General features: G+C 37.7%; 1 long non-coding RNA gene across 1 annotated transcript; it reads right to left on the reverse strand.

Moving 5' to 3' along the window:
- Window positions 1-29,721: 29,721 nt before the first annotated feature.
- On the reverse strand, window positions 29,722-33,843 carry LOC131480924 (uncharacterized). The gene is made up of 3 exons (XR_009245889.1): window positions 33,749-33,843; window positions 29,969-30,056; window positions 29,722-29,825 (listed from the first exon to the last, which is right to left on the reverse strand). It is a non-coding gene; the product is annotated as an uncharacterized LOC131480924 (long non-coding RNA).
- Window positions 33,844-72,089: the final 38,246 nt, after the last annotated feature.

The following is a 72,089-nucleotide window of genomic DNA, read 5'->3' on the forward strand; positions in this document are numbered from 1 at the left end:
TACAAGGTTTCCCATTTATCCACATCTTTTCCAATTCTTGTCATCATTTACGTTTTTATAATAGCCATTCTAACAGGTGTGAGATGAGCTCTCATTATGTCTTTCATATCAGTTTTCTTGATGATTACTGCTATTGAACCCTTTTCAAATACCTGTTGACCATTTGAATATCTTCTTTGGAAAAAGTCTGCTTAGGCCCTTTGCCCATTTTGTAATCAGATTATTTGTTATTTTGGTATTGAGTTGCGTGAATTCCTTGCTCATTTTTGACATTAACCCTTTTTGAATATATGACTTGCAAATATTTTCTCCCTTTCCATTTTATGGTTGTTTTTGTTTTTGATTTTTGCTATGCAAAATATTTTAGTTTGATACAGTCTCATTACTAAGATCAATGCCATGAGAGTTTTGCCCTGTACTTTCATCCATATATCTTATACTGTTAAAACATATGCTGAAGTGCCTAGTGCATTTTGAATTGACTTTTGTGAGTGGTATAAGATTGGAATTCAATTTCATGTCATTACATTTGTATATGCAGTTTTCTCAACACTTATCAAAGAGATTACCTATTCCCTATGAATGTAATATGTTCATGGTAATTTTGTTAAACATTATCTGAATGTATGTGCATACATTTATTTCTATGTTTTATATTCAATCCCATCATTCTGTGCATCTCTCTCTTTTTTTTAAATTATTATTGGAAAGCCGGATATACAGAGAGGAGGAGAGACAGAGAGGAAGATCTTCCATCCGATGTTTCACTCCCCAAGTGAGCCGCAACGGGCCGGTGCGCGCCGATCCGATGCCGGGAACCTGGAACCTCTTCCAGGTCTCCCACGCGGGTGCAGTGTCCCAAAGCCTTGGGTCGTCCTCGACTGCTTTCCCAGGCCACAAGCAGGGAGCTGGATGGGAAGTGGAGCTGCCGGGATTAGAACTGGCGCCCATATGGGATCCCGGGGCATTCAAGGCGAGGACTTTAGCCGCTAGGCCACGCCGCTGGGCCCCTGTGCATCTCTTTTTATACTGGTATCATATTTATTGATTACTGTCTACCTACAACTTGCAGTTAAGACATGTGTTACCTATTGCTTCATCCTTCTTCCTCCAGATTTATCTAGCTCCTCAGAACCTTTTATGATGCCAAAAAAATTTACAAACTTTTTTTCTATTCTGTGTACAAAAAAACCATTGGAATTTTTGTAGGGATCACATGAATCCATAAATTGCTTTGGATAGTAGAAGAAATTTTAGTACTACTATTCTTTTTATCCATGAAGACAAAATATATTTTCACTTTTAAAAATATTTATTTATTTGTATGAAAGGCAGGTTGTTACAGAGAGAAGGAAAGACAGAGAGTGAGTGATCTTCTGTCTGCTGGCTCACTTTCCCAATGGCGGCACCAGCCAGAGTTGAGCTGATCTGAAGCTGGGAGCCAGGAGATTCTTCTGGGTTTCCTTTGTGAGTGCAGGGACCCAAGGCCTTGGGCCATCCTCTGCTGTTTTCCCAGGTCATAAAATGAGAGCTAAATTGGAAGTAGCACAGCCAGAACTTGAACCAGCACCTAAGTGGGATGTTGGCACTGCAGGCAGAGATTAGCATTCATGCCAGTCCCCCAAAAATGTATTCCTTTAATTTCTTTTGTCAGCGTTTTGTGTTTTCCCTGTGCAAATAATTACCTCTTACTTTAAACTTATTTTGGTACTATTAAACAATTTCATTTTGGATGTAATTTTTACCTACAATATTACTGATTTTATTTGTTAATTGTCACAGTTTTTTTTTTTTTCTGGTGGAATCCTTAAGGTGTTCTTAGAATTTGTTGATTTGAAAGACAGAGTTACAGACAGAAGGAGAAAAAGAAGTAGAGCATTCTTAAGCTGTTTGTCCATCCACCAAATGGCCACAACAGCCAGGGTGGCGTCAGGCTAATTCTAGGCTTCATCCCACTTTCACAAATGGGTACGACAACTTCCACTGCTTCCCCAGGCCCATAAGAATTGAGATGGAGTAAAGTTGAGCAGCCAAGATTCAAGCCAGCACTGATATGAGATGCTAATTTCCCAGGCAGTGACTTAAGCAGCTATGCCACAAGGCTACCCTTTCACGATTTTCTATATGAAATACCATGTCATCTACAAATAGCAACTTTATTCTGACTCTGCAATTTAGATGTTTGTCTTTCTTGTCTATTCCCTCTGACTGGAGCAAAAGTACTATGTTAAATAGAAATGATAAAGCAGAGGCAACATTGTCTAGTTTTTGGTCTTAGAGAAGAAGCTCTTGGCTTTTTATCATTGAGGGTTTAGCTGTGCATTTATAATGTATAGGCATTATGGCCTGGAAATGTGTTGCCCCTATGCCTAATTCATTGAGAATTAGTTTCATTTCTTAATTCATCTTTTATGAAAAAATGTTGTATTTTTCTGTAAAATATTGTTTACTGAGATGATAATATGATTTGTTCTTCAGTCTACTAATGTAGCATGTCAATTTATTACTTTATATATGCCAAACACACCTGTATTCCAGGGATAAATTGGGTCATGATATAGTCCTTTTCAAAGCTCTTTTAAATTTTGTTCATATATGTGATGCTGAAAATATTTTGCACTGATAGTCACAAAGGATATCAGTCTTAAGTTTTTCGGGGGGGGGGGGTGTTGTTTTGTGTCAAGGAATTTGGCCTTGTACACTGAGAGAAAGCATCACATACTTGTCAGTGGGGGTTGGGGGTGGAAGGTAAGTTTGAAAAACATTGGTATTAACTCTTGAGAAATTTGAGAGAATTCACAAGTGAAGTCATTTTGTCCCAAGCTTTTATTTGTTGGAAGATTTTTAATCAGCTTTTCCATCTCTGACTCAGGCTACAGTCTAGGTAGATTGGGTCTTTCCAGCAACTTATCTATTTCTTCTAGGTCATTCAATATTTTTAATAGTTCATAGTAATATCTTAGTATTCCCATGGCATCCATAGCAATATCTCACCTTTTAATGTCTGACTTCATCTTTTGCATTCTTTTTTCTTACATTTCTAACTAAAGGTTTATCATTTTTATGTTTTCAAAAAAATCAATGTATCCTTGTTGGTCTTTTCAATCAATTTTACCAATTCCTGTTTCACTTATTTCTGTTTCATTTTGTTATTTCCTTCTAATTTTCGCTCAGTTTGTTCTTTCTGTTTCCTTATATTGTGAAATTCAGTTGTTTGAGACATTTCTTTTATTCTTTATGTAGGTATGCTTCACTGGAAACTCTTGTCTTACAATTGCTTTTTTGCAACTCATAAATTTTGGTATGCTGTGTTTTAATTTTCATTTACCTGAAGGTATTTTTTGTTTTACCTTTTGATTTCTTCTGTGACTTCTTGGCTATTCAGGTGGTCATTTCACTCATGTATTTTGTGAATTTTCTAGTTTTCTTCCTATTATTGGGTACTAGTTTCATATTGAGATGTAATTCCATGTCACTGTTTTTTGTAAAAGGTACTTGGCGTGACTTGATCCTATTAAAAACTTATGTCTTATTTCGTGGCCTATTATGTAATATATCTTGGAGAATGTATGTTCATGCTTAGCAAAAATATCTCTTGTGCAATTTTTTGGATTGAATGCTCTTTATATATCTTTTAGGTCTATTTAGGCTAAAGCACAATTTACGCACAATATTTCATTATTGGTTTTCTGCCCTGATGAACTCACCATTGTTGAAGAGGGGTTACTGAAGGCATCTGGTACTATTGTATCGGCATATGTTTCTCACTTAAGATCTTAAAGTACATCTTAAACCAGCACATAGCTGGTTCTTTATAATTTTTAATCATTCAGATTGAAGAGTTTAGTATATTAGCATTTAAAGTAATTATTAATAGGTAAAGACTTACTATTTCCATTTTGTCAGTTTTCTAGATTCTTTTTTTTTCTTCCTCTGTTGTTGTCTTCCTTTGTGAGATCATGATTTCTTACAATGGCATCTTTATCTGTCATATGCATTCTTTTTGTTGTTTGTTGGTTTATTATTATCATTATCATCATCATTATTTTCCATGATGCTGTTTTGCAGGTATGGGATTCCTCTTTGGTAATTTTTAGCTTATTCTATGTATGCATTTCTCCTTCCAGATTGAGGAAGGTCTTGGCTATTTCTTTTTTCTTTTTCTTTTTTTTAAAGATATATTTATTTATTTATTTTGAGAGGCAGATTTACAGAGAAAAGGAGAGACATAGAGAAAGATCCTCTATCCACTGGTGTACTCCCCAAGTGGCCCCAAATGGCCAGAGCTGAGCCAATCCGAAGCCAGGAGCCAGGAACCTCCTCCAGTTCTCCCACATGGGTACAGGGTCCCAAAGTTTTGGCCTGTTCTTGACTGCTTTCCCAGGCCACAGGCAGGGAGCTGGATGGGAAGTGGAGCAGCCAGGATACAAATTGGCACGCATGTGGGATGCCGATGCATTCAAGGCAAGGGCTTAATTACTGGGATGCTGCATCAGTTTGGCTATTTTTTCTTTAACTCTGGTTGCTTCTCCACCTTCCATCCAAAGAGCCAAACCCCCCTCCCCAAGTGACTACAGTGGCTGGTGCTACGCTGATCCAAAGCCAGGAGCCAGGAACCTCCTCCAGGTCTCCCATATTGGTGCAGGGTCCCAAGGCTTTGGGCTGTCCTTGATTGCTTTCCCAGGTCACAAGCAGGGAGCTGGATGTGAAGCAGGGCCATCGGGATTAGAACTGGCGCCCATATGGGATTCCACTGTGTTCAAGGTAAGAACTTTAGCTGCTAGGCCACCATGCTGAGCCCCAGAATTTCTTTTAATGACTTTTACCCCCCTTTCTGAACTTCCCATTTTGTTCATTTCTTGTTCAGATTTTATCTATGTTGTCTTATAGCTTGCCAAATTTCCTTAAAACAGTTATTTTGAATTATTTCTCCAGAGATTGGTATATACATATTTCTGCCCAGTTACTAAATGCGATCACCTCCACATATCTTATGAATAGCTTTGGGAAGGCAATGTCTTCATCAGTCAGCCCAACTAGGAATTTTGAGACCATCTGTATTTCTGTGTGTTCCTATTCCAAATCTCTTGCTTGTTCCTTGGCAAAAGGGAAGAGAACCAGGTGAATTCCTAAGATTGACTTTCCTCAGTCCTGAAATCTGAAGCATAGTGCTAAGAACTTCCCATTCATTTTCTGTGTTGTGATGATCTGCAGTGTTCCAATTTGTGCATGTTCTATTGTGTGCTCAACTGTGATCTCTCTTTGGGGTCCACACTTGGAAACTACTCTGGAAGTTGAAAAGTAAGGCATGTGGATTCTTTGGGATATCTTTGGGCCGATTGGGGCAGGCTACAGATGAAACTCCTTAACACCTTATGCACTGGCTTTCTGTTCAAAGCTGGAGTATTTAGAGTAGGATGTCTGGTTTTTCTACTCTGCTCTAGGCCTCGTCTACTTTTCATCCATGTGGACTACCTCACTCATCTGAGTGAAATAAAAAAAGAAATGTGTCTTTCATGCAGTACCTCCCATGGCTAAGGGAACCATGTATTCATAATGATGGTCTTACTTCTCCCATTCGTGAAATCACAGGCTGTGTGGGAGGCACTTGGCATTGAGCTGTGTTGCTTTGAAGGAAGGGTGACACAGATGAAACATTTTTCTTGCCCTCCTCAAGGTGTTAATTTTCAGATATTTTACTCCCAGTTGTCTGTAACTTTATTGGACTCCCACAAATGTATTCTCACTCATCCTTATTTTGTCAAAATGAATGCTTCTTTGAGGTGGGGAAGTAGGTGATATCTGAGAACTCATAATCCACCACTTTACTGACATGATTCCCATTATGTTTATGAATATTCCCCATCACTATTACCTCATCAAATACTTCATACATTTCATTCCAAAACTATGTCAAACACTAAATCTACCAAAAAGTTTACATTGAAGCCAGATCCAAGGACCAGAATAAATGTTATTTGTTTAAACATCTATTCATTTATTTGTAAGGCAGAGTTAGAGCAAAGATAGATTTTTTCCATCCACCGATTTATCCCCCAAATAGTCACAACAGCCAGAGCTGTGCCAGACCAACACCAGGAGCCAAGATCTTCTTCCAGGTTTTTCACATGGATGCAGAAACCAAAAACACTTGAACCATACGCGTTGCTTTCCCTGGCGCATTAGCAGGGAACTGAATGGTAGTACCCACATGGTGGTAGTGTTAGCTACTATGCCACGGTGCCAGTGTCCAACATATATCTTAAACTACCTCATTTACTACCCACTCACAACTAATTCTGCCAGATTATTTATTCTACTGTTGATTTTTTTTCCATATAGTTTCTCTTGAACCATATAAGCTCATTTTTCTGGCTTTTTCTCCTAGTAAACATCACTAAGTTTACACATTACGTAATCAAACACATTCATATGTTTAGTTTTTCCGGAAAAGAAACCTACCAAGACACACAACCAACAAGCAAGAAAAGTCTGAATAATTCAGCTTTCACTCCTTGCTTTCTGGAATGTCCTACTTCTTGAATGATTGCTCTTTTATGATCTACCTCCTTTCTGAAACACTCCCTAACACCTTCATTTAAGCAAGTTATGGACTCCTTTATTTCTATGCCTGTTGTATCTTTTAATTTCTATTGTAACTGATGATATGTTTCTGTATTGTTTGTTATAGTCCTTTCTTCCTCATGGTTTTATTCCCCAGACAGGTCATGAAATGTTGGTTGAATGAATGAATGATTGATTGAATGAACATTAGGCTCTCAAGAAGTTTACAAAAATGAATTTTTTAGTAACTCAGCTATTTCTTCAACTGCATAGACTCAAGTTGCATTGAAACTCTAATACTAACTCATTACTCTGTGTTTCAGATGCCAAATCCCACTTTCCTAGGCTAGGCATTTTCACGATCTGATCGCAGTTCAAAACTGTGTGATATGATTCATGACAGCAAAGTTTGTGATTTTGTTTAAAAAGATTTATTTATTTATTTTGAAAATCAGTTACAAAGTGAAGGAGACAAAGAGAGAGAGAGTTTGAGAGAGAACGAGTTTGAGAGAAAGAGAATTTGCCATTCTTTGGTTCACTCCCCAGATGTTCACAATGACCAGGGATGGGCCAGGCAGAAACCAGGAAGCTAGAGCTCCATCTGGATCTCCCACATGGAGTATCAAAGACTAGAAACTTGGCCCATCCTTCAGTGCTTTCTCCAGGCCACCAATCGGGAGATGGCCCAGAAGTTGAACAGCCAGACACATTACGGCTCTTGTGAGGGATGCTGGTCTCATAGATGGTGGTTTACAACACTGAAGCACAACACTGCAAGGTTTCTGATTTCTACTGCTTGCTTTCAGCTAAGCTATCATTCTGAGATAATACCCAAATATCCTAGGTGGGCATACAATATTGAACTTTATTGCAGTACAGGCAAGTATGAACTTCAGTTCAAATTGAGAGAAGTAACATAGACAAACTCAGAAGCAATAGCAGTAAACAATGCTATGAGGTCTCTTAATTAGAAACAGAAAATCTCAAGTGTAACTTCATTGCTTTGGAGACCCATATTGCACGTTTGTTTTTTTAGTTCAAGTTTTGATCTTTAGGTTTATATAGATGTGTCATCTTGCTTCCATCAACTTGATACATTTTGGTTCGTATGGGCATGTGATAATTTCCTAATATTAAAATTAAGACTCTCATAGACATATTTTCTACTCATTTAGAGACAATCTAAAGGAAGAACAGGAGCTGGAATTGTGGCACAATGAACAACCTGATTTCCTCTCCCTTGGGAGAATGCTTGCTGGCTGGTTTAATTTCGCTGTCTAGCAATAATGAATTACAGATAGAGTAATCGGAGACATAGTACTGCAACAACACACGTAGTTCACACCCAGAGGACAGACGAGAGAGAGAGAGACATAAAGTTACAGTTGAGGCAGGCTCTGGGAGAGAAGGCAAAAATGCAGAAAAGACAAGCAGACGAGGGAAGATTTGAGGTTCCAACAGAGCACACACATGCTTGGCACAAGTTTGCTTAGTTAATTTGAATCATAATTAATATTTTCAGAAACAACCTTGTACTACTTTACTCAAGTCTCCATTTTACACATTTTATTCTCTAGTATTCATTTTCTATGAATGATTTCCGAATTTCAGCATTCTCGTTGTATTTCCCAAAGCAGGTGTAATTTTTTTATGCAAAACATGTATTGATCTCCCTCAAAATCAATTCTTGTTTTGTCAAGACCTTCACTTCCATTTTCTCTCTTATGTCAACCCCCTCTGCATGTATGTATAATGACACAAAAGAAAAGTAAATTTGGGGCTCTCATATGTTCCAAATTAAAAAATCAGGGCACATGGTCCTGCTAAGGACACTTGCTTTTCTCTGTATTTTTTTTTAAATCATAAAGGTCATACAATGTTATAAAAGTCAGATAACATTTGTGCTTAAAATTTTGCCTTCATTGTAAAATTACGTGAAAATGAATGCCTGGTTCAGGGAAAAGCATGTGTATCAGTGATAACCGTGTTGTATTTTATTTTTTGTTTCATTCCCTATGAAAGATGATGGCATATGTTTCTGTTCACACTTGCTGAAATTAGAGAAGTTGGTCACACTTAACCCGTCTTGAACATCTCTTGGTAAAGGTCAGCATAGTTAATTCGAATTATTAAAAAATAGCTCATTTATTATTAGATATCGATAACTTTTTTTCTGTGCAGATTCATTAGTGAAAAAGCCCAAATAGAAATACTACAATACCGTTATATATCTTTTTTTAAAAATGTATTTACTTTTATTGGAAAGGCAGATATACAGAGAGAAGGAAAGACAGAGAGAAAGATCTTCCATCCACTGGTTCATTCCCCAAGTGGCCACAATGGCCCAATCTGAGCTGATCTGAAGGTAGGAGCCAGAAGCTTCTTCTGGGTCTCCCACGCAACGCAGTGGACTTTGGGCCATCCTCTACTGCTTTCCCAGGCCACAAGCAGGGAGCTGGATGTGAAATGGACCAGCTGAGATACTAACTGGTGCCCATATGGAGTCCTGGCATGTGCAAGGTGAGGACTTTAGCCACCAGGCTACAGCACTGGGCCCTCTTTGCATGTCATATTTACACGAAAAGATTCTCCAGATAAAGGGTACCAGTAGCACAAATACAGACAGGTACACATGTAAACAAAGATATTGATACAGATTTGTGGTGAGGAATGGGTAATGTGATTGTGGAGGTTGAAAATCTTATCATTTGTTTCTGCAAGGTGGGGACCCAGAAATGTCCATGGAGTTACTCCATTCTGAGGCTGAGAGCCAGGGAATCAGGGATGCTGGTAATGTAAATTCTAGTCCAAATCAAGAGAAAGCTCTTGTCTCCGGCTTACACCTGCAGGTAGAAGTGAATGAATCTGAGTCCTACTTTCCTTCTCTCCTTGTTTGTGTTCTGGCCCTGGATGGGATGCATGGTGTCCTCAAAGATGTGTTCATGAACTCAAATATCAAACTCATCCTGAAACTACGGCACGCAATCTGAGATAACATTTGAACTGGGGACTCCCTCATCCAGCAAAGTTGACACAAAAAATGAAATAGCACAGAACCTGTTTAGATGATCAATGCCCAAGCTGAAATACACTGTCATACAAAAATGGAGAAAAACAACAACCGAAACTTCTTCAGTCTTCTTCCTTTTCTTTCCTTCTAATAGTATTTCATGTGCATTTTGGCACCTGCTAGTTATTTTGAAATCATTGTGAAGTAGCTCTGCCAGTTCCTCAGACTGAAAGAACAAGAATAGATCCAGTTTTGGCCCTTGAAAGTACCACATGAAGCATTGAAAAAGAAGGGAGCTAACTAAACTTCTTCACGCAGAGATTAAATCTGTATTCCAAACCTTATCTGTGTCTTGCTTTAAGAAACTCAACAAAAATTTACCAGGAAGAAAGTCATTGATAAAATTTAACGCAATTTATTGCTACAGAACTTAGGAATTCAGTGATGCCACATGGATCCAAGCATCCCCTGGGAACAAGCACTATTTTTATTTCCTGTAATAATGACTCCTATAGTAGAAATTCGGGTCTAATAGAAAACATCTTCATTTAGATAGCTAGAAAGATTTCAAGCTCACTGCTTTGTAAGAAGTCTGGCACAAAAATGCCACAAAGCTTTGATGAACCCAGTTAGTCTCAAGAAGTGTTTCTACTAAACTAAGAAACCAGATAATTTTATTAAGTGGAGTTGTCAGTAAACTCAAATCAAGTTTTTCTCAATTTTCAAGGCTGAAAAAGCATATTAAGAGTAACCTATAAGACCTGTGAGGGTTTTAACGGTATGTGCTTTATAAAGAATAAAAATACTTGGAAAGGATGGTTAGATCGGATACATACTGTTTTTTCACTTGACCTACTATGAGCACTTGAAACAGAATTAATAAGAAAACCTTTGTTTTGGAAACATGTGTATCATATTAATAAAGGAAAGAAGAGGCTGAACCTGCCCTTCTTTTCTATATGTAACAAAGGTATTTCTCAAATCACCTGTCACATTTGTCTATATCGATTAGATGCTGGTTGACTGACATTGTCTGACCTGTTTAAATCTGTCAATAGTTAGATGGCTGATCCCTGATTCCCAGGGTACTCTAGTCCCTAGTCCTAAATATGAGTGTTATTCATAAGGTTTTTTAAAAAGATCAATAATTATGTGCATATTAAATTTGCATTATTGCTGTTAACAGTGCCCTTTAGCTAGCCACCAATTACACTTTCTGGCTAGGCTGCCATAGATGATAAACATTTCATTAGCAGTCTATCTGGGATGCCATATCCCTGAGTATACATGTGCATGGTTTAGTGTTAGGATAAATACATATTCCCTGTCATTTTTATTGTATTTCTTTTTCTTTCATTGCATTTCAATTCTGGGTGCCACAAACCCTACCATTGAATAGGTTTTTCCACTTAAAAACTGCTTTGTGGACATGGCGTGTCTTAATTGTTCCCAAAACAATGCAAAATGCACTGCTGTGATGGGTTTTCAGTTAAACTAATAGGCAGACAAGTTGCAGTCTGATTTTAGCAGATTTTAAAACACTAATGAAGGAAACTGTGCTAAATAACATACACATACACAAAACCTTGTTATCAGGGGAGAAAATATGATTTCAGAAGAGCCTTCTTGTGCTTTAGTTGTCAAAAGTAAAAAGACAGAAAATGCATTTTTCTGCCTAACGCGTCAACTGTCTTCTATACATAATATATTTAGGTTCAAGAACAGAGAAATATTGGTGCCAAATTTTGCAAAGCAACTAATTTGTGCATAAAAATTATGCAGACCAGAGACAAAATCAGCTAGCTGCCCTTACAAATCAGGCAGTTGTGCATGTAAAGCAGGTAATGGCATACTCTGCACCAGCAATTACCTTTCTTGCACCTGTGAACGCCTGTTTTGCATATGTAAGTAGGACCTTGTTTGTTGCATTTAATGCTGCCACCTCAGCTTCTTTACGTAAACTTAATGTTTTTACTAACTGTCATTCTAAAACAAGAAGGGGGGGGGCCCTTCTTTGGTGGGTTAATGTGTATGTGTGCACATGTGTGCCTGTGTGTATGCTTTTTAAATAACTGTAAAATTGGTGCTAACTTCATTTGATTTTAACTACGGTACCTTGCAGGGCCATGTGCAAAGATATAAAACATTTCATTTTAGTTTTATGACATAAATGTCTAAATGTTCTGTGTTGAGATGTATCAATCAAATCAAAGGTTCAAATTTAATATTATCCAGGTGCCTGGATGAGAGGGAAAATGACACTTCAGTTCACAGTCAACCGATACAGAATGTCTTCACAGTCAATAACAGGCTCCTGCATATACCTCTTGTAGATCCATTACTTCAGGGTTCATAAAGTGGGATGGAGCACTCTGACAATGCTGTAGGCTTTTCTTCTTCAACTGTATTTTTTTTTCTAAAAATCATTACTCACATGGAAAAGAGAAAATATCAAATCTACCTTTTGTAAGATTATTTTAAATGGACATTATAAGCAATTAAAATCCACAGTGTTTCAAGGACACTTCATAGCTTTTGATACTCTGAAGTAAACTGCCAAATCCATATTTATAAATGCTGTGTATAGTAGTGAGTCATTCTGAAACTATCAAAGTGAATGCTTGAAATTCTTCTTAATGGCCTATTATTTATCATTAAATATCCAAGAGGGTGTATCACACACACACGATCAGTCTAGTAAACCACACCACTAAGCACATGTGTAAGAACAAAAATTTCAAATGAAATATCCAATTTGATTTCCTGACTTGCCAAATATGGCAAATGGTGCACTCTGTTGTCCATCTTCATTCTCGGCACTCACATGAGGAAAGTTTATGGTTAATGAATAGCTGTCAGTTGTAAGATTGAAGCTGTAAGAATGAGAGGGTGAGAAACCTTGCTTTTTTCTGGAGGCTCCAGAAAGAGGTCTCACAAGTTAGAACATAATTCTGTATCAATAACAGAAGTTCTGGCCCTTCCCTAAGAACAAATCCCATCACAGAAGGACTGCCATTTAACACATAGGGTGGTGGAAGAAGGGTACACTTTATGATTTAGAGTTGGGTTGTTTAAAGACTGACAGACTATATAGCATGAAACCCCCAGACAACAACAGAAAAGGAGGCAAAAAAAAAAAAAAAAAAAAAAAAACTGGGCTTCTTTTCTATAGCCCAGAGGCTAAGGAAATTAAATAAGTATATGTATATTTTTCAGTACATTCAGGTGATTCCTTTAGTTCAGTGGTCAGTAGAGTCTGTAAGGACCAAATGGCAGATATTTTAGACTTTATTCCCCATAGTGTGCCTGCTGCAACAACTCGCCTCTGACCATGTAGCCAAGAGGCAGGAAATCCAGGAGTGTGCCTGTGTTTAATAATATTTCACTTACAAAACCAAACAATAAACCATATTTGGCTCATATTTGCTCTCAATAAAAATAGTGACAAAAACTGTATGAATTTGAACAAAATCAGTGTCCATAGGGGCAAACTGGAAATGTTTGCACTGACAGTAGTGCCATCGTCCTTCACCATGGCGTTCAACTTTTGAAGATGCTTGCATCTATAATGTGTCATCGTGAATAGGAGAGTCACTAACCCCAGCTTTCTCTTTTTGCCTTGTTAACATGCATCCTTTACTTCCATTGTTACCACCAGACAAATAATGGCTAACATTTTGCAATTGAGTATTTAGGGAGTAAGAGTAGGATTATTTAGTAGAATATTTCAGCTATGTGTTTATATATATATAAATATAATTTTTAGAAAAACACATCAAAGTTCCTAAATTATTTGGCATGGAAAGGTACTTGAAAAAAAGAATAAAAACAAATTATTGGTAGATAGGTAAAACAGAAAAAAATCCACACTAATCCTCTTTTCAAGAAGATGATAAATATAGAAGAGATACAGAAAGAAGAATTGACTATCCCTTGATGTCAGAGACAGTAGGCTAAGTATTTTTTATGCATTTATTCTAGAAAATGTTTTCCTAGCATATTGTTGCAATTTAGAGTTTGTTATTAATGCTAGTTTACACACAGGAAAACGAAGTCCCTGCAAGAGTTTTATAACTTTCATAAGTTCATGCAAGCAAATGAGAACTAGAATAGCCTAGAAATGACTGATGACTCATTACATGGGAAAATATTTCATAACATCATAATATGAATTCACCAATTCATGTATCCAGTTAGAAAATGATAAATATCAAGCAGAGCAAATTAAAGAGCATAATTTCTAACTTAACAAATGTTACACTGAATAGACTGGAATGTATCTTTAATGTTCTTTATAACCTAAGTTATAAACATACCCAGAATCTAAGTATGCATGTGCTTTCTCAAAGTTTCTGCTTCAATATTTCCCACGGGTGGTCCACTGCTGAAAGACCCTCTTGATTCTGACCTCATGTGAACTATCACGATGTCTATCAGTACCAGGACTGGCACAAAAGAGTCGCTTTTCTGGGAGAAAAAAACTGTGTGTGCAGTTATGTATGCATGTCTGTATACGTGTGCCTGTGAACACATTACCCTAGGCCAACATGATTCTTCCATTCTGCCAATCAGTTCAGTTCCCCTTGCCTGTAAGGTGTGCTGGAAAAGCTGAGCATATTTCAGTTCTTGTCATGTTAGTCACCCTACTTGAAATACCTTTCTCTTCTCCTAATCCTCATTCAAATCACTGAATGAGGAAAAAATGGCTTTTGCTCGAAACCAACACCATCATTTCTACTTTTTCAACATTTTTCAAAACCAGCCCAGGCACAGTAATACATGCTCCTGAGAAAGGAAGGACTGTTAGCCCCTTGGCAATGGGCAGGCATGTCTAACTTTCTTATATGGAAATAGAACAAATATTTGAGAACAATGTATAGACCTTGCAGAGCAAAGAACAGTCAGCTAGGAAATACAGTCTCATATGGTGAATCTGACACCTTTTGAAGTCACTGCTAGAATCCCTACTCCTTGTGACCTAATATACATTTTCTTCCCCTTTCTATACTTAGAATATACTCAAGGCCACCACAAGGGAGATATTTCATGAAATCATTCAATCCATTTAAAAATGCAGGAGTTCTGGATTTTGTGTGGATACCCACATACAAAAAAAATAAAATAAAAACCTTTATTGTATAAGCCCCTTTCTACACAATATCACATACCAGGAGAATATGAAAAAAAGTTTGAAAAAATGGCATATTAGCTTGCTAGGGCTAACATAACAAATAACCCTGGACTGTGTGACTTAACTGACAGAAAAGTATTTGCTCAAAATTTTGCAGAATAGAAGTCCAAGACCAAAGCATTGGCTGATTTAGTTCCTTGGAGGATCCTCTTTCTATGTTGTGAATACCTGCAGTCCATGGCGTTCACAGTCTTCTCTCCCTTGTGCCCTCCCCTGGAGTTTCTCTTCATGTCCAAATCTTCCTCTTCTCAGAAGGGTACTGGTCATATTGGATTAGAGCCTAACTGAACTCATTCTAACTGAATTGCTTGTTTCCAAATACTGTCGCATTTTGAGGTACTAGGCTTAGGATTCAACACAAACATTTTATTTTTTTTTTAAAGATTTCATTATTATTGGAAAGCCAGATATACAGAGAGGAGAGACAGAGAGGAAGATCTTCCATCCGATGTTTCACTCCCCAAGTGAGCCGCAACGGGCTGGTACGCGCCAATCCGATGCCAGGAACCAGGAACCTCTGCCAGGTCTCCCACGCGGGTGCAGTGTCCCAAAGCTTTGGGCCGTCCTCAACTGCTTTCCCAGGCCACAAGCAGGGAGCTGGATGGGAAGTGGAGCTGCCGGGATTAGAACTGGCGCCCATATGGGATCCCGGGGCTTTCAAGGCGAGGACTTTAGCCGCTAGGCTATGCCGCCGGGCCCTCAACACAAACATTTTAAAGAGGATGCAGTTCAGCCCACAACCAAAGAGAAACACACAGCACCATCTTTTCTTAATGTCTCTTTTGGGGGCCTCCATTGTGGTTCAGCAGACTAAATTCTTGCTTGCCATGCTTGCATCCCACATCTGACTTCTGGTTCAGGGCCTGGCTCTTCTACTTCCAATCTAGCTTCCTGCTAATGCACCTGGGGAGACCATAGAGAATGGCACAAGTGCTTGAGACTCTGTCAACTTTTTTGGGAGGTCCGAATGGATCTCCTGGCTCCTGGCTTCAGCCTAACAAAGACCTGGCTGCTGGGGCCATGTGGGGAGTAAACTAGCCAATGGAAGATCTCTTTCTCTGTCTCTATCTCACTTTCGCATTGCGATTCTGCTTTCCAAATAAATAAATCTGTAAGAAATAGGGCCTGGCAGGAGAGCATGGCAGAATCCCACATGGGTGCCAATTCTAATCCTGGTGGCCCCACTTCCCATCCATCTCCCTGCTAGTGGCCTGGGAAGATGATCGAGAATGGCTCAAAGCTTCCACTTAAGAGACCCAGAAGTAGCTCCTGGCTCCTAGCTTTGGATTTGTTTTGCTCCAGCCATTGTGGCCTCTTAGGGAGTGAACAGAAGATCTTCCTGCCTCTCTTCCTCTCTGTTTATCTGACTTTCCAATAATGAATAAATGAATCTTAAAAAAAAAAAAGAAATATACGTTATCTACCTCTATGGTGAAGAGTTATTTGATCAGACCCCAATTCTACTTGGAAAAGATTTTTGCCCATTTTTTTTAATCCATGACCCTTAAGCCAACCAGCTGAAGGTTCTTTATTTTTATTGTATCAGGTGTGACAGTCCTTTCTTGGTCACTGAAATTTGTGAGTCCAACTCTTATTTCTAAAAGACATGGGCTCAAAGACTACTTTAAATTTCAAGTAGTCAATAGGTTTTAAATGTGAAGTCTTATTGCTTGGCAATACTTTTCTCTGAGAAATTTGTTGGATTTGTAATACTATATGAGGACATTTCAAAGCGCTCTTGAAAAATCAAAATGGAACAGTAAGTTTATTTTCTTACAATACTATTTTGAAATCCACGCATCATATTTATACATTTTCCATTAAGTGTTATGAAGACTTGTATTTGACTCTAATTGCAGTTCCGTATCCAAATTTCATACCAAAATTTCAGAATGTTGTTCTTTATCCTATTTTATTTCTCAACTTGTCATATCTTTTACCTCCTTGCTTCTCCTTTGACCATCTCTCTGTGTGTTCATGCAAATTCAAAAACGGTTCATAAGATTATCACCCCCCTATGGGCCCAGCGGCGTGGCCTAGCTGCTAAAGTCCTTGCCTTGAATGCCCCGGGATCCCATATGGGTGCCAGTTCTAATCCCGGCAGCTCCACTTCCCATCCAGCTCCCTGCTTGTGGCCTGGGAGAGCAGTCGAGGACGGCCCAAAGCTTTGGGACCCTGTACCCGCGTGGGAGACCCGGAAGAAGTTCCTGGTCCCGGCATCGGATTGGCGCGTACCGGCCTGTTGCTGCTCACTTGGGCAGTGAAACATCGGATGGAAGATCTTCCTCTCTGTCTCTCCTCCTCTCTGTATATCCGGCTTTCCAATAATAATAAAATCTTAAAAAAAAAAAAAGATTATCACCCCCCTCTATGTATTTCCTGGACAATATTCTCCGCTTGATTACAAGTGAAACCTTTGAGTATGATTAATGTCATATTGAGGTTAATTCACACATATAAGATGAAGGTATTTTCATAGATGTAATTATGGAGCCTAATCAGTTGACTAGAGTTGATCTGAGAAAATTTCCTAATAGAATCTTAGTTATCAGTGGAGTGCTGTTAAAACGGTCTACAAGTCAGACACTTGGAGCCGCAAAGAATGTCCTTGCTTGCTGACCTCAGAAGCAAGTTGTATAACAATAATAGCAAATGAGTTCTACCAATCCTGCCTAAGCTTGAGACAGCACTCCATGGATCACATGTAACTACAGTCCCAGCTGAGGTCTCTCCTGCAGCTTTGTTAGACTATGCCCGGAGTGTTGACTCATAGAAGCCAAGAGAAAATAGAGATTTTTCTTCATAGTAGTTTTGTTGAGTTATCATCTATATTTTGTATGTTTTCATCCAGTAAGTGTGGTATTTTGTTATATAGCAACAGGAAACCAATATACTCTTTCAGTAAAATGACAGCACTTTGATGTTTCTAAAACTGAAAAAGAAGACTCAAAGTTATTTTAATTTTTATCTCTCATCATTTCATCTAGTTAGTAACATTTTTTCAGACATCTGAACCTCAAGGTTTCCATTAGTACCATTTCTTTTTTAAAGGTTTTTTAAATTTATTTGTTTTTTTGGAAAGGCAAATTTACAGAGAGAAGAAACAGAGAAAAACATTTTTCCATCTGTTGGTTCGCTCTACAAGTGACCACAAAAGCCCAGCTGAACCGATCTGAAGACAGGAGCCAGGAGCGTCTTCCAGGCCTCCTATGTGGGTGAAGGTCTCAAGACTTTGGGCCATCCTTGACTGCTTTCCCAGTCCACAAGCAGAGGGCTGGATGGGAAATAGGGCACAAACCAGCAGCCATTTAGTATCCTAATACTTGCAAGGTGAGGATTTAGACTCTGAGCCATTGCACTGTGCCCAGTACCATTTCTTTTTGACTGGGTTATAGAAGAAATAATCTTTATTAACCCTGCAAAGTTCCATCTGTATTCGTAAACCTTGTATTTCCTTTCATTCTGGTTACAATTTTTTTCCTTAGCTATCTCACTCGTATAATTTATCACATATAGTGAATATATAAATATATGTAATATATCTTAGTGTATGATGTTTAAAAACTAATGTAGCTTTGAGTAACTACATATGTACTAAATGGGATACAGACATCCAGTCTGAGAAATAAGCCAATACATAGTCTTCAAGGTCCCACCTTATGCTGTCATTTTAATGGAATTATATGAAATTTATAAAGTTAAACTTAATGATTTATATAAATTAAATAACACATACAAATACAATATAATATACTTGTAACACAGAGCACATAATAGAAAATGATTTCAAGATAATTCAAGTAAAAAAATAATTTACATTATACCCTTGTTACAAATGATATTTAGCTCTACTAAGTGTCTTTACCATGCAGAGCTTGTAATTATCCAGATTGTCTTCTCTCACTAACATCCAGACAGTAGCATGGCCCCATACCAAATCATATTGAAGGGCTTTCAAAATTTCATGGAAAATTAAAATGATAAAATGATTTATAATGTGGATTTTAATTTTTCTTGCTCCAACATACACTCACAATTTAATTACACTTTTTCACGAGTGTTTCTAAGCATTCTCACACTGTTTATGGTAAGATGAAGTAACACTAATATAGCCAAGGGACAAATTATGCTTCAGGACAGCCAAATACAGCACACATTGAATTATTGTATAGATAAATTATAATCCAGGAGCCAGTATTCTAGTGCAGATTATGCCATTACCTACAAGATCGGCACCCCATGTGGGCACCATGTCAAGTGCCACTTCCCTTCTGGCTCTCTAGGAACACTACTGAGAAAACAATGGAACATCACCTAAGTTCTTGGACCTCTTCCACTTACGGGAGAGACCTGGGTGGGGTTACAGACTCCTGGCTGTGGCCTGGCCCAGTTCCAACTGCTGTGATCGTTTTATGAGTAAATCAAACTCTCTTTGTGCTTCTCTCTCTCTCTCTCTCTCTCTCTCTCTCTCTCCTAACTCTGCCACTCAAAAAATAAAAACAAACAAAAGATTAAAATTCAGCAAAGTGTAGGCTTACTAGCACCAGAATAATTCTATATTGTTTATATCCAAATATCTAAGTGTGTCATGGAAGGAGAAAAGTAAGTATAAAATGAAAAGAGGCAAATGTGTAAATACTGATCTGACGTGACAATGTTCTCATTAAATAAAATACAGCAATGCTTCTTATTATGTTCAGGTCATGTACATGGAACAAAAGCCCTAAAGCTTTCAGGTTATCTGTTTACTAACATCGAGATGAATAGGATTTGGTATTAAGCAAGGAGCATCATGCTATAAACAGGTATTGCACACAAAGGAAAAAAGACTGCATATAAATATATTAGCAGGAAAGGTATGACTTATTCATGTTTAAACTTCAAAACATGTATCTTAAAATGCAAGTAAAGGTACAAAATACTATTGCTTAAAATATGTATCACCACAAACTCACGTTACCCAAACAACTTCCACCAAAACTCAGTGATACAAATAAAATTATTTGTTAGTATTAAGTCATTAAAAGGCAACAAGACTATTGGAACCAGGAACAATTCAAGCTGTTTTTATCTATTTGCAGAAATCTCAACTTTTCATGAGTTTGCCCATACTGTAAGAACTTGCAACAATCACACTTATTACACAATAAAATGATTTCTTAGTGTGATTTGACAGCAAGTGCACAGTAAGTACTATTACGTGCAAATTTTAGGAAGTTTGAACAAAATATCTTTGGAATTGCATTACATTGTCATTTACCCAGAAGAGCCAAACAAAAGACTTACTTTTATTGATTTAGTTTCTTCCCAATTAAAAGAATCGTGATTATTATCCAGTTAGAAATTTATAGACAAAATTTTGAAAACCAGTATTTTAGAATATGCAAGAAATATTAGACAATTACAATTATGATAGAAAACCACAGAATTATAAACTACATTCTAAAACCTAAAATCAGAGGATATGCACTGGTCAGTTGATTGGCCTGCCAGTTAAGTCATCCGCATGCATTATAGAAGTGCCTAGTTCAAATCCAGGCTGGAAAAACCTTCCAGAACAGACCTAGGAAGGCATCAGATCATGGCCTCGGTGCTTGGCTCCCTGCTACCAACAAGGGAGAACCAGCTGGAGCTTTGATATGCTAGTTTTAGTTTGACCCAGCCCCAAATTTTGTGGGAACTTGAGTGGTAAGCCAGAGAATAGCAGTTTCTTTCTCTCTCCCTCTCACAGTCACGTTCTCCCTACCTTTCTCACTCACTCTCTTCCACTACTCCATCAAACAACTCAGTTAATAAACCTCTTAAAAAATAAAATCAATACTTTCTATTCCACCAACTTTTTGAGTCTTGTGGATTTCTGTGAATTTGCTATAGTGATGATGTCAAAGGAAGATTCTCAGATATATGATAGATGTGAGGACTGTGTGAGAGGTTTAATCATCCATTTTAATAGATCTCATCTCTAGTGACTTCTAAGCAAGAAGAAATTTGCAAATATAGTACTTGGTCTTCATTAAGAAGTTTTCCCAAGAAGTAACAGGCCAGAAATCTTTTTCTTGGTTCCTTTTTTATTTTAAGATTTATTAACTTTTATAGGAGAGTCAGATATACTGAGAGGAGGAGATACAGAGAGGAAGATCTTCCGTCCATTGATTCACTCCCCACATGGCTGCAGTAGCAGGAGCTGAGCTGGCCAGAAGCCCGGAGCCTCTTCAGGGTCTACCATGTGGGTGCAGGGTCCAAAGTCGTGGGCCGTCCTCAACTGCTTTCCCAGGCCACATGCAGGGAGCTGGATGGGAAGTGGGGCTGCCAGGATTAGAACCGGCACCCATATGGGATCCCAGTGTGTGCAAGGTGAGGACTTTAGCTACTAAGCTATCATGCTAGGCCCTTTTGGTTCTTTTTAATCATACAACAGTGATGAGTGCCAATCTATTGATTGATAGTAAAGAAAGTTGCCATAGTAACTACTGTCTGAATCTTTAAGTAAATTCAAATTTAACATGAGCATCTTTCTAAAATGCATTTACCGCATCACTGATGAGAAACTGAAATACATTCAAAACAGATGGCCATAGTTTGTTAATAACTATTATCCAAATTAAAGAGGTCATGATGTATTGAAGGGCCAAGTAGAAGCAGGTCTAGAAATCGAAAGAGTGTAACTGTATAGAATTATTACCTTAAGAACTATCTGGATGGTTGTGTAATATACTGTCAAAGTGCACCAAATTTAACTCTAATTCTTAAATTTATAGACATGTGCTGATACCCTAGGACATATATCATGGCATCATCTTAACCATGCAAATTTACAGATTATGTTCCATATTGACCTCTCTATAGCAGTCCACCGGGCAAGGAAATGGGTGTTTGGAGTGGAGGTGAAAATGCCTAAGAATGATTTTGTAACTTCTAGATCAACACCAATCCTACAGAACAGGCAACAAGCATACCAATTCACCCAACCTATGAGTTGTGTTCTTATTTTATGATTCACATTCTCTTCCTGTACAGCACTGTATATTACTGGTGTGAAAAATATTATCATTGGCATTGGCAGTCAACTCAGGTCCTTCTAGAATATTCTAATAACCTGGAACCCAAATTACTTCATTCTTCTCATTATTCTTCACTTCTCTCCTTTACTCATCTCTTTCTATTTCTCAACATGTGATGTGCTTTTTTTTATTGATGAAGGATTGTTTAGTACAAATAAACACTACTGAATCTCTTGAATGATGTATTCTCAGAGAAATTCAGACCAACATCATTTTAGGTTTTCATAAATATAATATCATTTATGTCAGAATGCTTTATATTCAAAACTTTTTACACTCAAACTATCATTCTACTGACCAAGCTGACGTTTTCTAACTTAATCTTATCACTTGCTCAAAACTGTAACTTAAATCTGAAGTAATAATAATCCATCCAACATTAACAAAAATCTGTTTTGTGGTATGTGGTATTTCTGATCAACATTTTTGTTCCCATCATCACCTACTGGACCCACGTTTATTCATTCAACCACATCAGTGTCTACTAGGTGCAGAATCCCTTATGAGACACCCTGGGAGAAGAAAAGACCAAGGCACTTGAACTTCAGCCTTTTTTCATCCATAGAGCTTCATGATGGCCTGCAACACATCTCTCAACTGTATTCAATTCCACAGACACAGATATTCAGTACCTGATAGTGTGTCATTTAATGTGAAGGAAGAAAAAAAAACTTATTTTCTGGTGCTTTAAAAGTTATACTTTTCCAGTAAAAAAAAAAAAATCTGTTAACTTGGCAAGTTTTAGATGCGAGTGGGACTTTTAAGAAGTGATGAACTGATGAGAATATGATAGATTCTTATAAGTGGAAGCTCCTGGCTCCTGGCTCTGCATAGGCTCAGCTTCGGCATTGCAACCACTTGAGGAGTGAACCAATGGATGGAAGATCTCTCTCTCTCTCTCTCTCTCTCTCTGTCTGTCTCTGTCTCTCCTCTCTGTAAATCTGCCTCTCTAAAAAATAAATTAGTTTTAGAAAAGGGGGAGGCTCAGTTATAAAATCTATGAATGCTAATGAATACAAACTTCACTAAAAGCGGGTGGAGATGAACTCTAAGGATGGAAAATAAATTTCTTTGTGCCTTCTCAGTTGCACTATAGTACTAATAAAAAACTGTCCCAAAGTCCTAAGAGGAAAAACACAAACCCAAATTTCTCTGCTCAAAACTTATCATCCAAACGCCAGCAAGGAAAAGATTTTTCAGAAAAACAGTCCTGGGATATCTACCCCAGAAACCCTGCAATTCTCAAGAATGTCCTCTCGCTAAATGAAAATGAAATTCATGAAAGTGGAAGGCTAAGAACAAAGCTTGTAATAAACAAACACACTGTGAAAGTTTGGGTAAATTAACTGTCCAAACACCAGTTTGCTAGGAAAAAATCATAAATAGGAAGTAACAATAATTAATATAAACCAATAAAGAAAAATACAGTCTTTATTCAACAAGTTATTTGATGATGGAAAATTTGAGGAGAAAACTTACATTATGATAAATGTCCTATTTTGTTAAAAAAAAAAAGACCACAAATGGTGATTATTTTCTGAACTTTCATGGAAAACAGAATGTTAAATTGTTAAAATTCTAATTGCAATCATTTGTATCTTTCCAAAAGGTTGAACAGTGTCATATTAATAAGCAAGCCCCAAACATTATGATAGTGGCTGACAAATCCAGGCTGACAGAAGTTCCATCAGTCATGCTGTCACCACAAGTTGAAATATCAGATTTTATTGTTAGATATGAACAGAGCATGAAGCAAGAGAAGAGGAGGGAGGCGGAGAAAGCATGTGAAACCATGCACTGGCTCACAAATGATGCAGTCCCTAAGTAATTGTTGCTGCTTCTGCTCACATGTCATGGGTCAAATCAAGTCGCATAGTCCTACCTATTTTACAAAGTGCAAGGGAGTGCAGTGCTGCCCATTACAAGAAGGGTACATTCTATGAATACTGTTGAAGTCCGCAGAAGACAAGATGCTGTGGTTTGAATGCAACCCCCTGGAAGTTCTTGTGTTGGAAATGTAAGCCTCAATGCTGAAGCTGCTTGTATTTGGAGGTGGGGCCTCTGGGAATTAATGGGGTCTTGAGCTCCATCTCAGCATGTGGTACCCTGCACCATATTGGGATGCCAAGAGGAGGAGACCCTCATCAGTTACCGAGCATTCCCATGTAAATTAAATAACTAATTAATTAACATTGATTTCTTTTTTTTATTGTTCTTTATACAGTTTAGTTGACCCTGGGGTCTCCATTCTCCCTCCCCCCAATTCTCTCCCCTTTTCTCTGTTCTTCCCTCCAGTTTCACAATGGGTGTCTTAGCCTCCAGAAGAGTGAGCTAAATCAACTTGCTTTGCTTATAAAATGCCCAGTCTGTGGTATGCAGTTACAACAACAGCAAACAGGCCAAGAAAATAGACTAGAAACTAAAAACAGAATTTCCAAACCTCTAGAAAACATGAATACTAATCTTTAAACCCTCTAGTCTACCAAAAGGCTAAGGAAAAAATTAAGGGACACAGCAATACTAAAATGTCAAATTTATGGACTGTTGCAAGAAATAACACCAAACATTTCAAGGGGCATATTAATGTGAATGAGAAATATAACCACAATAAAGTGCAGCAATATTCAGGCAGGTTAGAAAATAGTTAAATAAAAATCAGAGGAATGTTCTTGATGAGAAGTTCCAGATGAAATGTCATGAAAGTTGAAGCAGATTAATGGGGGAAAAATTGAAGTGTACAAAAATGGAAAAAGGAAGAGGAAGAAGAAGAAAGCAGTAGTAGTACAATTAATGTCAGGCAGAATTGATGAGGAAAAAATCCTGTAAGCTTCTATAAGCATTATGAATTTTAGTATATTGTACAATAGATACTTATATACCATAAAACAAAAATAATTCAACATAACTAAAAACTTGGTGACAGCCCAAGGACACACAAAGAGTACGAATGTAGAATATTTGAGTGTAGCAACAACATGCCCATGTGTGCCTATATGAATAAATGTGTGCAGATATATGTGTGTTACATATAATATTAATACTCGGGAAAATCTGTAGAGTTAACTAGATTTCTCTTACAAAGAGCAAAAGAAAAAGAGGGGAGAACAAAGATACTACTAAAGAAATCTCAATAACTTCCCATGCCCAGAGGAATCAACACTAGGAACAATGTTAAAAGTAGCACTGTGTTTTTGTGACATGTCTTAACTTCAATTCTGTCCATCAAAAAGATTGACATGCCAGCTTCATATAGATTTGCATATTCTCATTGTAACTTTTCCCTTTCTCTTTGGAAAGTGAAAGGCAATTTTATCCTCTATAAGAATTTATAAGTATTTGGTAAATTATTACTTTTACTTAGGGGAAACAATTGACAAGTCCATTAGCATTAATATGTAGATTTGCTTTCATTATGCTCTTAATCAAATCCGTTCACTATAGAAGGTACAGAATTTCAGGCCATCATCATCATCACCATATTATTGCCTACATTGTAATTTCTGCTTTAAGCATAAGTTTGCAGCTCAAGTTGTGTCTGAAATTAACTGACAAGGGCACAAAAACTAGAAGCACCTATGGATGAGACGAATGTTTGGAGCAGACGAACTGTACACATTACAGTACTGAAGTGTCTGACAACTGGAGGGCAGCTGCCTCATCCTCATCACAGCCCAGCTCACTGGAGTCACCTAGGAACCCAGCCCAGGCAGCTGCATCTTCAAGCACACCAGTGACATTCAAGAACACATTTTTAAAAAAAGGATTTGTTCATTTGACAGACAGGGTCAGTTAACATAGGGGAAAACAGTAGGGAGGGGGAAGAGAAAGGGTGGAGAAAGAAGTCCCTGATCTCATGGAACTGTTTCATGAAAACTGAACACTAAAAAACAAAACAAAACTGAAAGACAGGGTTAGAGAAATGGAGATAGAGGTAGAAAGAGAGAAGGAGAGGGAGAGAGGGAGAGAAAGAGATGAATCTTCTATCTTCTGGTTCGCTACAGATCCCTGCACCCACATGGGAAATCTGTAAGTCTAGGCTCCTGGCTTCGGTCTGACCCAGCCGCAGCTATCAAGTTGGGGAATCCATTCCTTCTCTTCCCTAGGGTCTTTGCTGAAGAATCACACTTGCTTCTACTAATAGGCAAGACTCAGGGGTAAAGCCATGGACTCCTTATACCCTGATTAGAGATGAAAGCAAGTACTTCATGGATTTCATCAGTATTTTCCAATGAAAAAACATTCCTCAGACATTAAAATGAAACTTTAAGAACAGTTTCCAGTTTTTGCCAATTTTCTACCCTGTCATAAAAACAAATTGTAAAACATTTGATTTTTTAAAATTATGAACATAGTATTTCAAATGTTTAAAAAATGTGATCTTATCTGGGCTTTGCATATTTGATGTGTAGCCCTAAATTCTCTTGGGATTTTTAAAATGTTTCATCCATTTATTTGCATTTATTTGGAAGGCAGAGACACAGAGACAGAGAGTGACAGATAACTTTTCTATCTACTGGTTTACCAGCCAAATGCCTACAATACCTTAGGCTGTTCCATGCCAAAGTCACAGGCAGGACTTAATCCAAGTTTTCCATATGATGGACAAGAACTCAAGCCCTTGAGTCATCACCTGCTTCCTCCAAAGGGCCGCCTTAGCAGGAAGCCTGAACTGGAAGGAGAGCTGGAGCTCAAGCCCAGTCACTATGATATGGGATGCATGTGGCTGAAGAAACAGCTCAACCACTGTACAAAAGGGCTAAATTCCTTAGGATTTAGAAAAATCAGATCATCATGTACTTCATTCTGTTAAATAGTTTGGATGTTTTCGGGTTGAATCCTTAGCAAGTTCTTTTCGCTGTAGGCAGGTGTCTTAATAGAAGGAAATGAGAAAATTTATCTCATTCATAATCTTTAATTTGTATCTGTAGGTTCCAGTTCAATTTTTTATGAGAATTCCTTATAACTGAACCAGAACTAAAATTGTGCTTTATGCACAGGGCTTATAGATGCGTCACAAAGAATTGTTAAATCCCTACTATCTCTTCCAAGCAATGACTGTGGAAAAAACTTATCATCAGAATTTTCAGTAGTAATGTGGAATTTTGTCACTGGTAAAAAGGTATATTTTGAGGAATAAATAACAAGTAGCTCCTATTGCTGGGATTGAACTACTGGTACCAACTTTAAATTGATTTTCTAGTGATAGCAAAGGATTTACATTACCTGCCCACACTCTCAGATTATAGCTTGCAATATATACAAATCAGTGTGATATGATAAGTCTATGATTCATGATCATGTGCTAAAAAGAGAACAATAGAGGAATTAAACTCATGGTTTGGGTCTCATTTTCAAAATATTAATTTTCTGACTAGCGATCACACACACACAGTTGACTACAAATGGACTGGATCTTCTCTTTGCCTCTAATCACATGGCAGGGTGAATTAGCACTGAATCATTCATAGTTGTTTTTTCCATTTCCAAAATTCTGCATGCCAAGACTCTCCAGTACTGGAAACTATTATCTACTTTCCAACACTCTAACTGAAGAGGTCTCCACACTACTTGACATTAATTAAGGAACAAGGAAAGCATTGGAAGCAGCAAACCAACATCACTGCCAAATCCCCAGTCCATTTTACAAACAGAGCAACATGAGTGAGCTCTTTCACCTTCCAGTCCATGTGGTTGTGCCTTGGATGGAGAAGCCAATGTGAATCTGTTTCCACTGATGCTTTGTCACTGAGACAAACACCGTAAGCAGAGACACTGTGGAAGCTGGGGTAGCATTCCCCCACCTTGGATGTGGGTTGGTTCCTAACTTTTCTTGGTACAAGTATCATTTTGTTGTAAATTAGTAACAACAGATTTCCCAACAGCTGAAGAAAAATCCAACTACATCTTCTTTGTCTTGTTTTGTTTTTAATGTCTTCAAATTTTAGGCTTTAGTTTGTGTCAAGGATTGATTTTACTTTAGATTACTTCTAAAATACAATGAGAACACAATGAGATCGTTTTTGTCGATCTTATTTTACTTCTTTTCAGTCGAGTGTTGAAAGTCGCTTATTCTGAAGCAGAAGCAGGGCTTCCCTGATGAGTACCTGATATTTTTTGACATTAAATGTCCAGGTTTTGTTCATTTTGTATACTTTTATAAACTCATACACAAACTCAGGCACATATGAACACTTCAAAGTTCATGCCAAAAAGAAATAATTAAAAGATTATTGTTTTTGGAAAAATAGTTAAATTCTTGCATACATTTTTGTAATACTCATTTTCATTAGTTTTTAGAAGACCCAACTTAAATGGTGGATTTTAAAACAATTTTAAACTGGAATAAACTTGTCTTAATTTCATTCTCCTCAAGTTTTTTGAAGCAGCCTCCTGATTGTGCATGATTTTGTTTTGCAGAAAGAACATTTGAAATCATATTTTTCTTTCTATTATGAAAATAACTGATTTTCATTTTCCCTTTATTTGGGGGCTGGCTTCCTATTAGACTGTACTAAATTCCATTGGCAGTCAATTCTACTGATACATTGTGTGTCAAAGGCTAAGTATTGATCCTTGCATGAATCAGTAATATTCACAGGAAAAAGAAACTTGAATGCATTTAATGGACAGATCACATTCTGCAGTTAGCTTATAAATTAATATCATTTGTCACAAAGAATAATGGCCAAGACAATGTGAATAACTCAGCAATAATGACATCTATTACTGAGAAAGCAGTCTTAGCCTCAGGACATACAGGTATAGATCAGTGGTGCCATCATTTTATCTAAAAGGCACCACACTTTTTTAGTTGACAATCTGTAAGTTTAACTGTAACTTAAGGATCAATCCTGCTTGTGTTGACACCTGCCATGTATGTGTATAGGACTCTTTTGTGTTTGTATTCAACCTGCAAAGTCAACTATCAGAAGTATTTGCCATCTCTGTTTGTGAAAAAGAAGTAATTCCTTAGGATTAAAATTTATTGTACCAGTCAGAGAAAAAGTTTCTGAAATGCAGAAAGTAGAACAAACTTGGAGTTTGTATCTTTGAGTTCATACAATTAGTCCAGAAACTGAATCTTAAATAACACAGGGCAATTTTTGTAAAGAGAAAAGACTATAAATCTGGGGTATCACGTTCATATAATTCTTTTAGAAACATTTGAGGAAATGTGAGAACCACTGTGAACCGAACAATAATCATAAAATTAGGAACAAAAGAATCAGAAGAAACAGAGGGGTTTTTTTCTCTTTCCCTTTTCTTTTTTTAGGATTCTAAATCACATACAAAACATTTGTTCTGCTCCAGCTCTTTGTGAACTAATTGGCTCTCCTGGAGGGATAGGTAATTGTACCTGACTACACAAGCTGTCCCGAAGCTCCCTTGGAAAGCTCCAGTAAGCTTCTAGTGTTAGCAGCCATCAAGGATTTCACAGGTCAGGCATCGGATCGATACAGCTAAAAGCAGCAGGGACTGTAATGTCGACAGCAGGTTTCAGAAAGCGCTGCAAGTGCCAGTTTGTTCCTCTTCATGCAGAAGCTCAAGACAGCTTAATTAACCCTTGGAAAATACAATTTATCCAGAGGCTCGGCAGGTCCCTACCAGGCCTTACTGGTGAACTGATAGGAGAGATACTATAGCTGGCAGCACTGAATTCCCATTTCCCCCTTTAATGCTGTTTCAGTTAGGATGCAAAGAAAACATGATTTTCAGTGGCTGTGTTCCTCCCGTCCTGAAGAGCACGTGAGAGAGGCAGCCTTAGAGGGGGGTTGTTAGAACTCACTTGCGACTTCTGCAGGAGATGGGCCGAGCATGAGCATTGATCATGCGAGTCCTGGGGTGAGGGATGTGTGTGTGTGTGTGTGTGTGTGTGTGTGTGTGTGTGTGTGTGTGATGGGGTGGGGGATGCAAAGGCATTATTCACTTTTTCACCAATGTGAATTCTTCATGCCTTCAGTGTAAAGAAATTCCCCTACTAATTGTGTAGTTTTCATGCCTGTTGCAGCACACAATCAAGAAAGTTTAGTCAGAGCTGAACATTTTTACAACCTCCAAATACTTGGTTTTGGAAGGTAAAATATCTGCCCCAGGTAACCATCACAAAGAGGTTAATTTGCTATTTTGCACTCAAACTCTCACCTCCACTGTGGCCCACAATGCCACGGGTCTTTTTCTCCTATTACAGTTCTTCCATCTAAGGCAAGCTGCTGAAGAGACGTAAATGAAGCTAATCAGAAACAGAAAATATGGAAAGTTAGTGGGGCTTGAGGAATTGTGGCCACATGAATGGTCTGATGCTTCCACTGAAATTTATTGTATCTAATTGTATTTGCACTCACATTCACATTAACTACATTTTAATTTGTATCATTTCAATTAATTCATATAAAAGTATGTGGCTGGATTCATATCTATGGTCATTAGAGTTCACAACATTCGGGTTCCACAACAGTGAACTCCCGCATGGATGCAGAGAGGATGGATGCTGGCTCCTCTCTGCTGGCTCATTTCCATTTATGATCAGAAGCAAAGCAGACTGAAGTGGAAGAAATAACATTAAATACAGATTAAATGTGCATAGGACGGTAGTATATTTTAAACTAGAATCTGATTATAATCTGTTTTCAAATAATTTACAAAAACAAATGTAATGCACACACGGTAGGAAAAAAATCGTATCAGATACTAGTCTTTCTCTCTCATCACTACCCTTTCTCCCTAAAGATGAAATCTATGATAGTTTCTGTGCTGGGCTGTTGGGAGCAGCATGCATCCATGCATGGCTGCTGAGAAGTTACCATGTGCTAGGTCTTGCTTCAGGTCCTGGTGATATGATGAAACCAACAGAAGAAACAAGGGTGGCTGTGTGGGAGGGTTTACTAAAAGACAGACTAGAATACACCTGTTATACTTGAGGGATTAATGACTGTAAGGAAACACTGCAGAAATCTGTGTAGTGTCATACTTCTGTCATTAATATAGCTTCTGTCATTAACATAGCTAGAGAAGGTCTCTCGAAAAAGTGCCATTGGAGAAAAATCTGAAAGAGTGCTTCGTTTTCCACACAGATGTGTGGAGAACCACAGACCAGAGTTAGTCTATGCAAAGGTTATATGGGTGGGCTGGTCAAAGAAAGGCAGGGAGGGTTTTGCAACCGAAGCAAAGTGAGCTCAGAGGACAGAGGCAGGACACATAGAGGCAGTCAAGGGGCAGATGACGTCACGTTTCCCAGGCCTCCTCACAGTTCACACAGTGAGGAAGAGATCTGAATGTTGGAGTTTTGTTTCCCATCTGATTCGTGATCTCTTCTCTGTCCTAGCCATGTGTTCTTCTGATTATTTCACAGATTATTACAATTCTGGATTAGCAGATGTATTCACTGGGCAGCTTGACTTTATCTCTGTGACACTGGACATATGTCCTTTCTAGTTGCATATTGTGAGGAGTGGGAAAGACACAGTCAGGAATTACACACAGGTACAGCTTAGGGTAATCATCACAAGGTGGAGTGACACTACAGAGGACCTCAGAGGTGTGCCAACCTGCTCCTGTCTTGAGATAAGGTAAGGAAGGTCCAGGTTGCTCAATGTTTCTGTTTGTCAGTTCAGATAAGTAAGCTGCTAGTGAAGTAAATAGTAATCGAGGTACTGGGATCCTCTATTTCAGTGGGTGCCAGGCTATCTTCTCAACCTTTTCTGATGCAGGCATTCACTCATCCTTTCCTTCAAGGCTCTGTCTGTATATATGAAGTTTAAAATTTCTCCAGCAGGACCCTGAGGAAGATGGAAAAGTTGAAACCCTAAGCCTTAAGTGTGTGTCTGATTGCCCTTGTTTGCTACAGAATATTTCCCTGGAGCAGCTGGTACACAAAAAGACAGTTGACATGTGCCAGTTTCACTGTCTAAGCCCCTGTTCTGTGAAATCTAACAAAATGGCTGAAGAACAACTGGGAGGGAAGCTGAGGCAATGTGGCTAAACCACACAGCACACGCTTACTAGCCAGGTGACAGCTTGCCACGGGGTTCTGGGCAAGTCAGTTAGCCAGGCTAAGCTTTGGGTCTTTTTATCTGCAAATTGGGAGTTTGAATAGATAATTTCAAAGTTTCTGCCAGCACTGGAGGTTTCAGATTCACCCTATCAAAGGACCAGCATCTCTGTGTCACAGCGTGTCCCTCAAAGCCACACACTATTCTTCTGCTGTGGAGATTTTCTGTGCGACTCGTGCAGCTGCCATTCAGAGCGTGACAGGCACTCCTAATTAGCACTTTATTAAAGCTCAGCTCGCGCATCTCTAGACTGTTTTTCCAAGACGACTTAAAAGAAGTCAGAATTTGTGTGTTATTCATTCCTTCTCAAAAGCACATTTCAGGATGTATTTAGGCAATAGTACTTTTCTAAAGCATAATTGTATCCTAATGTAAAAACTGCAATATATTTCTTTTTCCATTTGGCAGATCCTTAAATGACCTCATATTTTAGCACCATTATATAATACACAAAAGAGGATGCATCTTATGTGAACTTACACACATAAATAGGATTTTTAAAAAATTCTTAACACATTACCGTATGTTGAATGCTTTTTATGGAGTATGAAAGAACAGAAGACTAATATACTGACACAAGTTTGAGAATTTCTCAGCATTATCTGAGTTTCTGCAGCATCTACCCCATTCCTTCACACATTCAAATGTCACTCCTGTTAACAGTGTCCTCAAAGCATTTATATGCTGATTGCATTTGAACAAATTTTATATTATCTTTACAGCCAACAAATGATGATATTTGCAACATGAAAATGAAAAATGTCAGATTTATTGACTGATGTTGCATATTCCCATTACGGTTATTGCAGAGTTTTTATGATCAAACTGGAAATAGAATTAGTGGATACATCTGTTTGTGTAATGGCATTCTCCATATAATTTTAGTGCTCTTAGAACCATTTGAACTACCATGGTGCAATCTACAATAGCCACTCCCCTCTTTAGTTTTTACCTGGCTTCATTTTTTCCTTCTAAGCTTATTACTATTTGGAATTAGTCTGCAAATACAGAAATACATAATTATCAATACAACGTGATTTCTATGAAGATGGAAAACCATCGAGTCCCTGTATCTCCAGTATCTACCAAAATGTGTTGCACATACTTGCTGACTACATAAATTTTAGACCACTATTATATATCTAAGCATATATGTGCAAGATTGAGGCAGTATGACTAAATCCTATCACAGGTTTGTAGTATGTTATTTAACAGAAACTTTTGAAAGCTAATAATTATGTTAATATGTGCACAAGTACAAGATTACATAGTCTTCTTAAAGGGTCTGAAACCTTCCACAACTAAGAGTAAAACTTGGAAATATTTATTTGCCCAGTTTAGTTTTTACAACCCTGTAACACAGGGGAAGGGTATGAGTTTTGCCCAATAGTTAAGATGCCAAGTAGGGTACCCACATTTCACATCAGCATTCCTGGGCTCAATGCCTACTTTAAAATCCTGGTTCTATCTTGCTGATGTTAACAATGGCAAAGAAAGGAGTGTCCTGCAACCAAATTGTAAACCCAGATCAAGTTCCCAGAAAACTGTTTCAGCCCCAGCCCAGCCTCAACTGTTAGGAATATTTGCGGGGTGAACCAATTTGTGAAACTGGTTCATATTCTCTCTCTCTCTCTCTCTCTCTCTCTCTCTCTCAAGTTAATTAAAAATTTAACTGAGAAAACAGATACAATTGTTATTATAAAATATTCAAGAAAATGATCTATCATGGGAACAAGACTAGAAGGGAGCAGTGCGGAAATATTCTAACTAGAAATAGCAGAGTTGTCAATGTACCAGTCAGCAGTGTATGGAAACTAGCATAATTGTAGCACCAGAGAAGTTGGCCAAGGATGATTCCTCAAGTCTCACTTACCATACTCTTGGCTCTGATTCTGTACTTACAGAACAGTCTCCTGATTAGAAATTGATTTTTCAGGTTTCTCAATGGCTGAGTCTGTGTAGCAACTGCAAAAGTTTGTGGAAGTTGGAATATAAAACCAAGTTTATTTTGTGCTAAAAATATTTTGAAATCTGTGCACCTGAGGAAGCTTCAAAAACTTCATGAAAATGCATATTATAGAAAACCTATTGATATATTTGAAAAAATTATTACACTAAAACCAACCTGTATTTTAAGTCCACTTTTTAAAGAATTTCTTGAAGTACCATGTACCACCCTTACCCACTCTGAAGAGAGTAACAGTTATAATAAGCTCATATGGTCTATTTGATTTAGACAAGACCTTTGCTAGTTTAAGCTCAACCATGGGAGACTACCCTCCTCTTATCACATGACAACATTCACTTCATGAGACCCAAATGTTGAGGTACAAACCCTGGGCAGAAATGACCCAACGCAGGAACTCTGGCTGAATTGTGACTAGCAAGACCCTTCAGGTCATCTATGAATGAATCCCTTGACTTAATTAATGATAAGTCACACAGGTATTGAAACATTACATGGTACAACATAAATTTGTACAATTTTTAATCAATGTTTTTAAAAAACAAAAAGTTTTGGTCATCTTTCAGAAACTATTAAAATATTAAATGTATCTTATCAGTTAAAAATGACTAAAAAGATTTGTGTAATTAAGCTCTTACTGATGTTCACGGAATGACAATCAGTCAACCTGAGGTCAATGAAGATCTGGGTAGAATGACCATCTTTGTGATCATCAAGGGAGTTTGGAGGAAATCTTGCAGGTTAGAGGAGTTCTTTGGATGTTTATTGTTGGAATTTAGCAACTATATGGAGATTTACTTTCCTATGTATCCTAGTTGTAAAAAGTGATATCCTCTATGCTTCTGTTGATGCCTGTGGTATCACACAGCTTGTATTACTCTCTTTCATACATCAGAAAGCTAGCTCAACACCTTATGTGCATGGTTTTTAATAGTTAGTTTGTACTTAATAATCCTTAGACATGCAAAATCCTATTTTCCATTCACAGTCTTAACTTCTGAAGCTTTGTGATAAATCAAGAAAGAAAAAAATACATGCAAATATTAATAAAAATGTGATGAGAAGCAGTTGGCATAGTGGAGGAACTTGAGTCTGACTTGCATTCAGTTGATGACTCAATCACTGCTGTGGTTGGAGGCGTTAAACTAAGATCCTTCTTGAACTTGTTTATTATAGAATTTGCTGACACAGGAGATCTGAACCAGATAATTCAGATAATTTCAGCTGGGATAGCATTTGCACTATATTAAACAAATAAAAGCATTGATTCTGAACTATAATCAAAGGACCAGGACTTGGGATATTCAAAGTAAATATCCCTCAACCCATTATGTATAATACATACAAAATAGGTAGTGTTAAAACATAACTGAACATTTATAAGTTTCTGAATATAACTAAGAAATGCAAGCATCACATAAGTGAAAAAAATGTAATTACTTTTAGAAGAATGAGTCTTCACCTCTTGACTAATATATTAAAACTGCCGTTTAATTTTGCGTGCATTTGGAATTCTATATGAAGTACATTTTTAAAATATGTGGAATTGAAAATTCTCTTTTAATTTCATTTTTATATGAAATTTGAAGCCCTCTTGAATTACCCCTTTTATTGAAAGAAAAGCTTTTATTTTGAAATCAGCAAAATCATCGAGTGAGTTAAAGTACAAGGGAACCCATCTCCTGAATTTAAGTTATCAACACCTATGCAATTTCTAAATAAAGAATATATTTTACAATGGAAATTACAGGTGGATATCAAGAGGTTATCTCTTTGCGCATGTAACACCTATCTGAGGTGGTAATACTGACTTTCAAATAGCCAATATTGTTTTTTATGTGAGTGTTACCAAGAATCTAAGGGATTATTTTTTCAAAACTCATGCCTTTTTAGCATTGCTTGAATTCTGTAGCAATTACCTTTTTAAAAAGTAAGAATGCATCTAAGGATCTGAACAGTCAAGGTTTAAAGAGGAATTAGGAAAAATGCATCCATCCTGAATGTTCCCAATGAGAAGCTATGCACTTCTTCATTCAGTGTGAGTCAGAAAACACAAATTACAGGCTCAAAATGTAACAAAAAGAACACCTCACTATGTAAAACTTACTATGTAAAAGAATACCTTACTATGCACATGTAGATTCTGTCACACCAGAATGAATTATATACAAGAAATAAAATAATAAGCAAAGATTTAGCTGAGAAAATGAAAGAAAGTGTCCCAAAATAAAACTACAGTAGCCAAATCTCAGAGGCGCCAACAAAGGTCATTTAAAACTGTTGAGAAATTGAATTGTCAGTGTACAAAACAGACGTGAAGAAAACTCAAAGACTCCTTTTTACAGGTCGTGTGAAATAGACTTACATTAAGTGGTTTTTTTTTTAAGATTTATTCAGTTTATTACAAAGTCAGATATACAGAGAGGAGAGACAGAGAGGAAGATCTTCCGTCTGATGATTCACTCCCCAAGTGAGCCGCAACGGGCCGGTGCGCGCCGATCCGGAGCCAGGAACCAGGAACCTCTTCTGGGTCTCCCATGTGGATGCAGGGTCCCAAAGCCTTGGGCCGTCCTCGACTGCTTTCCCAGGCCACAAGCAGGGAGCTGGATGGGAAGTGGAGCTGCCGGGATTAGAACCGGCGCCCATATGGGATCCCGGGGCGTTTAAGGCGAGGACTTTAGCCGTTAGGCCACGCCACCGGGCCCACTTACATTAAATGTTTAACATTAGATGGGTAAATAACTGTGATAAATGTGTTTTAAGAAAAAGATAATGAAGGATAAAAATTGCAAAAACATTCATACTAACCAAGGCAGAAAATGAGAAAAGCAGGACGTATGAGGCATTGGCAACAAACAGAAAAGGCAGACACCGCTAGTCTTCCTCTCCTATTCGAGGAAGAAGAAAGTTATTTTCTCTAATTGCAAATAAATAGATACCTGGTTAAGACTGGCTTTAGAAATCAACAGTTAGAAATGTAAGTTCCTTTACCTGATTGCAGATCATGATAAATATGAATTTATTTTTCATTCACACTATTAATTTTAATAAATAACAGTTATTTGAAATAAGGAGGCAGAATTATTTAAATATCCTAATGTGTGAGATGGAGCACGGAATGGCAGTACCCACATGGCACAGAGGAGTCTGTGTTACACAGAGCAGCGCTAGGCAGGTTTCATGAGCCGCCTCTGCAAGAGGCTGCTGGTCAGCCCTGGGATCCCCCAGGAGGTGCGGCTCCCGAAAGGCTGCCTGTATCTGGTTAGGGAAAGTTCCAGGAGTGACGCTGCTGGCAAGAGCTGTAGCTCCAGAGCAGCAGCCAACTTCAGCATGGCCCTCTTCAGGATTTCCGGAGGATATCCACACTGGTGTCCATGCCCAGATTTTTCAATGGTCATAATGGCAACAGCAAGGGAACCCAGTGAGCCAGGGAGTGGGTCTGATGTGGTGGAAGTCGGACAGGGAGGATCTGTGCATGCTTGGTACTGTCCTCTGTGAATGCCTGTGAAAGGTCAGGCCTGATCTCTACTTCTTCCCTGATCCTGATAGGACTGAAAAAGGGTTTATGCTGCCTTCCTTCCTCTGCTGTGGTACCAGGTGTTCTCTGTAGGCTCCAATGGTCTGACGTGTCCTCCATATGCCTCTGGGTATGTCATCCACTGCTCTGTTAAAGCCACCGAGGAGGTCCAGTTTTTGACAGATGCCCTCCATTATCAGACCACAGGTCCTGCCACTCGCCCCATAGTTGGAGCTATGAGTCCAGCGGTTTGGTTGGTGGAGGGAGGCCACTCAAAGAAATTTCATTCAACATGATCTCAGACTTATTTCTTGTGTGTGAGCCCACCTGTACAGGTTTTAGTTTGTTCTGTCACCCACATCAGCCTACTTCCACACAGCCCCATTTCTTGCACAAATAAATGGGTGTTACAACCCACTCTAGCCTTACCTGCTACACAGTCAGCCCTCATGTACACCATCAGGAGCTGCAGTCCAGTAAAAGCGACTCCCAGTAACTCCCACTGGGCTGGCCCCCAGCCCTGGTTTCTGTGTCTACCAGTATGTGCGGTGGACTGGTCCAGTCTGTCCAACTTCCCATTTAGCTCTTGTATACATAATTGGGCCTTGAAGACTAACTCATCCCAGCCAACTCCACCCTCCAGCCTACACTCATGCCAGTGGGTACCACCACCTGCCCAGCCAGGCCTACCCCAAGTACTGGTTCTCTAGCTCTCCAGTGGGAGTTGCAGCCCATCAGATTTCTTTAAAAAAAAAGTGCATTCAGATCTTATATGCTACTTTCATGACAAAAATAAATAAGTAAAAAGAGTTCAACTTTACTTCAAAAATTTCAATAATGTACTTCACAAAGGAAATCAAGAGAAAGGAAATAATAAGTGGAAAAAATTGAAGGAAGGAAGGAAACAAAGAAGAAAGGAAGAAAAAGCTATGAAATGTAAAACAAGAAAATGGGGGAAATCACCTAAACACAAGACTGCTGGTGATTTCTGTTGTGGGGATCCAGGAGGCCCAGACAGCAGCTTAGATGCTGCGCATCCAGGGCTTTCCTGCCTGGGTTGGTTGCCACATGGTCCACCTGATAAGTTCAAACATGTTTTCTGTCTATATACTGAGGTCTTTCAGCTTTACCTTAGGAGATCCATCGACTCTTTGGTGTGGACATGGTTCAGTTTCAGTTTCCCTTTTGCTGATTTATTTTTTTCGCATAATCTGATATTCATCCTCTGGAGCTAAGGTGCAGAATCTTAGGCTTGTTTGAGTGTGAGTAGGAAAAAGGAAATGATCACAAGTGATAAATGATACATAAAACATATATGAAAATTATATTTGATGAAATGCAGAACTTTTATTAAAGTGTATATGTCTGTGTCTACATGTATGTAGTTACATCCAAATATGTTAATCATGTGAGACCATTGTATGTTTCTTAAAATGAGAATTTTTTAAATCAATATTCTCTGTAAAAATATTAAATATTGCATGACACAAAACTAGTATTGAAGCAAGTACAGCAAGTTCAAGCTGGAGTGCTAAGTGGAGTCCCTGGTACTCCAGCCTAGTTCATGGATTCTGGGAGTCCGCAAATGGTAGATGAAGAAGTTTGGTCTCTGTTACAGGGTGCGAGTAAGATCACACCAGACATGTCTAAGGCTTATTAAGGAGTCTTTATTAACCAAGCTTGCTGATAGTAAAGCACACTAGAAATAGTAAATCACAAGTCCATACGGCAATCCAATCTATCATAATCCAACAAAACATAATCCCAAAAGGAACAAATGGTCATTATCCTTAAGTCCATCTGTTAAGCTGAAGACCTATGTCCCAGCTTCCCCAACAATATAAGCTATCCTAAGAGACATGCAATGAATAACCTGGACACACTTACAAAGCTGCAGATATTCACTTTTCCTTGGCTTCTCTGCCCACATTCTACTACTGTTAGGCCTCAGCTCTCCTGGAACTCCTGATAGTACGCAAACCAGAAATAATATTGCTATATCCATTGTCCCATCTAAGCAGTACACAGGGACCATGCCCAGGGGATTGCGTGTCCTTGGTCAGCCAAGAGTCAAGGTGCCAGAGCAAAGGAAGCACCTGACCAGAATAGAGTGAGCCCCTGCTTCACGGCCCATTTAACGGAGCTTGTGAGGGGAGTGGTTACACAACCATGCAATATCATCCCCTCTCAGTTGATAGGTGAGTCACAGGTGGGCAGGAGCAAATACCTAGGTGGTAGGGGGAGTGGCTGAGGATGGAATTAACATTCCATTGCTATTAGGACCCACCTTCCGGACAGAGGGTGGGGGACACAGCCACATTTCATTTGCCCACTGTCAATGGGTGCTGGATATCACTGGCTGCACCCCATAACATTCCCCACTTCTAACACCTGAGTCAAATCATTGACTCAGTCACGTATAACAGCTTCCTTCATGCACATACACCCAGATGGATATCCAGGCTCCTTTTACAGCATGAACCAGTTCTGCCTTCTTTTCTCTGTGATTCTTTCAAGTAAATATTAAAAATATTTTGAAATCTTTAAAAAGAATTGTTAAAATATTAGCAAATATATTTAAAAATTTACTTAAGGAATTAGCTAATTTTTTCTCATAAAGTAAACATCTTGTTAAATTTTGTTATGGAATATCATAAATCTACCTAAACCCATCAGTAAAGTTTAACAATGTCAATTTATAATCAGTCTTCTTTTTTTCATTGTCACTGCTGGATAATATTAATACTAATCCCAGACATGTTATCAAATATTTGGTAATACTTTCAAATAACAAAACTTTTTTTTTCCTTTTTCCTTCTGTTAACTTTTTTCTTGCAGTTTATTTGTTAAACAATAGAGCTTTGCACTTTCTGGGCTCTGCATGATTGACTCTGGTATTATTTACAGGTTCCTCTATGCATGCGTTAATATGTACTGACATTGTGTAGTGTGCTTTATTCTACTGCACACCTGCCATAGTTGCAGAATAACATCACAAACAGTTGTTTCTTAGAAATACATTAGTTCTTTTAAATTAAGTTAGCCTCCAAGCTTTAATACACAAAGAAAATTCATTCAGTTTAACAAGGTTCTAAACTCTCGCAATAGTTCTTTGCAGTGATTATGCAAATTAATTATCCAAATGAATACAGAGGAAGATTCATTTGTCTAATTTTATTTTGTTCTTCACAGTCTTCTTTCTTTCATTTTGATTTGATGTTTTATGTTTATGTAAAATGTACCCATGATTACAAAGTCAAATCTCCAAAACAAAGTATATAAACTATTTATCTTAAATATTTGTGCTCTTCCTTACTTCTTCCTGCCCTATATATAACCATTCACAGTTTGCTCCAACTTGCTTTTCCTTTTCATTTTAAAAACATGCGTTGGGAATTATTCCATATGTGTATATAAAAATATTCCTCATTTATTTTTACAGCTCCACATTTCCATTGTGTGAATGTACAATAGTTCAATTCAGTCAATCCCCCATTGATGAGCATTTGAGTTCTTTCCAGTTTTTGCCACTGTAAATGGTGTCTAGTAAATAGCCATGTGCATATGTCTTTTCATATTTTTCCTGAGTGTCTCTGGGATAGATTCCTAGAAATGAGCTTTCTGGGTCAAAGGGTAAATGCTTATGCAGGCTTGTTAGATATTGCCAAATTTTCCTCCATGGAGGTTGTACCATTTTGTATTATCACCAGCAATATATAAGAGTGCCTATTTCCTCACAGCTTTGCCAACAGTTGTCAAATGTTTGGATTTTTGCCAGACTGAAAGGGGAGAAATAATAACTCAGTGTAATTTCAATTGGCATTTGTCCTGTTATGATTAAATCTGAACATCTTTTCATCATGTTTAGGGGCAAGCAAATGTAAGTGCAAGGTATATGAAAAGTATGATCCTCTATTAACAAGTAAATGCATCCATAATACATGTGACTAATGATTAATACAAAACAAATTGATTTATATTACAAATATATCAAATTCAGATGTGGTTAAGTGAAGCTAAAAAGAATTTGCCAACAGATTAAACAATATCCATTCTTTGGGATTATTTTTAGCTTTACAAATTTGAATTTCTATACTTCAAATTTTGTTCACATATTTACCTCTCTTACTGCCTAACCTTTCAATATAATGGAAGGAAACAAAATACAAAATAATAATTATCTGGCAGTACTGTGGAACAATGAAGTTCTCCTTCAGAGGGACAGTAGAATTTAGAATTTCTGGATGAGGTGATGAATCTATAACTGAAATTGCAAAAAAAAAAAAAAAAAAAGTACATACTGGTTCCATGTGCTGAGTTTAAGATAGTGCAACTTCCTGAGACACTTTCATTTTTTGAAAGATGTATGTCCAAAAACCACAGAAGAACCTCTGTGTTCAAAGGAGCTGGTGCCAATAGCTAGAAAAAAAAATTGGCTAAAAATGGTGTGGATGTGGGGAGAAAAAGATACCCCCCTTCGCTGTTAGTGGGAGTGTAGGCTAATACAATCACTATGGAAGTCAGTGTGGAGAGTGCTAAGAGAACTGAAAATTGATCTGTCATATGACCCTTCTATACCACTGCTAGGAATATATCCAAAGGAAATAAAAGCTACTTATGAGAAGGGGATCTGTAATCCTATATGTATAGCAGCACAATCTACAACAGAAAGACATGGAAACAACCCAGATGTCCATCAAAAGAGGATTGGATAAAGAAACTGTGGTACATCTATTCCATGGAATACCACTCAGCCATTAAAATGAATGAAATTCTACTATTTGCAACCAAATGGTCCCATCTAGAGACCACTATGTTCAGTGAAACAAGTCAAACCCAAAAGGACAAATATGTTATGTTCTCTCTGATATAAGCCAACCTTTGTGTAAAATACGAGATCAATAGACCTTTCAATGCTATTTTTGCTCCATCTCAGGGAGTTTGATATTTTTATTTCTATCTTCATTCATTCAAAAAAAAGTTTCTGTTTTTCTTGTTAATTTTCTCCATGATTCATGGGACACATGATAGCCTTGTATGCTTCAGGAAGCTCTTTGATTTTCTTTTCATTTCTTCAGAGACATATTGATTATTCAATAGCATGTTATTTAACTTTATGTTGTTGTAAATTTTCTGTTTTTCTCTCTGTTAATTTTGTTTTATGGCTTTCCACTTAAGGGAATGTGTATTAACTGTGTAGTAGAGACTCTGATACAGATGTGAAGATACAGTGCAGTGTGCATCTCTACTTCCAAATCAAATATGGACTCCTAATGAAATTGTTGAATGTGTCTTGACAATAAGATGCTGGACTCTTTGCCAATGTCCATGCCTACAATGTCAGGATACACTTAAATATCAAAATGATGGAATTATGACTGATTGTGAAGGACTATACTATTGTAATGACATGGGGGAGATTAGTGGGCAGGGGTGGGGAGAAATTAATGAGTTTGGGGAGAGGGAAAGGGATATCCGAGAGCCTATAGAACTGTAACATGGAATAATAAAAGAAAGAAATTATTTTTTAAATGTTCTTCAGGGAAGAAACCATTTTAATTCTGGGAGGGTTTATAAACATATGGAACATTTAAATACCTGAAAGTGTAAGAAGAGAAGGAAGAAAATAAGCAAAAGTGAACAATGACAAAGCATGAGGGTAGCAGATGGGGAGGTAAAATATATACTTGAAGATAATACATTCATGTGCAAAGGCTCAGAACAAGGAAATAATATTTGCTATAGGTTGAAAGAATACAGGATAAGATAGCAGCTACAAACTTTTTTCTCAAATGCTTTTAAAATTCTGAAATTTTTCATTAACATATAATACTTGTACATTTTTGTGAGTAACAGTTTGATATTTCAACATGGATAAACAGGATAAGCTAATCAAACCAGGAGCTCCTATGTGTTGTTTATTTTCTGTATCAGCTGCTATCTTCCAGTTTTCTATACGTGAACTTGTTAGTTCTATCTGATTATGTTTTGGTACTCACTCTCCATCCTCTGTTTATATCCTTCTCCCAACCTCATCCAATATTTTATAGTCACTATAGCAAATTTAGATCAGCTGTTTTTAAGAACTTACATATGTAAGAGAAAATATTTAACACCTCTCTATTTCTGACTTATGTTATTTAATAATTTGATCTCCAGTCCCATCAATTTTGTTGCAAATGTGAGAATTTCTTTCTCATTATAACTGAATAATTTCTAATTTTATATATAAAACATTTTTTTTTGATTTATCAATTGATCGCCATCTATGTCGGGGTCATATCTTGCTTACTGTGAATAGAGTGCAATAAATGTGGTTGTCCAGGCATCAGTTCCACATGCTGGCTTCAGTTAATTTGGATTTGTATGCAGAAGTGGGCTAGCTGAGTTCTCTTATAGGGTCTCCACATTGCTTTCCTCAATGAAGGTTTCCTCACCAACATTTGTTATTTTTTTTCTCATTTTGATAATAGCCATTGAAACAGGAATGAGATCATTCTTGCTGGTGGTTTTGACTTGTACTTCCCTTAAGGCTGGTAACATTGAGGATCTTTCATGTATTTTTATTTTTTCTGCCCATTCCTTAACTGCATTGAACTTTTTGTTCCGGTACTTTTGAATTCATTTACTTTACTTTTAAAATCCTTTACTTTAAGTATTCATTACCCTGTTTCTAGTGGGTTACCTACTTTCAAGTACTTTTTATGATTATTCTTTTATTATTATTTACTTTTCTTTGGAAAACTTCTTTAAGCACCTTTTGTAAGTGTGATCTAGTAGGCTTGGATCCCTTCAGCTTTTGGAAGTCCTAGTTTTCTCCTGTACTTGTAAAAGTTAATTTCTTTGGTAAGATATTCCTGAATGGCAGTGACTTTTTTCTTTTTTTAGTATTTGGAATGTACCCTAATATTACCTCCTGAGCTTTAAGATTTCTATTAAGTAATCTCTTATGAATCTAATGTGAGTTTCCTTTAAAGGTGTCTGATCTTTTCTCAGGTAAACTTTGGAATCCTCTCTTTGTGCTCTGTTTTTAAGATTTAATCATGATGCTTCACAGTGTGAGTTGTTTCAGATCAAGACTATTTAGAGTTCTGTGGGCCTCCTGGAGTTGGATGTTTTTATCTTTTTCTGGACCTGTATATTCTTTTTCCATACCAGGAAGTCAGCAGCAACCTCAGAAACCTCTACAACTAATTTTATGGTGCCCCAACGGTTTCTGAGGCTGTCTTCACTCTTGTATAATTTTTCTGATGTGGAAGGTACATGAGAATTTGTGAGTATCTCAAAAGACATGTGTTCTCCAAGTATAGATATTCTTTCTTTTCTTTGACCTAGTCTCTTGTTAAACCATTTCTTATTTCAGCTTTTCATTTTTCAAGATTTCTGTTTGATCATTATTGGCGATTGCTATCTCTTTGCTGAATTTTTCATTGGTAAGGCATTGCTTTCTTGATTAAAAGGAAAACTATCAGCATTGTCTTATATCACTTTGAAAATCCTAACGTTGTATCTGAAGTCTTGGTCCTTGATGTCTGCCCACAGTTAGTGGGGAATGGCAGAGGAGATGAATGGATGCTTGGCTTCCCAGACTGACACTAAGCTTTCTGAGTCTCCTAGTTATAAAGCCCTAACAGAGTAAGTCCAAAGATGAAAGGAGTGACGCATTCATCTATTCTTCCAGGATGTAGGTCTCTGCTTGATGCCAGTGCAAATCGACACTTCATTTGTAACCACTGATCTTACAGAGAAGAAGCCTATGGGCTCTGGTGCTTGGTCTCACAGCAATAGGCCAACCATCAGCTTCAAGAAAAGCACTCAATTCCATTTCTGCCATCTTTTGGATGACTGTGGCGAAAGTGGATATCCTTAGCTTATTCCAATTGTAATGGAAATGCTTTCAACTTTCCTTTTTGAATTCCTTTACTTTGAATATTCATTATCTTGTTTCTAGTGGGTTGCATACTTTCAAGTGTGTTTTATGATTCTACATATTATTATTATTAACAGTAATAATAATAATAATTTCTCTTGGTAGAACTTTTTAAAGCACTTTTTGTAAGTGTGATCTAGTAGGTTTGGATTCCTACAGCTTTGCTTGTTTTGGAAGTCTGAATTTTCTCCTGAACTTGTAAAAGATAATTTCTTCGGTAAAATATTCCTGAATGGCAATGATTTTTTTTTTAGTATTTGGAATGTGCTGTTATATTACCTCCTGACTGTAAGATTTCTGTTGGTGGGATATTGGCTGTGGAAAGTGATATGCTTATATTCTATTCTAAGTACAATGAAGATCTATGTAAAAGTTTTGTATTTTTTGTATCTATTTATAATCAGACTCTCTTTTGTAAAGAAAATGGAACCAAGAGGGAATGACAGAGCTTTAGCTATGAAGAAATATTCCATACTTTTCACTCAGAATTTATCAGATCAAGTAATATAATAGATGTAATCAATAATTAACATTTGATTTTAGCATCTGAACATTAACAGTTTTAAACCCAACTAACAGAAGAAACATCTATGGGACAGTTGTCTTAGTATATGAACTATTTTTCATATACTAAAGTTATAGGATTACTATGAATGTAGGACTGACAGTATTTCCACCTCTTTATTATTTTGTGTTCTGGTATTTCTTGTTATACCTGTAAAGTTCAGTGTCAGTGAAAGTCTGGAAAGGAAAGTGTATATACTGCTGCACAAAATATGTTAGTCAATCAAAAATGGCAAAATAATCACATTTATAGCTATAATCTTAATAACAAAAGTTTGGAGATATAAACATATTGGTACAGTTATATTAACATTAAAACTGGCTAGAAAACAGCTGAGATAACAATGAGGAGATACTTCTCTCATCAAAATTAAGCAGACAATATTCCAATGAAGACAGAATCATCAGTTCAAGTATGATAACATTGAGGGAGATGTATATATGTATTAGGAAATGGAGAGATGAACAGAAACCAAAACAAGATCACTAGGGCTGCCATATGATTTCTGTATCATTGATTTAGTAAGCTAGGAGCTGGCAACCTTTTTACTATAAACTGCCAGATAGTATGTATTATGTAGACATTGTCATCCATATTGTCTCTATTGCAATTATTCATTTCTGCTCTAGAAATAAAGCAGCTGTGAACAAAATTATATTATGTGATCTAAATATATTTTTGGAGATTGACAGTCATTAATAGTTAATTATTCCACGTAATAGTTGAAATGTGGGAAGGATTGTGCAATCTACTTTTTTAAAATGTGAAAAGTAATAGCAGCCTTAAAATGTTTCATATTTGGGGCCATCATTGTGATGTGCCTACAATACCAGAATCCTATGTGAGGGTTGGTTTGAGTCCTAGCTTTTGCCCTTCTTATCCAGTTACTCCACTTCTTGTGTACCTGGGAAAACATTTGAAAATGACACAAGTACTTGGGCTCCTGCACTCACATGGAAGAACCAGATGAAGCTGCTGGCTCCTGAGCTTGGCCTGGCCTTGCCCCTGCTCTTGTGGCCTTTTGGGAGTGAATAGGTAGAGAAATCTTTCTCTCTCTCAAACTCTGTCTTTCAAATAAATAAAAATGAATCTGAATTTTTTGTAGTTTCTTAAAAATATTATAAAAAGAATAACATGCTAAAACTACCACAAGAGAACAAACAAGAATCTCTATAGTATATTCATGTATGACTCTATATATGAATGTCAGTAAGCAATCTTCCAAAATGAAAATGAAACACTAGGAAAATACTTTAAGAATATCAGGAGGAAAATACTTAGTGACCAAGTAGGTAATTCTAGAATGCAAGAGTGAGAAATATATCAATATGATTTAACTCTGAGAATAAAAACCATGCAATTCCCTTGTTCAGTGCTGAAAACATTAGATCAATAGCTACCTCTTCAAATTTTTAAAAGTTTGATCACAGTTCCTTACTAAACCATAAAAGGAAAAATCCTTGCTTAACATAATAAAGACATCTAGTTCAACTTAATAAACCTCACAATGACGCAATGAATTAAATCCTTTTAATATTTAAGGGAAAAAACAGATGGCTCAGGACATTGTGTGGTGATGTCCTTGAAGTTCCCATGAATCTAATTACTTTGCGAACAATTAGATACATATTTTGATAAGAAGAATGTAATTTTTAAAGTGCACATTACTATTTATCCAAAAGAAATCTACAAAACAAGTCAAAACATATCATGAAGTTAAAATATATTAAGTAGTGATGCATGTTTGATATACTGCTGTTTAATTCTCTGGATATTTGAAATATATTATAAAAACTTATTTCTGGGTTCAAAATGGGTAGCCCAACAGATAAAGTCCTCACCTTGAATGCACCAGGATCCTATGTGAATGTTGGTTCTAATCCCAATAACCCTGCTTCCCATCCAGCTCCCTGCTTGTGGCATGGGAAAGCAGTCGAGGACAGCCCAAATCCATGAGACCCTGAACACATGTGGGAGACCCAGAAGAAGCTCCAGACTCCTGGCTTCAGATCAGCTCAGCTCTGGCTGTTGGAGCCACTTCGGGAGTCAATCAGTAGACAGAAGATCTTTCTCTCTGTCTCTCCTCCTCTCTGTATATCTGATTTCCCATAAAAACAAAATACATTTTTTAAAAACACTTTATTTCTGGAGTTGATAAATAAACAATAGATAAATAGAAATTGGTTAAAACTGACTCCAACAAGAGGAAAGTACTTAAAAAAGAAATCAGTCCACATAGGTCCTAATATATTATATTATACAAAATGAAACTATTTTTATACTTGCAATTATGAAAAAGATAAGAAAATTTAATTAGAAATTATATTCTTTGGAAAAGGAATATTCAGGCCATGAAAACAGAGCAGTTTCTAGGCTATTTTTCCCAGAATAGCTTAGATTAATTTATCAAATAAAACTGAACATATTTAAGATACACACAATGGTGCTTTAATGCATGTATATATTGTAAAATAATTACCAAAATCAAGTTAATGAATATATGCCTCACTTCCTGTAGTCACCTTGTATGTATTTTTAAAATGTTTAACAGAATTCTGCATTGAATTCAAGTGGGCTTAGAGAGGTCTTTTTGTTTTCAGAAACGTGGTTTAATTTTAACCCCTGATTTTAGTTTATTTATTAATTATGAAACCAATACGATTATTTATTTTTATCTTAGATGGCTTTTAGTATTATATTGTAGCTTTTAAGAAATTACTCCATTTTTTTCTAAGTTATCAGATTTTTGTGTAATAGTTGTTCATAGTATTAATGTATTTTTTTTTTAAGCATTGTTGGTCATTTTGTTGGAAAGAGAGACCGAGCAAGACAGTTCTTCCATCCATTGGTTCACCTTCCAAATGCCCACTCCAGTGAGGCCTGGGACAGGTTCATCCCAAGATCTGCACATGTAGTCCCGGGAGGCAGGGATCTGGGCACTGGGGCCATCCCCTGCTGCTGACGAAGTGCATGAGAGCAGGAAGCTGTGACTGGGAGCAAAGCCAGGGCTTGAATCTAGGACCTGTGACATGGGACAAAGTCATCCCAAGGGATATCTTCTTAACTGCTGTTCAAAACACCTGCTCCAAAAAAGGAACATTAAATGGAATAAAAGATAATTTATTACATTACTACTATTTTGTGTCTCATGATTGAGACTCAATAAATAACTTCCCAGCAGAAAATGAATGTGTAAAATTATTAAATACATTCTCAGGCACTAAAATATTTTCAGCATTGCAGTAAATTTGATTATTTCAATCACTTGCTATAATGTTAAATATTTTTGAAAATACCAACTATATTTGGATGCACAAATAACATTATAGAAAAAAAGTGTTTCTAGAACCAAAAAGGAGAAGGTGTAAGGTCAATATGAAAAATCACCTTATAATTAGAAGCAATGAACAACTGCAAATTACAATAGTATCATTTAAAATATTTAAATGTGGCATGTACATGGTGGCTAACAGGTTAGGGACATCCCATTAAGGCGCCAGTTTCCTGACCCAGCTGCTCCATCTCTGACCCATCTCGCTCTTATGGCATGGGAAAGCAGCAGAGGATGGCACCTGCTTGGGAGACAAGAAAAGAAAGAATTTGCTCCATGTTCCTGGTTCCGGATTGGTTCAGATCTCCAGCTGTTTTGGCAGCTTGCAGAGTGAGCCAGCGGATGGACAGTCTCTACCTCTCTCTGTCTCACCTTCTCTCTGTAAATCTACCTTACAAATACAAATAAATAAATCTTTAAAAAAATATTTAGATGTAAAACTATTGAAATATTTACAAAGCTTATAGGTATAAATTATAAATGATAAATGTACAGTGGAATGAAAGTACACCAAAATAAATGTGAAAATAGACCACACTTAGGCTCTAGAAGAATCAATAGAGTGAAGATTTAGTATTCTTCAATTATCCACTCCTTCAAACTTACAGATCTGGTATAGACTCTGTGGGTTCAGTAAATTTCAAAGTCCCTGGAGAATTTCTTTATGAAGTCCAAAACTGTTGATTTAAAACATATGGAAAATCAAAGAATTAAATAATTTTGAAAAATAAAAACAACACTGGAGTTTTTATGCTACCTTGTATCAAAACTGTAAAGCTATATATGAAAATAAAAGAACTACAAGCATAGACATACTGATTTGTGACAATTGGTCTTGAAAAAAAATCACAACAATCAGTCTACAGAGAAAATATAAATCCCCTGAAAATGATATAGGAAAACTGAATATCCACATGCAAAAAAAATTGTGATCTTCTTGTCCTAACTCACATATGCAAAAATGAGCTCCACATGGATGGCAGACTTAAATGCAAGACTTCAAGCTATAAATTCTCCATAGAGAACAAGTGAAATACCATAACTACAAACTACAAAAGTTAATAAGTTGGACTCTATCAAAATTGAGAATGTCTTCCCTTTGAAAGCTTTTTAAAATGATGCAAACATAAACCATGAGCCAAGAAAAAATATATGCAAATGATGGATCTGATAAAGAATCTATATCCGCAATATATACATATATAGAGAGCTTTTAACACTCAGTAGAACAAACACTCCGAAAAAAATGAAGCTTCGAACAAATGTTTCATCGAAGAAAATATACAGATGGCAAGTAGGCACATGAAAAAAAATTCAAGATCATTAGTATCTGGGGAAATGCAAATTAAAATTTGAAATATTATTACAGACATATTAGAATGAATGACTTATGGAAACCTAAATTACCAGTCACTTGTGAGGAAGCAAGAAAAGCTAGGATTCCCTCAGCACATTGTTCGCAAGAGTGTGACCTCTTTAAGAGGTGTTAAAAGTTTCTTATAAGATCGAGCAAACTTCTATGATATGACCAACCAATCTAATTCAACCCAAAATATTTAAGTGCAATGACAATGTAAGTTCACATGTAAATTAAAATGCAAATTTTTACAGTATATTACACATAATTACTAAAACCTGGGGCAATTTATATGTTCCTCCACTGGGCAAAGCTAAAGCACAACTCCGTGCAATGACTCCAGGTATTGGCTTGGCATAACCCTGGATGTTGTGGGTATCTCTGAATGAACCAACAGATCACCTTCCCCCTGCCACCACTCCCTGAGTTTCAATTAAATAACATCAACACAATGATTTAAAAGTTAAGTATTGTTTAATAAAAAGAAGCAACTTCCGCTACATGCAATGATATGAAGGCATCTCAGATACATGCTGATGAATGAATGATGTTGTACTCAAAATGCTACACATATTGAATGACTGTATTTGGAATTTTGGGAGATCAGTTGTTATTGTGAGATGAGGTTAGAGTGAAGAGTTGGTTACAGATAGAACATAGGAAATATTTGGGAGTGATGAACATGTTTTATATCTTGATTGTAGTGATTGTGCTTGCAGTTCTGTAGTTGTCTGTCAAAACTTTCAGGTTTGTATACCAGTGAGGGTGAATCTGATCATAATTATTAATTAAAACAAAAATACTTACGCCTTTTTCATTTGATCCTATTCAAGCTCTGTATTTTCTTTTCTGTTACCCATTCAGCATTTTCAGAGTGTTTATACTAAAGGTTTCTTTTATTATCATTTTAATTCTTGAGATATTTCATTTTCACCAATGGTTCAAATCTTATCCTCCTGACTATATAGTTCACCCTTTCAGTGTGGTTGGTGTGAATTTGCATCTCTCTTGGTTACCTTTAGGTGTCAACCTAATTGAACTTGAAGACACATAGAGTGTGCAACACTGTTTGGGGTGTCTATCTGAAAATTTTCCAAAAGCAATCAGTATTTGAGTCAGCAGAACTAATAGAAGATCCCTCAGCAATATTGACAGGCATTTCACATCAGTTGAGGCTGCCTTGTTGGTTGCAGCAGTTCTTAACATACAACTAACTCACAACTCTGACACCATTAATTTTGTTCACACAAAAAATAAAATGAAAATTTGTTCATTGTCAGAACACCTTGAAAAATAAATATTTGCCTTGATTTCAGATATTTTACAATTTTTGTTTGAGCAGTAGTAGATGAATGCTGCTATTCACTGACTCACTCTGCAAATGCCCACAACATCTGAGGCAGGGCCAGGCTGATGGTAGGAACCTGCTCTCAATGAAACCCCCTCTTATGGGGTCCACATTAGCTTGAAAATGGATTCAGGAGCACAGTTAGGTGTTGAACTCAAGATCCTAAGACATGGGCTTCTTAATGGGTCATTTAACTACCAGGCCAAATGTCCACCCAGACATTTTATGTTTATTCTATAACCTTAATTTTCTACTAAATATACATTTTAGTAAAAATTTTGTTACTGATTTCATAACCACAGAATCAATAGATTCAATGATTTGATCAGTTAAGTTAGAGTTTAAGAAAATGTAACAGCCAAGTTAAAATGTATAAAGTACTCATGTAATAAATTCATTCTCCTTGGTTTCAGCTTAGTCAACTTGTAAATAAAACCAACCAATGTCATTTAAAACAATGTTTATCTCCTGTTTTGAGAAAAGTATATCTGAGATGAATAATGAAACTTTCAAAGGACAGATATATTAATAATACTGTATAATAGATCACTAGATTTAGCACATCTAACTGGAAAATCTTGAAATGAGAAGTTTAAAGTTCAAGGAGGTCTGAAATCTAACAAGCTTAATCAAAGGAAAAGATGTGAAATGCTCACCAAAAAGGAGTCTGCAAAGCCACACACACAGAAAGACAGCCAGTGTTGGAAAAAGAATGGCAACTTTTTCCTATTAAGAAAAAATAAAAATAGGTCACTTTGTTGACCTTGGCCATCCTCTGGCATAGTCATGTCACAGTCTTAACACAGAGCGTAACATAAATGGCCAAAGGCTCTCAACATGTGAGAATAATTTCTAAAAAGGGGGTAGGAAATCAATTCATACTAATTTTAACTCCCTCTTGTTTCTGCAAAGGTTCATCTTGATTTCTTGGTGAACTTTAACACTCCTGGTCTCCTTGACACAGCTCAGGTTTCATACAGTTCCCCTTGGACTACAAAAGAGATCACTGGACCATAGACAGTGCATCAGATAAACATGACCTGGCTTGTACTAAAAATGAGTATGTTATTCTAAGCTGAACGAAAAGAATTATATGGGGTAAATATAGTCCAGATGATAGGCAGAAATACATTATGGTTTGCCTTTTAGAATTGCACAGCAACTTTTTATTCTCACCATCAAAAACATCCTTGGAAAACAGTTTTGTTCTCAAAGAAACTCTCACTCCAGTATTGTCAAATGTTACACAAGACCTCACACTTTATATACCCAATCACTCAATGTCAAAGAACTTATTATATTTACATTTTTGTTCATTTTTAGTAAACTATCATGAAGATGAGATATTTAAATATATCTTAATTTCAATGAGGCTCCACCATTTTCAAAACACATTAATAGCTGTAATCACAGGAAAAGACACATAAATATGCTACTCTCATTGTTCCCATTATAATATTCACATATGTACAAGAATATGCACATACCAACTTGAACAAAAGTAGAGAACAGAGACTGTATGTTTAATCTACATAGAGTTAAAAAGATTTTGTGAATTTGTTCACTCTCCAATAATGATGAAAGGGGTGGAAAAAATACTTGCATATCTGCAAGTTTACCTTGCAGGTTCCTGGGGAAGAGATGTGACCAAAAAGAAATGGGGGGACAGTGTTCTCTTGGACAAATGACAAATTTTACTTCCAAAGGTACATACAATTTTACACCCTTAGTAAAACAATAGTTTAGACACAAATCAGAATATGATCATGCCTGGGAGCAGAGAGTTGAAGGAAACTAACAGGTCAAAGCATTATTGAAATAGGGAATAGTTAAGGAATCTTGTCTGACCGAGCACAGATATCCGCCTATCATTAAGGAGAGCAAGAAAGCACATCCAAGGACTCACTGGGGGCAAGAGCACACTGTGGGGGAGAGGCCCTCCTCCTCTTTCCTGGAACCTCTTCTCAACAGGATCCCACAGGTCTCTGCTGTCCCAGCTATCCTGTTGGATGTATTCTGACAGATACCACAAAGTAATTCCATGAAACAGAAAGTTCAGGATCACTTCAGTCATCATTAGTGGAGTAAATGTTTAGCCTAGTTGCTAAGACACAAGTTACAATGTGCCATGTCTTACATGAAACTACAGACATTCATTTCCCAGGACTGGTCCCTGTTTCCGGCTTCCTAATAATGCCAGCTCTGGGAGGCAGCAGAAACAACTCCGGTAGTTGGGTTTCTGCCACCCAGGAGGGGAAGCTGGGCTGAGTTCCTGGTCCCAGATTCAGTCTTGGCTCAAGTTCATCTCTTTCAGGCATTTTGGAGAGTGAACCAGCAGCTGGAAGTTCTATATATCTGTTTTTCTTTCCCTGTATCTCTGTCACTCAAATAATTACAAATTTAAAAATACAACTTTGGACTACCTCCTGTGCTGTTTCTCACATGAACACATGTGGTCTACATGTACTACTATGTATTCCCACAAACATTCAACGGTAAGAAGCAAACCACACAAATTCACCAAATTGCAGCTGCAGTGCTCCCACTTTCAGTGTCTGTTTGATTATCCCTTTTGACACTATCAAATTTATATTCATTATAGTTTTACATTTTGACTGTGATGGTGTTTACATGACCACCAAACTCACAAGCCAAATTCACCCAAGCATATATATATATATATATATTTTTAAAGGTGTATTTTAGTCTCCATACACTAAAATGTCAAAAATAAGGGCTAAAAATATGCAGTATGGGCTGTGGGAAATGGAGGTATGATGGTTGAGAATTTGGACCTATTTACCCAGGGAGAAGCATTAGGCATAAGCACCAAGACAGATGAATACTGGCAGTCAAAGCAAGTCCATGGGAAAGGGGCACTGATTACCCAATAACATTTAGCAAACTAGATTCCAAAGAATTGCCAAAGATATATGTAAGTGAAGAGTTCTTTACAAAGTTCATTTCACAAATACTGATTTTAAAAAAGTAACAGCCTCATTAATGCAAGTCCTCTCTGTGTATTAGAGAATAATACAATATCTAGGAGGGAATTACATCTTCCCAAGTTCTTTGACCCTGAACACTTATGGAATACTCTGAATACCAGGGTCTTAATTAGACCCATCAGAATAGAGGTCCTGAAACTAAAATTAGGAGAAAAGGCTCACACTAAATAATTACCTGCTGGGCAACCTGTGCAAGAGACCATATGTACTGACTTACACACAGGGACAGATCAAGGTGCATATTTTCCAAGGGCTAAGATACACAGCTAAGTAGAATAAAGACATAGCCATACACCTCTGTAGCTGTTTCTGTGTTTTAGATACGCAGAAAAAGTTATACATATGTTATGTACATATATATGTATATATTGTGAAAGTCTATAAAAGTATTGAAACATAAGGGAAGACATCATTCCCTGAAAACCTGCAAGGAAAGCATAGTGCTAAAACTACTTCCCACACAAATATGAGCATGTAAACCATTTATCCAGTACACCAAAAACAACTGAAGAGCTGACTGAGGGAAGAATCAGAAAACAATATTATGCAAGTGTAACTAACAAGAAAGTGAGGCTGACTAACAAATAAGCAATGCAAGAAAGCATGAGATAAAAAATACAAATAAATAATCACAGAGGGTAAACCAAAATTGACATTGCAGAAAAGCAAAGTGGTATCAAGGATAGAAACCTCCAAATAGCTGTTCAGTGAGCCATAACAAAGAGGTAAGTTTGTGTTGTACTGCCAGACAACTGCAAATACTTTGGCATACCTTGCAAATTCATACGATCTGGTCCTAGCCTAACCTTCTGAATCTTTTTCACTACCTCAACTCCTGTGCTGGAAACATCCCACACCTTAGCCTTAGGTAATTATTCGCAAATCCCTGACAATGATGCTATTCTTTTATTATCCAAATTGGAGATGAAAATGCCAGTTCAAATTTCACTTCTTCCAATTAGTTTTATGATCTCACACAAATTATTTAACCTTTCTATGCCTTGGGCACTTCGTCTGTAAAATAGGGATTGTTTTATAGGCATTCTTCCCCTTCGTTTTCTATATTTTGTCTTTTCCTTTCCAAATACTAGGTTCTGTCCTTTCTTCAAATCACAAAAAAATGTTTGCTTCAGCAAGCCTCTCCCTAGTTTGGACATTCTACAAGCAAATTATTTTAAAAAACAAATTCTACATTTCAAAGCTTGTTTTATCTCCCAGCATCTGGATGAATGGTACTTTTCTAAGCACAAAACAAGCTTTGAAAATACATGAGTAAATTAGAAATTTAATGGAAAATAGCTGCATAATCCTAAATTTGATTTTAAGAAAGGTATTATACTAGTTAAGTAATAGTTACCATCTATCTGAAAGTTTTAGAAAAATTTCAACCACAGAGCAGCATGTTTTCAAGCAGAAGCTGATAATCTTGCTATTGTCAGTAATTAGTTGGTTTCACTGAAAGTTATGCGAGAAATCCAGACTTCCATTCCAACTCTTACAGCATGTAAACCTCTGGTTATTTACAGAGATGATATTTTTAGAGCAAATGAAATTGGCATCAAAGAATAGGTTGACCTGAACTGTCAGGGAAGAAGGAAATTTTCTGTTGTAGAACATGGAACATGTAGCAATGTATAAAGAGTTCTGTTTTCTTATAGAAAAGGGCAAATAAGTCAGTTGAGTACAAGATGTAATGACAATTCGACAAGCTGCTAACCAACTTCAGTATTGTTTTTCCATGATTATGTTACACATTGACTGCCTGAGGTAGTTAATTTTGTAATGTCATGTTCACTCCTGCCAGACCACCTGCCATCTATTTCATTTCTGTCACTTAATCTTAAATAAGGCTCACCTCAGTGTTCTAGTATATAAAATGGGTACATTGAAAGTAATGATTCTATAGATCAACTTAGAACCATGACAAAGAAAATTGCAGTGTTCAATAAATATTGCCATCTAATGAACATCAAACGACAATCCTCAGGCCTGGTGTGGTAGCCTAGCAGATAAAGTCCTCACCTTGCACACACTGAGATCCCATATGGGCATGGGTTCATGTCCTGGCGGCCCTGATTCCCATCCAGCTCCCTGATTGTGGCCTGGGAAGCAGTCGAGGTTGGCCCAAAGCCTTTGGACCCTGCACATGCGTGGAAGACCTAAAAGAGGCTCCTGGCTCCTGACTTTGGATCAGCTCAGCCCTGGCTGTTGCGGCCGCTTGGGGAGTGAATCAGTGGACAGAAGATCATCTTCTCTGTCTCTCCTTCTCTCTGTATATCTGACTTTCCAATAAATATAAAATATATATTAAAAAATCCTCAAGAAGGTTAGATACATGCCTTTGAACATTTAGCAACATTACATTCAGACTTTTCAAAGCCAAAATTACAGTGGCCCTGTACCACTTTAAAACTGGGGCCGGCAGTACAACACAAACATAAGGTATGCTGGTATCTAGCATCATAAAACTGAAGAGGAGACTTATCCCTCAGAGGACATTTCATTCAACCCTCTTGGTGGTATTCCAACTTTCCAAGGACAGGTACCTGGGAATGAGGTTGTTCTAGGAGTTGGGTAGCTCTTGAAAGCAACAGAAGTCCAGAAAAAGTGTCACGTCCTTAGTCAAGCTGGGAAACAAAACTGTAGCAGTAACACCTTAAAACTTCCCAGAACTTCTTTCTAAATTACATTTCACAAAGACTTTGTTGCCTTGAACTAGATTCATTCGAAGAAGCAACTGAAATATTAATCTGGTCTGTGATTTGGAAAATGTTTCTCAATAAAAATATTCAAAAGCCCTCTCTGCTCCTTAGGTTTCAGATGGATTAAGATTTAAGCCTGACATGAATTGAAACTCTCTCTGGGGAAGCTTCTCTTTAGGGAGCTCAGATCACAGAGTTCATCCCTCTGGCACTCTCAGCTCTTTGATTCTTGTCAGGGAGGCCTGCCGCCAGAGCGCGATGTGTCACAACGTGAGCGTGTCTCCCATGTTGCCTAATGAAAAGCTAGCCTGGAGATGGGGGCAGGTTGGAGGGTAAATTTCAAAGAGGGGAAAGGTCAGTTCTTGGTCAAAGTATGAAGAGCTTTTGGAAGAAAGAAAAGTTGGAAAATAAAGCATTAACATAAATTACTGAAAACAGCCTTTCAAGTGCTAGAGAAAGAGATGAAGCAAGGCCGCCATGACAAAGGCTTCTCCTTCAGAGGACGGATTCATCTTTGTCTTCCTCTTTATTACTTTAGAAAATTATCAGAAACGTCCACTGATGATTCTCCTTGACTTTCTTGAAAAAAAAAAACTTTATGGTCACTGAAATTATGAAAGACTTCAACTTCTAAATGACACAGATGACAAGGTCATGCATGGTTAGCTTTCTGGTAAGAGAGTAAAATTTGTAACTTTCCCATGAAAATCTCTCTTAGTAATTGAATGTAGAATGTTTCCATTGGTGTAACATTATAGCACAAAGCACATCACTTCAGAGATAGCAAGCTCAGTCAGTGCCAGTAACCTGGCAAATGTCATCATCTGTAAATGAACTGGACAGTTATTTCCAAACTAAGTTGTTAGAAGGGCCTGAAATATCTGCTGTCTGTCCAGTTAAAAGGAATAAAAGAGGAGGCTGGTCTGCATTTCCCCCCTCCTGACCCACCAGGACAAATGATGTGCAAAAAACCTGAACTACTAAGGTCCACAAACAAAACCTCAGAGAAGCAGAAGGAATATGACCAGGCAAGGAGGTAGTTACAGTGATTCCCAGACATTTTGGTTTCTGTGCCCTTTTATACTCCTTAAAACTCAGAAAGACCTTGAAGATCACTATTCATACAGATGATATCTTACAATATTTTCTGGTTTTGCCCTTAAGTGTGGATAAATCATATATGCATTTATTAAATCATTTAAAACAAGTTAACAGTAGGAGAACCATTTGGTGAGGTGGCTACCATGTCACGTGTGATACCTACCTGAATGCCAGCAGAACTGCTAGGGTTCTGGTCCCAGCTCCACTCTACATTCTAGTTTCCTGCAAAGCACGTCCTAGGAGCTAATATGTGATGGCTGGAGAACCTGGGCCCCTGCCACCCAAAGGGGAGACCAAGATGGAGCTCCTAGATCTTGCTTTCTGGCTTCAGCCCAGAACAGCTCTAGCTGTGGCAAGCATTTGAGGAGTGCATGTGAAGAGATTTCTGTCTATCCTTCCTTTCCAATGAAATAAGAAAGTAAGTAAGTAAATAAATAGTAAGACACTAATAATAAACTTATGATATTTTCCAAAAACAAACTAGCGAGTGAAGGAATGACATTATTTTACACTTTCGCAAATTGCTTTTAATATTTGGCTGAATAAAGACAGCAAAACTGTATCTGCTTATATATTCCATCTGTTGTGATATCTTACTTTGGAGTAAAAAAATCAAGAAAATCTGATCTCACACAATGTAATAAGAATTATTTGAATATTGTCCATCACATTTGAGTATTCTCTGGTGACTATGCCACACATGCTCATAGAACAAGTGGTAATTTCTGTAAGGTTAGTTGCAATATATTAACAAATATCCCATACTCTGTTATATTGAAACCCATGGGTCAATATCAGATGTTGAATGAATCTTTCACACATATTCAGTTTGCATCATTTCATGATGCAAAGTTTTCTTTACAAAATGCATTTTAGAAACTACGTGGATTAATCTCAACATCCATCTTAGTAGAAAAATACTTTATTGAGAAGCTGCCAAACTCATAGTAGAGAATACAACTTTCCAAAAAAATATAATTTTTCTTGAAAGAGTAAATTTCATCATTGGCAATATATACTGTGAGTTGTTTCCCTTGAAGTGATGGTTTCACTTCATTTATTATCAAGAAAATATTGCCAAATATACAACTCTACATAAGCATCGTTTGCCAGTCATTCTTTCAAGTAAAACTGATGTGCCATTATAAAAAGTATCTAGTTCAGCCCATTTTTAAAAAATAATCACATAGATGTGTTTGCCAGAGACAGTTACTGTGGTTCAGAGAGCAGCATAACTGCTTCGTGACTCCTTCCTATCCTGTTGTGCAGTATATTAAAAATTTGTACTTAATGTTCAAGACATAGACAAAGTTGTATGTTTAACTTTTTATTAGGGTACGATAAAATATTCACAACAAATAGGAATAAAAAAGTTAATTTTAGTGTAATTTTTGAAATCCACTCATAATACATATTTCTGTGGTCATTTTTGGAAGACCTCCTTGTATCTATGATTTCTAAAAGTTTTGAAACAAAATAATCTTATCCTTACATCCATTTTTCCATGATCTTTTTAAAGTACCTTCATATATGAAACAAGCTGTCTTCTTCCTTTTTTCTTTGCTTTTCTGTCTCCTCTCCTTATCTTTCATCTTCCTCCTCCTCCTTTTCTGCTTCCTATTCTTCTTCCTCTTCTTCTTCCTCTAAACCCTCTCTTACTCCTCCTCCCACTACTTCTCTTCCTCCTCCTTCTCTTCAGCTGTGAGTCGGTTTGATGCTACTGCCTAAAATCATTTTTTAAGAAAATATTTTTTAGAAGATTTATTTCTTTGAAAGACAGAGTTATGATCTTCCATCCACTGATTCACCCCTCAAATGGTCACAGTGTCAAACAACAGCTGAGAGCCCAGAGCTTCCTCTGGGTCTCCCACATGGGTGCGGGAGCCCAAACATCTAGGTCATTTTTGTCTGCTTCGCCAGGTGTCTCAGCAGGGAGCTGTATCAGAAGTAGAGCAGCTGGGCTCAAACTGATGCCCATATGGGATGCCAGCATTACAGGCAATAGCCTAATACTTTAGTACTACAACATCAGCCCTATCAAAAGGTTTTTACTACATAAAGCCCTTGAAAGAATCCTGTAGACATTCAACATTCTTGGTTGAAGCTTGACAAAGTAGAACAAATAAGGCTAAAACCAGAGAAGTAGGTACTGTGAGGATCTATTACAGTATAGGACCAACCTCTTACCAGAGCTCTTAACCAATCTATGTTGATAGTGATGAACTAGAATGGCAACTTTGGAACTAAGGATGCTGGCCACACCCTTAAGAAAGTCAAACATGGCTGTCAACTTTTTTTAAACTTCTGTCTTGAGTAGAAGGCCAGAGAACTGGTTACATCCAAAGATACAACAAGATTTTTTTCAAAACGTTTTCAGCCAAAAATGTAATAGCAAGTGTCTTGACTCTAGAAATAATGTCTTCCAAAAAAAAAAAAAAAGAGAGAGAGAGAGACTGTAAGCCACATAGAGAGAAGGGGAGAAGACAGTAAAGCCATCAAGATGCCTAATGGTGCACTTATCTCAACAACGAAAGTAAGATGAATCTAGGTTCAAAGAAGCCAGTTTTCTTGGATGTTACTGAGTCAATAGATGATGCTCTAATACAGTAATTCAGAATTAGGATATGAATTATATAACAGAGAACTTTAATACTCAAAATGTTTACTTTCTATAAAGCATAGACATATACTGATCAGAACATAAAACATAATCAAGAGGGATGCTAAGATCTGAGAATCAAGGAGGGGCCAGGTCGGCCCACAATATCAGCCAGTTTACACTGGGGTCAGAACTGGAGGTTGGCTGGACAGCACCTATCAGCAGGAGCTGGAACTGGGGACAGGCTGGACCAAGCCAGGCTGAAGCACCCACTGGTGGATGCCGAGGTGAGGTGAGCCATATCAGTCTGTTGACAGTGGGTACTGGGTCTGTGAGTACTAGAGCCAGAGGTCTGGTGGGGCCCAGCTCCTAGGGCCTGTGTGCTTGGTTGAGTGCTGGGTCTGTGAACCTCAGGGAACGGGTGCTCTGGCAGGCCCCAGGCTTCTGGCCCAGGTACTTGGGTCCATCTGCTCTGGATGCCAGGTTTGTGAGCCCTGGAGGCAGGGATGCAGCAAGGCCCAGGTTGCAGGGCCCAGTCCATTTGGCCCACCTGTGGCGTGGGTGCTGCAGTTGTGAGCACCAGGGGTGGAGGGTTCAGTGGGGCCCAGCTCTCCTGGCTCAGGTCCTTGGACCCACCTGTGAGAACTGGTCCTCCTCAGTGGAAAAGACAGAGTAAGAGATGGTAGGTCCTGATGCATATGGAGGTTATGGCAGCCCACTGGGCCCTTCAGAAGACATCTGTTACCATAGCAGAGGAAGAGAAACAGAACAAACCCTACAACTACCCCAGCCAAATAATGACATCAAATATCTGGGCAAATGGAGACTCTAAGGTTGACTGTGTTAGCCAATGGACATTGGAAGGGTTTCCTCATCCATGGCCCAGTAAGATCAACAACATTTCAGAGCTATCACAACCGTCTGGGCAGAACCCTCAGAGCACGCACCACATCGGGACCATGGGTTGACCGTTCCCTATCCACAGGTGCTAGGTCGGTTGGGAGGCTTCTCCCTTTATTACCTCCTCCTGCCAAAACAGGAAGACACAGAAAATTCAGAAACAATGATCACACCCACTTTTCCCTAACATTAGATACTTCCCACCCTGAGCAACTATGTAAATGTCATCTAAAATAATTTTTGAAAAATGGATGCTGAGTAAAATACACTGGCTACGTATCAACATTAAAAAAACTGAAAGAAGTAGCAAATAGAAGACACAAATAATTAAAATATGCAGGGTTGATGAAGGGAGACATTGCTTTTTATTAAAATCCCTTCTTTGCTGTTTAATTTTTCATATTTCATGCATGTATCACTATGATGAAAAATGATATTAAAATATGAGAAGCATGTTTCCATCCTCCTGGCAACAAGAAATATTTAAAAATCGCACTGTCACTTGCTTTAAATCTACATTTAAGCACCTGATGTTCAATAAAAATAAATTCCATAAAGTATGAGTAAACATTTCTTTGTTGGGGTAACAATCTTTTTTTTTTAAGATTTATTTTATTTTTTTATTGGAAAGGCATATATACAGAGAGAAGGAGAGACAGAGAGAATGATCTGCTGGTTCACTTCCCAAGGGGCTACAATGGCCAGAGTTGAACTGATCCGAAGCCAGAACTGGTGCACAAATGGGAAACCAGAAAATGCAAGGTGAGGATTTAGCCAATAGGCTATTGCTCAGGGCCCTTAAGTAGCTACTTGTTATGCACATCCTATTTCAGGGTGCCTGTTTTGAATCCTAGTTCCTTTGCTTTTTTTAATATAAATTTTATTTTTTATAATGATTACATGGTGGATCAAGGTGGAAAAGATTGAGGTTTAGGGAAAATGGGACTTACACATTGCTTCCAAATTTGATATTTCTTCTTGTTGTTTCTGGGGGAAGGGAAGAGATGAAGGGGGAAACCACTCATGACTTTCCACATCCCAGTACCCAGGGATGAGGAGCCATCATCTCCTATCAACCCAGAGTGTCAATGTGTACATTTTCTGAAAGTTCTGTCCAAGTGGTTTGGATAGTTCTGAAATGCTGCCAATTTCACTGATGCAAGGATGATGTCACCCTCCTCATGTCCGTTGGCTCCATTCACCAAAATTTTTTGTTGTCATCATTTGGGGTAGTTGTCCAGTTAGCTCTGTTCTTCTGCTATAGCACCAAATGAGTTGCCATATTCTTTGCAACAGAGCCTGTGTCTACTGCTCTGCCTTTTTCATTAAGTAGAACATGTTCTTGCAGGAGAATCCAAGGACCCAGGCCAGGTATCCCAAGTATTGCTAGATCCCCCACCTCTGGAGCTCATGAACCCCAAGTAGGCGGGCCCCAAGACTGGGACCAGGCAGCCTGAGCCCCATCAGATCCCCCGCCCATAGGGTTCACGAAACTGACACCCACCCATCCCAGGTCCTGGGATCTGGGTCAGGTGACCCAAGCCCCACCAATTCCCCTGTCCCTGAGGCTCAGAAACAAGGACCCCACCACACAGGTGTACCTCTGGACCTGGCCAAGCTACCTGAGCCCTGTCAGATCCCTGATTCCTGGGACTCGTGAACCCGGCCCCCACTGGGCCCAGACTGGCATAACTTTCCTCACCTCAGCATTTGCACTCTTATAGCACAGCCTGGCCTAGTCTAATCTGCCCCCTGTTCCAGCTCCTACTGCTGGGTGCTGCAGCCTATCACAGCCCAGTCTGATTTCTATACAGTCCTAATGTGAACTGGCTGGTGTTGCGACCAGATCTGGCTCCGCCTGCCCCCTGCCCTGGTTCTCAGATCTACTAGTGGAGTTATGTGCTGGCCCAGACTGGTCTATCCCCAGACCTGACTCACATGTATGCTGGCAGGTACTGTAACTTTGTGTTGTCTGGGCTGCTTCTTGCCTTACTTCTTGCACTCTCCTGCAGGGTTTATATCCCGATGAAGGAGTCTCCCAAGCTCCTCCATCAAGTCTCCTCCCAGTGGCAGTTGTTCTACACAGCAGTGGATGGATCATTGGCCTGGGTTGACTTTATCTGCTTCCTGCCCTGGCAAGAACAGTGGCCTTGCTCAACAAGCCACACCCACTCAAGTTCTTATTGTTTGTGGTTGTAGCCCAGCCCTACCTGGTCCGTGCCCACAGTTTCCATGTAGTTCAGTGGAAGTCAAGACCTTGTCTGACCTGTTCTACACCCAACCTGGCTCTCATGAGTACCAGTGGGGGTTGGAGTCTAGTTTAATCTGATGCTACACAGTCCCAGTGCACACCACCACCGGTGCAGGCTGTAGCCATATCCAGCCAAGCCTGCTGCCCCAAATCCTACTCTCGTCCTCACCAGTGGGAACCCCAACCCAGCTGGGGCACCCATTTATCTCCCCAGCAAGGCCTGATCCTATCTGCAATTCTTGGGCGAGCCAGCAGATTGCAGTTCCACAGGGGTGAACCCACATTTCCCCCACAGATTCTGTTATCAGATCCACTTCTCTCACTCTTGTTCTCCCCTCCAAACCAAATTGGTATCAGTCCCCCACTTACATACACATGTCAGGGACTTATCTATTGAAGTCCCTCAGCTGTGATTCTTAACCTGGGCATAAAGCCGCAGGTCACCTCTCACTGCCACCTGTGAGATCCTGCCATTCCCATGTAACTCATGACCCTTCAAACCATGAGGGTGCACAGCTGGGCCCCGTCTCTTCGGGGGAAGCCACGTGGCCTGGCTACAGGCACCTATTTGGGTCAAAAAAAATAATAACTTCTATGATGGAGTGATCCCAGAACCCTGCTGAGCATCCTTCCCCACTAGGCAGCCAGTGTGCTCAGTTGTGAGTACCTGCACCAGTTGGAAAAGCCTCCAAGCAGGGGGTCCTGAAGGCCCACTGCGAGCCTCCGTCCCCCAAGGCAGCCACATGGTCTGCTACAGGCACACATGCGGGTCAAAAAAACTAATCCAGGTTTGTTTTAATTTGCAAAGTTCTCCGAAATAGATTCGAAATAAATGAATTAACTTAAATTTTAAGTTTTGAGTTAATTTGTAGTTTTAATTTTTTACTTACTGTTACAGAAAAAGCAATGAAAATAGCCTAAAACATGTAACTCATGTCTTTAAAAAGTAATCAGTGCTTTTGAACAGAAAGTTTCTTCTACCAAAATTAAAGGTTAGGCATGTGTGGAATAGCTCAGTTGACTAGTCTGCCACCTGCATCCAGCATCCCATATGGGTTCCTGTTTGTGTCCCAGTTGCTCCACTTACCATCCAGTGCGCTGCTTGTGGCCTTGGAAAACAGTGGGGGATAGTGCAAAGTCTTGAGACATTGCACCCTATGTAGGAGACTCCGAAGGGGATTCTGGCTTCTGGCTTTGGATTGGTCAGCTCCAGCCATTGATGGTCATTTGGGGAGTGAAGCAGAGGATAGAAAATCTTTCTCTCTGTCTCTCCTTTTCTAGGTACAAATAGAAAAATTAAAAAAAAAAAAAAGGTTATTTGGCCCAATACAATAGCCTAGTAGCTGAGGTCCTTGCCTTGCCTTGCATGCACCAGGATTCCATATGGACACAGGTCCATGTCTTGGCTGCTCTACTTCCCTTCCAGCTCCCTGCTTGTGGCCTGGGAAAGCAGTCGAGGACGGCCCAAAACCTTGGGACCCTGCACCCATATGTGAGACCCAGAAGAAGCTCCTGAAGTTTTATTGTATGTTGATCTTTGGGCACCCACAAAAAATAACTTTAAGTGGCACAATTAACTATCCTTTCAGTTCTTCAAATCACCCTTGAGAATAGAAGACCTGCAATACTTACTAGAATATATGTTTTGAAGACAGCTTTACTTGTACAGTACAGTTAATCACAGATATTGTTGATAGCAAGAAATGAGTCCATGAGCAAATCTCCCAAATAACATGGATGCCTGTGCTAAAAATTGTTTATATGTAGGACTAATTCATTTTGAAGGTACATGAAGTCACTATAAGAAAACAGCTATCAAAATGCTGAATCTACTTGCAATTCTTGCTTCAAAATCTAGAATTCTTTTTCAAAGTTTTGTTTATTTTATTAGAAAGCTGGATTTACAGAGAGAAGGAGAGGCAGAGAGGAAGATCTTCCACCTTCTGGTTAACTCCTCAAGCAGTCGCAATGGCCAGAGCTGAGCCAGTCTCAAGCCAGCAGCCAGGGAGCTTCCTCCAGGTCCCTTGTTCGGGTGCAGGGACCCAAGGCTTTGAGCCATCCTCTACTGCTTTCCCAGGTCAGAAGCAGGGAGCTCAATGGGATGTGGAGCAGCCGGGATAGGAACTGGTGCCCACATGGGATCCTGGTGCATGCCAGGTAAGAACCCTAGTGACTAGAAACTGCGCTGGGCCTAAAATCTACAATTCTTAAAACTGTATATAGAATCCTTGGGTCATTTGGAAAATGGCCTGATATGGGAGGTTTTAAATTTACAGGCTATTTGATGAAGCACCTCAACCTCTTCTTTTTTTTTTTTTTAAAGATTTATTTGCTTTAAAGGCAGAATCACACACACACACACACACACACACACACACACAAACACACACACACGGATCACTTTCCGAATGGAGCCAAGAGCCCAGAACTCCATCCTGGTCTTTCATATGGGTGGCCAGGACCCAACCACTTGGGCCAACTTCCATCATTTTAAGTGGAGCACCTGGACTCTCATTTATGTGGAACGCTGGCACACTGAGTGGAAGCTTAACTCACTACACTGCAACAGAGGCCCATGAATATCTCCATCTCAAATCAGCTTCTTGTAATGTAACCATCTTGGTGGAGCATTTTGGATTTTCCATGTCAAATGAATTTGTATTTCATAGTATGCAATGTTATGCTTTTGTATGCTTTAAATAGTGAAATGGTCCTCACTTGTTTCTAGTTATTTCTTTCCTATTTACTTATGCTTAGAAATATGCTGTAAGATTTGTAAATAGTGTGTTACTACATATCAGAAAAAATGTGTGTTTTCTACATGTATGCACAAAACATACCTCTAGTAGAAACAGGAGGAAGAAGGCGTTGTATGCTGAGCCATAGTGAATCATTAGAATTGAATAGCTTTATGTTTGTACACTTACGTTTACAACAGCCTAATCAACAGCAAAGATAGGAAGTTAATAAATCAAAGCTTTGATTATCTTTAATCAAATAGGTGTGTTTTCAATGCTATCAAATTTATATAAAAATATTAAAGTCTGAAAGGATATTACTGGAGAGCTAATTGTAATTTAAAGTACCAACTAAATCTTACATTGCATATTAAAATGAGGAGTTGTATCAAACATCTCCAGAAAGACATCAAAATTGCTTCTCATATTTAGCATAATTTTATCAGCGCATCGAGGTTGCTTAAGTCATATATACTAAAACATTTCATTGTGAAGTGTAAACTATTCAAATCAGAGTTCTCCAAGGATCTTATGACATCCTAAATGAATGTGTATTAAAACTGTTTTAAACCACATTATTTCTACCTAAGAAAGCAAATTTAATTCACTCGCTTTTTTTCTGATTCATTCAATTACTTATTCATCATCCAACCTATGAATATTTAGTGAGCTGCCTGCTCTTGTACTACCATAGAGGGCAGGGACATAAAGCATATGGCAGTGATACTGGGTGATGGCTGCATTCAGTTATTTACCAGAGAGGCCCCTCACAGGAACAAAGAAGGTTAATTACTCAAAGTTCCTCAATAATGTTACTTGTAAAGTCACTGGTTCAAAAAAAAAAAAAAGGTTGCCTACATTAAGGCTTCATCGCATTGTGAATGAACTGGCAAGTGAAAAACTCTAGAATTACATTTACATTAAGGAAAATTAGGTAAACTGTCTTCTTAACTTTATATTCATTTAATGGACTCCCATTCTTCATCTTTTTCTTCGGGTTTAGGCATTCTTAAAAGACATTATAACAGAATCATTTTAATAAGAGGACCATCAAACAGAAAATGAATGAATTATTCTCAGTTTAGGATTTCACTATTTACTTATTTATTTATTTTTGCCTTAGGCTTGGGGACATTAAGGCCATGTCATAAATCCTGGTCACTCATTTTCTAAAGAGCAAAAATGAGAGTTTATTAGCATCTCAGTGGTTGCCTCAATAATGACAAAACAGTTGCTCATTACTGCTCATTAGTTTCATATTAGATTCATTTGCAATAGCAATATATCTTCTATTCATACTCGATTGGAAAACAACAGATATGATTTGACACCTGCTGTACAATAGAATTCATTAGATAGCAATAATCCAAATAGAAATTCAAATGCTGAACTTCTATTTGCTTCTATGATGATTCTGCATAAAAAAATGCTCTAAAACCATCTAAGCTAGGATAAGATAAATATGCACAGCAGATGATCAAGGTTTTCAAATATGGAGTTCTCTATTTTCCTATCTAGAATAATATTCTAAATACATAATTTAATATTATGCTGAATTGCATAATTTCCAAAATAACTGAATGTTTTCTACCAAACTGAAATAAAATATCAAAGTACAGAAGCATACTGAATAAGCAAAAGAAGTCCACAATTTTTTGAACTATAAGGTAAACTAAATTATTTCTCAAACATTTCATATTTCTTTCATATGTTTATGACTTAATCCATGGGGAAGAATCTGATTTCAAAGTGTACCTAATCACTCTTTCTGATATTCAATTATGTTTGTTTACTTGAACTCCTTGTGGCTATTGCCACATGTCACTAAATATAATAAAAGGAGAAACTTTGAACTATTATTCTTTGGTTTTGATTCATGTCACCTTCATCACCCAAATACAGCACACAAATTCAAAATGAAATGACTATTTTTGCCTTGCTAGAGGTTTTAGAAGCAAAAACTAACATCCTTTGTTTCAAGTAAGAGAGCCAATTGTTAACCTTCTGCTACATTTCCATAGAAAATAATGAAAAACCACCTTAATCAGTCCCTAAAATATATAAGCCATCAGAGATCTTATTTTGTTCTATTCTGCAACCATGTTTTGGTATCTACACTATTCCAGGGGCTTTGAAATAATAATTCATACTGTTTGCAAGTAGAATGTATCTATACTATATCAGTTTCATCAGATTAAAAATATTGTAAACTCTCCGATACAGTGAAATTTCTACCATATTGCACAGGCCTAGAATAAGGTGGCAACCCAGTAAATATTTGTTGAAAGAATTAATGAAGTTGTGAGAAGTTTTTAAATTAGTGTTTCATTTGTGTAGGGACGGGAAATGGAGAGCGTACTTATTTTGATAATATGGAAAAATCTCAAAGCAAAAGATGCAGCAATTGCAATGGAAGAGTTCTTGTTTTTGTCGGATGGTTATACCTTTGTCAAGGCTCTGAAGGGTGAGAAGAATCTGAATATATAGAAGGGGGGATGCAAATGTCTGAAGCTCTGGAAAAGAACTGCTGTTCATTCAGGGGCAGCAATGAGAGTAGGAAATTGTAATGGTATCCTCAATAGGTATTTTCCAGTACACTTAAAATTTGCTGTAAAGATATTTTCCATGTTCACTACTACTTTTCAGACTGCAGAACGATGCTGTCAACACTGTTGAAGCAGGTTTCATGTTAACATCATAAAACATCCTCTTTTCAGGAAGCTTGTAGAAAGAACGCCCGATAGAATCATGACATTTCCTCGCACAGAAAGTGAGCTCGTGCCACTCTACACAGTGATGTTGGTGATCACCTGTGTCACATTGTATACAGTGAGCTAATGATCACACTATTACTTTCTACTGGAATTCAGATAAAGGAACTCAAATTCCAACAGGCATATTTTCCAAAAATAAAATTTCCATCCCTAAGATTTTTTTCTTAACCAATAAATGTAGAAAACAAGCTCTAGAATCATGACAACCTTGAGTAAACGTGACATTTTGTAAGAGATAATATAGTTGCTTTGTAATAAAAAGCAGGTTACAAAAGAGCTTCCTTCTCAAGGACAAAATCTAAGCAAAAATTCAATTTTATGATGACAAAATACTGACCAATACAGTTGCAAAAATTGAAAAACAATTGAGTGACTACTGCAATTCATTCATTGGGGATTTACTGCAACTAAATTAAAAGTATTGCTCAATATCTTTTTCCTCATTTATAAAATATGCCACCAGACTAATTTCTCTTTTAATTCGTGAATATTTGTCAAAATTCTCTCTTATCTTTCACAATAGCAATTAATGTGTAAAATCTTAACTTTTCAGGTTTAGAAAATAAAGATGTAGATGATCAGTTATTTTTTGATTTCACATGAACACCAGATAACTTTTAGCATAACTTTATTACATGAAATATTTGAGACATGCTTAAACTATGCAATTATCTATTAGCTGAACTGTAAGTTAAACTGGATGGCCTCTATGTTTCTGTCAATTCCAGTTTGAAATGGTATATCACATGTTCAAACTCAATTGTTGTGGCAATGTCCTTTTCTTGTCATCAAGTGCCATCACCATTGTGTTTTGTGGCCTAGGATTTCAGCTATGCATCTAATCCAGGATTAATTAAAGCAATTGGAAGTTGTATGCTTTTTTACAAAAAATTAATGACAAACCAACTTGTTCACTTGGGGAAGGTTTTGTTACTGAGGTGATTTTATACATTGGATTGTTGGTGTTGCTTATATTTATGCATTTAAAACACCTCCACAGCATTCTTGAATCCAGACTCCATCTGGCACAAAGAGCTCCAAGGACTAACGTCTATTTATGTTTTACCCAAAATCCATTGCTTAATAGTTAGTGTTCCTCACTTCTTCCCATTCATTCTTAGTCTCTGTGTCCTTCCTTTTGATAAACACACACACACACTACAAAACATACGTACACTTCTTGAACCATCGCGTGTCTATGATATTTAAATAAATCGGTTCAGGTTCTGGAACCAGGATACAGTTTAACGGGTTAGGCCAGGTCTATAATGCCAGCATCAGTACTTCCCACCGAGCTTTCTGTTGTACTTTGTAAAGCAGCAGAACTGGGCCAAGTATTGGATCCCTGATTTCACATGAAAGATTGGACAAAGTCCCAGCCCGGGCTGGTGTGGTTATTTGGGGAGAAAAACAGTGGACAAATCTCTCTTACTCTCTCTCTCCCTTGCTTCCCACTTCCTCCCTTCTTCCTCTCCCCTTCCTTTCCCTCTCATTTCAAATAAGCAAAGAAATGTTTTAAAGAAAAGGAGTATTCCAGTTCTAGTCAAACTGGTTCTTGAAACCATAAAACAATTAAATAACTGCATTACCTAAAGAAATGATATGATCATATGACTTGTATGATTAAAAGAAATTACTGAGTGATTAAAGGAAAAAATGACTTAATTTATTTATTCAAAATTTTTTAATGAATCACTGATCAGAAACTTTTCGTCAGAATGGCAATCAGCTATTTCTTTTTCTTAAGATTGATTTTATTTATTTGAAAGTTAAGTTACAGAAAGGGAAAGACAGAGAGAGATCTTCCATCAACTGATTCACTTCCTGAAAGGGCACAGTGGCTGGGGCTTGGCCATACCCAAGCCGAGGGCCAGGAGTTTCATACAGAGCTATCGTGTGCTGCTTTCCCAGGAGCATTAGCAGGGAACTGGATAAGAAGCAGAGCAGCCACAATTAGCTGTTTCTTTTTTTTTTTTTCAAGTTTTATTTATTTTTCTTGAAAAGGCAGCTCCACAGAGAGAAGGAGATACAGAGAGAAAGGTTTTCTGTCTGTTGGTTCACTTACCTAAATGGCTGTAAAGGCAAAAGCTGAGCCAATCTGAAGCCAGGAGCATCTTGCAGGTCTCT

This window comes from Ochotona princeps, chromosome 8, assembly GCF_030435755.1.
Source record: "Ochotona princeps isolate mOchPri1 chromosome 8, mOchPri1.hap1, whole genome shotgun sequence".
NCBI lineage: Eukaryota > Metazoa > Chordata > Mammalia > Lagomorpha > Ochotonidae > Ochotona > Ochotona princeps.